This window comes from Poeciliopsis prolifica, unplaced genomic scaffold, assembly GCF_027474105.1.
Source record: "Poeciliopsis prolifica strain line A6 unplaced genomic scaffold, Auburn_PproV2 SCAFFOLD018, whole genome shotgun sequence".
NCBI lineage: Eukaryota > Metazoa > Chordata > Actinopteri > Cyprinodontiformes > Poeciliidae > Poeciliopsis > Poeciliopsis prolifica.
Window position 1 is genome coordinate 5,694,031 of NW_026562393.1, and position 56,730 is coordinate 5,750,760.

The 56,730-nt window shown below is 37.8% G+C and overlaps 2 protein-coding genes across 3 annotated transcripts; one reads left to right on the plus strand and one right to left on the minus strand.

Annotated features, from left to right (window-relative positions):
* The first annotated feature begins 297 nt into the window (after window positions 1-297).
* Window positions 298-7,998, plus strand: LOC129368168 (G-protein coupled receptor 26-like). Its single transcript, XM_055043031.1, has 3 exons — window positions 298-965; window positions 2,489-2,602; window positions 7,602-7,998. The coding sequence occupies exons 1-3, from the start codon at window positions 298-300 to the stop codon at window positions 7,828-7,830; spliced, it is 1,011 nt and encodes a 336-aa protein (XP_054899006.1). The 3' UTR covers window positions 7,831-7,998.
* A 7,630-nt stretch (window positions 7,999-15,628) lies between these two features.
* cpxm2 (carboxypeptidase X (M14 family), member 2) lies at window positions 15,629-53,294 on the minus strand. Of its 2 annotated transcripts, XM_055042920.1 has the most exons (16): window positions 53,170-53,294; window positions 45,764-46,245; window positions 42,264-42,365; window positions 37,897-38,006; window positions 35,046-35,185; window positions 28,081-28,165; window positions 27,083-27,233; window positions 25,998-26,086; window positions 23,270-23,393; window positions 22,905-23,101; window positions 21,747-21,926; window positions 21,504-21,536; window positions 20,025-20,322; window positions 19,604-19,743; window positions 18,220-18,319; window positions 15,629-17,466 (listed from the first exon to the last, which is right to left on the minus strand). In XM_055042920.1, exons 2-16 carry the CDS (start codon window positions 46,041-46,043, stop codon window positions 17,210-17,212), a joined length of 2,286 nt encoding a protein of 761 aa, XP_054898895.1. In that variant the 5' UTR covers window positions 46,044-46,245; window positions 53,170-53,294; the 3' UTR covers window positions 15,629-17,209. The 2 variants fall into 2 exon arrangements, with proteins under 2 accessions (XP_054898895.1, XP_054898896.1); XM_055042921.1 differs by lacking the exons at window positions 21,504-21,536; window positions 53,170-53,294 and having other exon boundaries at window positions 45,764-46,301.
* Between the last annotated feature and the right edge of the window lie 3,436 nt (window positions 53,295-56,730).

Here is a 56,730-nt window from a genome sequence, read left to right on the forward strand (position 1 = left end):
GTGAGACGCTTCCTGCAGCTTCGGGGTAAAACAAAAAGGGGGACCTGCACTTTCTAATCCCGAGATTTACTTTAAACCTGCCGGGAACCTTCTAACAATCTGCGACTCCAGTACAATGTAGTGGAGGGAGTAGGTGGGGAAGGGAGGCATCTTCAAGGCTGGAGAAATCTGAGGATGTATTTTCTTCATTTATCTGTCTCAAGAACTGTCTGCGCCTCAGTTCTGGAGGCGCAGACAGGATTTGGATATGCGCGCTAAAAGTGTGGAGAAGTGAGTTTTTTTGGGGGGGCGCGCAGGATGGACACTGCGGAGGTAATTCTCTCCGTGCTGGTAGTTGTGATCATCATAGTGTCACTGCTGTCCAACGTCCTGGTGCTGATCTGCTTTCTCTACAACCCGGAGATCCGTAGACAGGTGCCCGGTCTGTTCAATCTCAACCTCACCTTCTGCAACTTGTTGCTGACCGTGGCCAACATGCCGCTCACTCTGGTGGGACTCGTCAGCAGGGCTCAGCCGGGGGGGGACGGCTTCTGCCAGATCGCGGGGTTCCTGGAGACCTTCCTGTCCACCAACTCCATGCTGAGCATGGCCGCCCTGAGCATCGACAGGTGGATCGCGGTGGTGTTCCCCCTGAGGTACCACTCCAAGATGCGCCACAAGGACGCAGCGTTAGTGCTCGGCTACACGTGGGCGCACTCCATGTCCTTCTCCACCGTGGCCGCCTGTCTCTCGTGGGTGGGCTATCACCGGCTGTACGCGTCCTGCACCCTGTCCAACGCCAGGGCAAGCAGCAGGACCCAGTTTGTTGTCTTCACCGTGTTTTTCCACTCCTTCACCTTCCTCCTGTCTTTTATAGTGTTATGTTTCACATACCTCAAAGTTCTTAAAGTGGCCCGGTTTCACTGCAAGAGGATCGATGTTATAACGATGCAAACTTTGGTGCTGCTTGTGGACATACACCCCAGGTGAGCTCCTGCAGGACACACTTAACCCCCCTCTGTCTTTGTGTGAATTTATGAATTGACTTTTATTTTAGAGATATCAAGGTAAATGTACAAAATGTTCAGTCTGCTTTTTTTTTTTCTTTCAAATTCTCAACAGTGTTTTTACCAAAGGTGCAGGGGCATTTTCCATCATAAAGTTGCTGGCCCTAGAGCTGCCTCAAGGTTATGAGGCTCTGAGCTGGGTTTGATTTGACAACCACCTCCAGCTAAACCCACATCCAACTTTAATCTTTTATCTTTTCCTTTGGATTCCACATTTTTTTCCATATTCTATGTTGTGTTCATAAGCAACTCTTGGGGGAGGTGGGATAGGGTGGGGGGGGGGGGGTAGACAGTTGCATTCAATAAATTACAATTTTATTGAAATCTATATTTATTTCAGTAGATAAATAAAACATGATATAAATATAAATTACACACAAATGGATGTTTTCAAGCCTTATTTTCAATTGCTGATTTTTCACTTCAAAGTAAAGCCAGTTGTGTGACAGGCAGGATACTTGACTTTCCCTGTTTTGAACAGGGAATCTGTTGATAACAGGCAACCAGTCATCATAGTGTCTGCTTATGCAGGACAGGACACACACACACACACACACGCACACACACATACGCACAGTTGTTCTGTGAAGAAGAAGATTGTTGGGGAACATTAGTGAAGAAACATCTTAAAGACTAAGCAATGCAGTCCATGGTAACTTGAGAGGTGTTGCAGAGAATCATAGCTCAGATTTGATAATATAATATGGCAAATATTAGTAATTTCTGCATTATGTCGATATATACACATTGCAGTTTTCTTCAAGCCGTGTATGGTGGCAGAAAGCATAATGAAGATCATGCTTTGCTCAGATGAGTCCAGAGAAGCAGCAACTATGTGATCAATGTGCAAAGACAATATCTGCAGCACAATGTATAACATTGCATATCGCCACAAAAATATCACGTTTACTGGAAAACATGACGGTGGTAAAGTTTAGATCTATGTCTAATGGTGTGTGAATTTGTTGCAAATTTTGAAAGGTTCTCCTTCCAGTTTTTGCAGAGAAGAATGGAAAATATTATCAGTCTGTTGATGAGAGAAGCTGGTAGAAATCCCTGCCAAGAGACTTGCTCCTCTAGCTGCTGTGGAAGGTTGTTGTTCAGTGAGCTGACTCAGGGAAACTGAAAACAAATGCAGGCCACACTTTTCAGATCTTTTTAGGAACGATATTGAAAAACATGTATCACGTTTCCACCATTTGTGGCCTCTCGTTTCATTTAGGTATGCTTAAAGCAATTTGGCAAGAAATTCAAATACAGCCTCACATTTTCACAAAAGATTCCAAAGCAGCTCCTGAAAATGTGAGTTTGTTTTCATAAAGCAGCTTAACTGCTTTTGACTCATTAGATTTAATGTCCTCAATATACAGAAATCCAGAGGCAATCCCAGTAATCTCAGATTTTGCCCCACAGGGGATAAACCGGCTGTCTTTCCTTTCCAGCGTCCGTCAGCGATGCCTGGAGGAGCAGAAGAGGCGGCGACAGAGAGCAACGAGGAAGATCAGCACTTTCATCGGCACCTTCATGCTCTGCTTTGCTCCCTACGTGATCACGAGGTGAGTGTTTGCAGGTGGGAGAAACGGTGCTGTAATACACACAAAACGCTGCAGAGCCTTTTGGTTACCGTCCTCCAACACGGCAGCCCTCCCACTCACTTCCTGCCTGCTTCCTCTCCATGCAGGCTGAGTTTGGAAGATGAGAGTGGCTGACCTTGTGATAAGTAATACGCCTCTGTCCGGCTGTTGTTGCTGCTGCATTGGCACTTTTCTCCTCAAGTTCGTCTGGTGCATCCCCACTTTGTTGAATTTGCTGGCATCAATCACTGCTTAAAGAAGGGATGCCAAAGAAGGCCACAGGAGAGAGAAAGAGGACTTAAGTGATGCAGGTGAAAGGATGAGAATGTGGAAAACAAGATCTGTGTAATGGGAAATAAATCATTATTTATTCTACTTCTTTGGATAATAAAATTAATACAAAAAGAAAAACAAAACAAGATTGAAACCAAATAATATTTCTCATCTATCAAAGTCTTCTTTCAAATGAGGCTCATGTCTCTGTGTCAAGGAAAGAAATATTTCCTGGCATTATGTTTTGTTTGGAACATAACCAGATAAATTCTATCTGCGGTCTTGCGTCTGAAAATAAATTTGACTTGACTCCAAAGGTTGACTGTAATTTTCTGGAGGGCAAACATGAGTCATGGAGCCTGCTTTGCAAATCACCTATTGGGATATTTGGATTCCTACAAGACTCCAAGGTCTTACCCATGTGTATGCCTTCAAGCAAGTAGTGGTTATCAGCAACATGGTATACCAAGGTTTTAAATAGTTTTTGTTGCAGAACTTCTCATATTTTCTTACATATTGGATTTATGGAAAATTTGTTTACTTAGAGCTCACGGAGAGTGCCACGGTGGCTGGAGATTTCTCTTGCAGTATGGAGTCCGATGGCTCCACCTCTCTGTTGCTGTGCACTGCTGGGCAGCTAACTGAAAGAAAACAACTGCACTTTTCACTTGCTGAGATGTTTGTAATATGTTACCAAAACAGACTTGTAGAATGAGGCAAAATGAACCTGTCAATAAGTGGCAATTATTTGGTAGTGAACATTTGATTAATTTGACATAGCCAAATTGATAAATTGTGATAAACCGAATCAGAGCATTTGAAATGCTACAGCTCTTTTTGGGTGCTCCTCCTGAAGTGAAAAGTGTGTATCAAATATAGTAAGTACCAATGCATGTAAGCAGCAAAGGTGGACTTGGATGTGTTCCACAAGAAAAAAGACTAAAAATGAAAACAATCACTGAAGATGAAACCACTTTTTGCACAGACAAAGTTTCCGCACTTTGATAAATTTATTGACTACACAGACATTCAGAGGTAATCATAAATATTTTAAATTATGGTAAATCTTGGGCTATTCTGAAGCTTTCTGAAGCTTAAAATTGAACTTACTGACAACAGTTTTAGAAAAATTATCTTTATATTCAGCACTGGGTACTTTTTACAGGATGAAGTTGTTGTCGCCAAACCTAAAAGTTCAACAAGGACATGTTGGAGGGGGTAGGTGGCAAGATATTGTTATATCTGAAAGGTCAACTTGGATGTGTTTTTTCGACACCATCCAATGGTATTTTTATTCACTGTTTCGGTAGTCGTCTTATCTCTCCCAAACCTTGGCAGTTGACAATCAAAATGAATTTTGGACCACAGTGTCTTGCTATCAGCTATAATTTAATTGAAACGTAATGGTAGCTGTGTGGTCCTCAACTTTGGTCGTTGGAAGCAAGTGTCCTGCAAATTGAAAATGTTTTCCTGTTCCAGGAGCAGCTAGTTCAAACCTCTTTGGCATGCGTTCAAGTACCGCAGTCTGTCAGTACCCTAGTGGTTTCATTTAAATGTGCTGAAGCAGGGAAGTTTTTTGAAGAAAAAAAATCAGAACACCTAACCTTGAGAACCAACGTTGCTGCATTGCTTTGATGATCCATTTGAAAATGAAAGAGATAAATTTCATGAATTTTGAACTCAGTGACCAGGTAACATGGAAGCTGATTGTGTATGTATGACAGAAAAAAGCTCAAATAAAAACATTATGGCTGTGTCCATGTGCATGAGGCATCCATGTTGGATTTGAAGGTCAGGGAAAAACCTCTAACTTTTTTTTGGTTGGACTTTTGACTTTGGGGGGTGTTTCAGATTACTTTTATATCTTAGAACCTTCAAACTCCAGCTTCGCAGTTCAAGTAGAACACACGATTATAAAGTCTGTTGCATGTCTTCCTTGAAGCGAGCAAAAAAGTAAAAGCTGAATGAAGGTTTTTTTTTTCCCTCAAGGGAGTAGATGTACTTCCTTGTCTACATAGCTTCAAAAGAGTTTAATTTTTGATTTTAGCTATAACAGAATGAAAATAGAGTTTGTTCCAGACAACCTTTGTCAGGTGTAATTGTTTTTCTTTTTTGACTTGATTGAAACTGCACCAGACAAATAAGCAACACTTTGACCCAAAATGTTCACTGTCAAATATATTATGTGTATACTTCCTTGCAAATAATTTGAATAATTGCGTAAAAATGATTGAGAGCTGTTTAAATTTAATTTCATACTGTTTTGTGATGTTCACAATTTGAAATCTGTAAGTTTGTCTATCTAAAGTTTTCTATTAACAAAGCAAGAGTATCCTTAAGTTTTCATGATGCTGAAAACTTTCTTATCGAAGCTTTCCTTCCCCAGATGTTTTTATTTTTATTTTATTTTATTTTTTTACCATAAGCAGATTATGTCAGTGTTGTGTCAGATGTTCTCAGCTTGAGATGTTGCAAAAAAAATCTGAGTGTCACTCTTTTGGTCAATGGTCCCTCTTCCCTGGAGGACTGTGGATATTTGCCCAGTTGTCCCAGACCAGAAAAAAAAAAAAAAACAGAAAACGAAACTATTCACATTTACACTTATCTAAATCCAAACTCAACTAAGAACAGCTTTGTGTTTCAGGGCATTAAAGCAAGAAGCCAGAATTCTTGCTCACAGACTGAAAAATAAATTGGTACCAACTGCCTACATGGAGTGTTTGACCATCAGTTGCCTCCAGTGCATTTCCATGCACTGGCATTGATTTTACAATTCTCTAGATCTTTAATACGTTTCTAAAACATACTCCATGCCCCAAAGCATTTTGGTGATGGAGGAAGGAAAACAAGCTCTTTGAAATTAAATTAGCTTGGCTTTGCTATTAAATGATTACAGGCAATTCATCAAGCTTTCCATCTGCTCTAACAACACAAAAATTTGTTGTGTTATCGATACTCTGCCAGTAATAAAAAACACAGCCAGGCGGCACATGTTTTCTCTCTGAAAATGGCAGATTAGTATTTCAATGTAAAGTTGACATGATAAAAATTCATCCCAGAGTATGTTGGAGAGACTATGTACGCTTTTTAACCTAGAAAAGCCTTGCGAAATCCCTAAAACGAGCTGGGGAATGTCACAGAGGAGGTTGATGTCTGGGTTCCCCTATGGGGGATAGGAGAGAAATGGGGTACAGATGGACTACTGTGGAAGGATGATTTGATGACAGCTCATCAATTGCTTTCTGATATGCATTTGATGTCAGGGTCACCATACCAACAGTTTTTGTTTGACCTGGCAGCTGATTTAAACTCCTCTGGGGGGAGAGTGAAGCAAACGTCTGTCAAATCTGCCTATAAGGATAGCATTAATGTGCTGACACAGCTCTACTTTAAACACAGTAATCACCCAAAGTGGAGTCACCTAGAATCTGTCATTTAAAAAAAAAGCTTTTATGAGGCCCAGCGAATGTGAAAGTCAGTGAAGTTGAAGCAGATTTTTATGCTTGCATCCTGGAGAATCATTATTTGCCCCATTAATTGGTGAGTTGAACAACTTCCTGTCTTTTTTTTTTTTTTGCTAATAGCTGATTTGAGGTAATGACATGGAAAAATCCCTAATATTATATTGGTTAATGCTTACAAATTAAAGGATTGCTTGTATATTGAACCATTAATACTTCATAGTTATTTTTATTTTATCCGCACAGCTTTGAGATTGTAGTTACAGTCAGATTCCATGCATTTGGATATTATTTTGATATGAGCAGATGAATGAGACTGTTGTTTTCAAGCTTTCATTTTGATTAGTTATGATTTCCTACTAAAAGCATTTAAGACTATACTATTACATATCCAGATCAATAAAAATAAATGTTAAAACAAAAATATAGCCTGAATGAAAACTCAAACTTAAGAGAGATATTTTTAAAAAAAAGGTTTACGTTTTGATAAAGTTAGCATATTTCTATTTCATAATGCAGGCACTGCTTTGCCTTTGGTTATAGTCTTTGCTAAGCCAAGGGAAAAACCCTTGATTTAGCAATCTATATATGTACTACTCCTCCACACAGTCAGTTGAGGTCATTTGGAATCTGATTAGTGTTTCTCTTGGATGCCTCGTATTGGAGTTTTTTTGTGCACATTTCATTTAGAGGAGACCCTTTGGCTGACACAGAAAGTGCTGGAGAGACGATGTTTGGATCTCTTTTACTCCTTGGGATCGACCAGAAAGAGCTAGAGAGTTTCACTGGGGAGATATAGCTCAGACAAGCAGATGGAAATGGATGACACTATAAAGATATGTTATATAAATTATTATCCATCCATCCATTGTTTATTATGCTTGGTGTCTATCTCCAATGGTTATTCGGCGAGGGTCGGGGGACATCCTGGACAAATCGTCAGTCCATTACAGAGCATTTATAGATTACTATTCAAATGAAAACAGGAATAACAGGAATAAGTATTGTACAATAAGCTCTGTCCTGTAGGTGGGACATAAAAAAGAAAAATTAAGTTGGAGAAAAAAAAAACCCCTCAAATACTAAATTAGTAGAGCTGCATTTGAAAAAATGCCTTCTTAGTTTCCAGCTGTGTTTTGCCTACACGTCTCTGCATTGTAAGCTCGAGGCATGCATATCTTTTCCAGTATGTTGAATTGCCTTTTCACCTCTTGCTCTCACCGCCCTCTCCGTCTGCCCACCCTCAGGATCGTGGAGTTATTTCCAGCAGTGCCGATCGACCCTCATTGGGGAATTGTCTCCAAGTGCTTGGCTTACAGCAAGGCAGCCTGCGACCCCTTTGTGTACTCCCTGCTGAGGCACCAGTACAAGAAGACGTGCACAGACATCCTCAACAGGCTGCTAAAACGGAGCTCCCTAAACACGTCCGAGCGGTGGCTGGAGCAGCAGGGGAACAGCATACCCACGGCTGAGTGATGGAGGTTACTTGGTAGCACAGATAGAAACACGAACCTCATTCATTGCTGATGAAGAAGAGGATAAATATTGCTGTTTCTTGTCTGCGTCTGCTTAGATTAGCTCTGACATTACAAAAAAAAAAAAACAACAAGGTTAAAAAAAACAATCACTACTGACAAGGGCAAACCTCTGCGCAGGAGTGCCAACGGGCTGCCCAGGGCTGCAGATCAGCGCAATGAACTAGCTGTGTGGACGATAAATCTGCAGATTATTTATCTGATTATTTACCACATCTGTCCTGCGTGACAGATGTGGACACGCAGAAAATATGGTGAACTATTAGCACCACCGTGACAGCTCGTGTAGGATTCCTCTGGTATTTAGTAACATATTTACTTTGTCACATATTTGCTTTAAAATATATCTTGTGTAAGGTGCTGCAGTGACTAGTTTATGCACTGTTTAAGTATGTAGCACTGAAGATAACATTTTTCCATAATGAATCACAAAGTTTCTAAAATGTATTCCTGTTCAAAGCATACATCATGGTGAACGCTGCTGCAGTACAATCTGACTCAGGAATTCTGGCTTAATTAAATCAGACTCCAAATTAAGCCGATAATCCAGACACTCATTTATCTCATATTCTTCACAAGATTGTTGTCCAAATTTTCTCTTCTTTGTTTTTTATCTATAAACACATCTTGTAAATCTCTCAGTGACGTGGACAAACAGAAGTTTTGAAGGAAATATACCAGTTGCAGTTACTGTAGTTATCGTTGTTTAGCCAAGTTGATATGCATGCATTAGTAGTATTCACATTTTTGAGTACTAATTGAAAACCTGAAAAGAAAAAAAAAATCTTATGTTTTGAAAAACCAAACAGAAGTACTTTAACCAAAAAAAGAGAAATAAATGAAGACCAGAAAGCTTCCAGTCTTAAACATCACAAAATACATTTCCCATCACCTACAGACTACCCTTTTCCTTTTGTTTTATTTATTAAGCTCTGAGTTTTAGGAGGAACGATTGAACCAAAACCTATTAAAGCCATCATTGTCTGTTTAGTTTTTAGAAACACTGAGATATTTTGTCCACATACATATGCTCACATTGGATTAACACTGACATGGTAGTAGAATGTTTTTGTTTTTGGGCTCAAAAGAAGAAATTAAGTCTGAGACCCAAATCTGCTTGAGTATAACCTGAATTCTAATTTAATCGATCTCAAATCAACCTTGACATCAAAATCTCTAATGGATGCCTCCCATAGGAAAACCACAGAAATCTAAACTCTTCATTTGCATTAATGTTGATTTATATTTATGTGGATTAGTCACACACATAGTATACACCTGTCATCACTGAACAAGGTAACAACAACTATTTATTATTAATAATTGTTAGCTGGGTCACATAGAAGAAGAATTAGCAAGTTGCACTTTTTTATTAAGCTGAGACTGGACATCCTAAGTAAAAATGTTCTGATTATGCTTTTTGGTTTTGGTTTTTATTTGTAAGCACCAACTGTTAAGCTTTTAGTGATCTGACCAAATTTGAAGTTTTGAACAGAAAAAGAAATGTGCCTTTATTTGAACATGAATTCTTTCAGGCTCATCATCCTCTAAAGGCTGCAATGAATACTGCCAAACTGATGAAAGATTTAGCAAAATAGTCAAACTGGAGCAGGTTCAGAGTTACATTATGTTAATGTAAATAAAATCATTTCCATCTGTCCAAGTCGACTGTTTTACCAAAGGCACGTGGGGCAGAATATTTCCAAAAAGCTACGTATTTCAGAAATGTTACACAAAGTAATCCATCTCATGCACAACTTTTGACCCCCAAGAAATGCACTGTGGTGTCTTTATCTGCACAGTCACCCAATCTCTCTGCATTTCGCCTGTATCTGCTTATTTTGCTGTTCAGGTCTTTTGAGCAGAGGTTGCGTAAGTGTGATAACAACCACAAAGAATGACTTAATGATGATGTTTTAACTCGCTTCAGCTTCAGCTGCTGATCTTGTTTGTTTCTGTTTGACACATTGACAGTTTTTGTGCTTTAGAATTGTTTACATGTTCTTTCTCTAAAATATATTTTTGTAAATTGGGGGACCTCAGTTTTGCTTTTGAATCAGTGCGAAAATGTAGACTGAAGTCATCTTTGAGCTTTGTCTTAAATAACATAAAGTCAGCCTATAAAACCTAATTTTACTGAAAGAGCCTGAAAACATTTAAAGAGTCAAATTGTTTGATGGGACCTTACCGATGCAAATGTTTGACTCCCTTCTTTGTTTTACTTTGTTACATTATTGAATTGGGAAAAAATATTTCATAATGCTATTGACTCTTTTTAATATAAATAGTGACATGTATTTGTTTTCAGCTCCCTCAAGCTAATATTTTGTTGAAGCTTTTGCTTCAGTTTCAGCTGCACATCTATTAAAAGATTGCTCCACCAGGTTTGCACATCTAGATGGTGAAATTTTTTTTGAGTTGATCTCAGCCAGCGCATTGGTTTCAATGCAGGGTTTTTCTTTCTCCCAGGACTGCCCTGTTTTTAGTTCAGTTCAGGTTCCTTTCAACTCTGACCAGCTTCCCTATCCTTTCTTTATAAAACTAAGACCTACCCCACAACATAATGCTGCCACCACGTTTTATTGTGAGAATAACATGTTCAACATGATGTGCAGAATTATGTTTCTGCTACATTTCATGCAGATTAGAAAGGTCAAATTTTGTTTACATCTAAATAGAGCATCATCCTTTACATGTTTGTTTAGTTCCCACATGCAAACATGTGGCAAACTGGACTGTCTTGAAACAATGGGTTTGTTTTTGCTACTCTTCCAAAAATTCCAGATGTCTGCAGTGAACATCTGATAGCTGGACTGTTGACATATTCTCCTGTTTAGCTGTGGCTCTCTCCAGCTCTTTCAGAGTTTCCTTCCTTCCCCACTGGCTTGAGTATGAAATTATTTGTTTGTTTTAATCATGTTTTTTTTTTTTTTTTTGCTCATTTGGTCAGTGCCTGATGTTAAAGAGCCTCATAAATTAGCTTGACTTGGCTCTGATTATTTTTGTAAGGTACTGTAAGATTACATTTAAATTTAAGTTTGTGGTTGTAATATGGGAAAATGTGGAAAAGCTTAAGGGATACCAATGGTTTTGCAGGACATGTAATTATTTAGTAACATTGCTTTTAGACCACTCTTGTATTTTGGACAGATCTTTGTGAAAAAATACATCATTGGTAAAATAATGATGAACCAGTGCCAAAGTGACTGCTGTAAAACAGTGATTTAAGTACCACACATGTATTTAAGTTTCTAAATGCAGAAATTGTTTTAAGCCTAATATTGTAATTTATCACTGACGCTCTTCATTACATTGCAAGACAGGTGATGCCTTAACTTTGGTAATGTGGTGATTTTTCCATTTATGTTAGAATACGAGTATTTTTCTTGTACTATATACATAGAGAGTGAATAACTGCCTTATTTATTTCAGTCTATTTTGTTACATCTGCATCTATATTTCTCTGTACAAACATGCATTGCCACTATCTTTATTGTAAAGGAGATAAATATAAAAAAATTGTGGGCAGAGTGAAATTTAGGACTGTATTTTTTTGGTCCTTTTGATATATGTACTTGTAATTTATGTTGGCGGTTTACAGAATGTGCTGCTTCAATGATAAATAAGAGTTCAGTTCTTGCATAATGGTGTAACATACTTTGTTTTGTTTGTTGGTGACTGACTTGACTACTTTGAGCGTTTAATTTATTTATTAAACAACAGTTAGAAAGCTGCTAAATAGGACAAATGGAAAGCAATGTGATTTTATTTGGAAATAAGGGATTTTGATATTGTGTTTGTTATTCTGATAAACAGAGAACATTGACTTATAGATTTTGGCCAAATTGTAGTAGATATTTTTTTTATTATGCTGTTCAGAGTATATGCTTTTTATTGATCTTGATGAGAAACAATAAAAATTGAAAGATAATTTATGAAGCACATTAAATAAAACAGTGTTTTGTGTATTTTCTTTAACTCTGCATCTAAAGATAACAACAAAAAATAAATATTTCACAGTTTTTTCTACATTTAGATTTTCTTAAGGTTTAATACCTGACTAGCGTTTTTAAACAGGGTGTGGTTTATATACACAACATATAATGACATTATATATTATATTATTATTTTCATTCATGGCATCTGTGTTTAAAAGAAAGGCATTTTCTACCTTCTCTGTAGCCTGTCTTTGATCATTTTTATGACCTTTTTTTAGTGAAACCAGAAAGACCAAGAGAAGCTACTTAAAGTATCAACAGTAAAAACTCTTACTGTATGTGAGACTAAGACAAGGACTCTGTAAAGATTCCAGTCCATATTTCATATGACAAAATCAAAACAGAAATAATTCACCAGACACAACATCAACCTTCCATAACCTTAATCCCAAAATCCAAACCTTGAGGAAGGGCAGCATAGTAAGATGGAGAATAAAGAATGCCAAGAGTTTGAGCAAACAAAGCTTCAAGTTTGCGAGACGACTAATAACAGACAGAAGTGTTTTCATCAAAACAACATAAAGTTAGATGTAGTTGTTGTTTTCACTTGAAAAGGTTGAACTTGGATCATACATGTAATTTTGCACTGCTGCAGGAAGATCCGTTTCAGACTCCTTCACAAGGGGCAATACTGAAGGTCTCTTTAGCACATGTGGCAAACATTTCTCTGTCAATCTAACTTTCTGGAAGGCGTTAGAATCAGCACTTCCAAATATATCTGCAGCCTTCATTGTAAATCAGGCTTGGCGCCTTTTTCTTTTTCTGACCTTTTAACTTTCTGTACTTCTGAAAGGGTCACTGAGGTCAAGTGAGCAGATGCTTTTTGTGAAACAGAGGAGGTCAGGCTTTCTCTGACTACGCCTAAACCTTTGAAAAATCCATGCTTTCTTTTTACACGATTACTGACTTGTAACACCTTCAAAGCATCCTTATACATTAATTAATAATCAGAAGATAGTTAAGTGCCTTTCGTCAGGTCAGTTGGAAAATGCACACATCTAATACATTGCGTTGTTTTATAAAAACAGCTTTTTATATAGTGTTTGTGTATGTAGAATTGGTTTGTCTTCATTTTAAAATTGCTCTAAGTATGATGTTATAATACAGAAACATGATAAATAAAATCTATCTGGTTCTGATGTGTTTTTAAATACACCAGAGTCGGGTCGAAAGAGCACAAATTGAAAGATTTGATAAGACTTATGTAACTTTTATACACCTGCAGAGATTCCAGCTGCAATCAGTCCCAGTCACTGGGAGGCCACTTTTCTGTTCACACCGCAGCCTAGGTAGTAATGAAACAACATCAGCAGCTCGCTGAGAAAGCCCCGGCTTGAAATGGCTGAGGCTCTGTACACTGATTACCTCCCCAGGTATCGATGATTATCCTCAGATGGGTGGCATTGACCCTGACATAAAGCTTAATCATGGTTGGCTTCAACACGCTTGGACAACTGACCCCCCTGGGAGACAAATAAGCCACAATGCGAATTGAAAAGTGGACACCTCTTACCGTAAAAAAAGCAATAGATTCACAGAAGACTTAATGCATTGAAACAATCCTCACGAGCGCCATTAACAGTCAAAAATTATTTGCCGCTATGATGGAGGCCCAATGCAAAATATAACAAAACAAAACAAAAAATAAAAAATAAAATAAACATTATTATTACAATAGGCCTTTGCAGGGTTTTTGTTGCTCGGGCCTATTGTATCTCAAGCTATGCTAAACAGCTGTCCACTCTGACCCTGACATTTAAAAAGAGGAAGGTCAAAATGTAGCTCAGCAGCTCTCCATGGCAACTCACCTTCCTGGTATCCAGGTCAGTGTTGGAAAATATCAAAGACTTGACCAACATCTAAAGAAGCCCTTATCTCTCTGCACATCTGCCTAATAACAGAGCTGCAGACCACATTAGCTACTCTGGACATCATGCAAACTCTACAACCACACCCCCCCCCCCCCTCCCGTCCCACCTCTACTGACACCAGCTTTACTCACAGCAATTATCTGCAGCCCATATGGAAAAAGTCTGGACAGCAATTTGTCCAACAAGCTCTTATTACAGATGAGAATAGCTACTGTTTCAGCATATGTCTTGTTTTACACACATTCAGCACTGTAGCTTGCTTTTTTGGTGTATCTCTCATCACAGCAGGTTACTGTGAAATCTAAGGTGTTCAACTTTTTCAAATTAAAAGCAGTCCAAATTTGATTATACAGAACGTTCAATGTTTTTGAGAGAAATTATAAGTGATTCAGCTGCAGGTTGAGGAGGGTATTAGAAAACTAATAGAGCCAACTGCAACAGTATGCATACTGCTGATGTCGTGTAACTGAATCATTATTGAAAGGAGGAAGTTCACAAGTCATTCTGTCAGACAAGTGGTTCTTGTTTAAGGATGAAGTTAGCAGATGTTGTGCATAATGGGAAGCTGAGCATTCCTTTCTGAATAAGGTTAGTAATCCAGGCCGTGTTCAGAAGAACAGGGTACTTGGATTAAAAACCTACAAGAAAAAAGAAGTGGAAAAATAGTAGTTTGTTCAGCTGAAATGAAAATAAAAAGGGAAATACACAGATAATTGTAAGGTCATGAGTGATCAAAGAAGCTCAACTACTTTTGAGCAAAGTAACATATAAAACTGAGGCCCCACAAAGTCCCACCGTTTTATAAACCAATGTCCTGAAGAAGTTACAAACACACACACACACCCCAACACACACACGCGCGCACACACATATATATCCATATATATATATAAAACACATCTACTTTGCCCCTTTAGAGCACATATTATAGCTGCTTCAGTAAGGTAGATGTTAGTTAAGCCTAAGATTACATTTTAGGGTTAGGCTTTGTTGGTTTTGTAATGAGTAACATCAAAACCCTGGATGTTCTAATGCTGTTCCACTACTAAATGAATGTTTAATGTCTGAAAGTAGCAGGGACTGCTCTATCTCTCTGACTTACAAATGTATTTCCCCTGTTTCACACCCAGTCTTTGATGTTGAGCTGCAGAGAGTATTGTAATATTAACACTTTCTGACAAGTCTCACACAGTCCAGTGCTTTGAGATGATGACAGGTGTGTGAGACTTCGTTCAATAACTTTGGAGGAGATAAGAAAGGCTGGAGCCTTCCTCTAATTACATGGTGGCCAAAGAAAAGGAAGCCAGAGTTGTCAGAATAAGCCAGTGATCCGTAAAAGCCCCAGCAGAGCTCTGATAATTAGAGTCCTTCCATCCTGACACTCCCAAGATGCAATCTCACTTCTGCAGAAATCATAAATGATCTTTAAAATTACCCACAGTCATTATAGCCGAGCTATGGACATGTAGCTGAGAGTCTTTCCCATCAGAGATGTTCAGTCAAACAGGATATTTAAATAAAACACGAATTAATGTCAACAGTACAAATTACCTACAGTGATAATGTCTTTCACAGCAAATGTATTTACCTTAATTCAGTTGGTGGCCTTCTTTGAAATGAGGGCTGCTCAAGTCCTATCCAAGGATTTGAGCATTTTAGTCCATGAATGTCTTCTTTAAATTATCGGTTGTTAGTTTAATCCGGCAACCTTTTCATTTCTCAATTCAGCTTCTAGTGTTGAGACCAAGGAACTTAATGCTTTCATAGAGAATCTACCAATCTTAGTTTCCTTCTCATTCAATGGATGTCTGAAAAATGATTATTTATTCTAAACATTACATTTTCATACTTTACACTTAGGTGGACAAAAACCTTTGGTATTTTAACACAAAGAATACAACATTTTAAGTGTATCACATAGTTCTTTTGTTCCTCTGTCTTGGGAGTTGTCAACATGGATGAAGACGTCTGCCACGATTATTTACAAATATGTTATTTTCTTTATTAAAGCGCAGTGCTTATTTAAACAAAAAAATCAATGTCCCAATTCTTCTTCAGTACAACTATTAGATAAATTTTTAAGGAATGCTTTTAGGAAAAAAAGCTGTGATGAGAATAGAAACACCTCTTTATGTATAAATGAAGAAATGCATGAGGCATAAAGAACAATGAGTCATTAACTAGAGCTTCTTGTATTTATCACTCTTTTTGTGTGATTTTAACACAATTAAAAAACCCTGACAATTAGTCATGTATGAAATATTTCAAGGCTGTGTTTGGAATATCAACATTTTCACTTGTCAAGCTTTATTAGGGATCTAAATAATTTTTTTTAAATTTATTTTTATTTATATTTCATTCAACAAATTGCAAGCCTACAAAAAAATTGGGACTAAAAATAAAATGGGATACAATTATGGATAAAATAAATGGCTTCTAGAGTAATTTCCAGTGCTAAAATCCACACAAAAGACCAGCAATTTTAAGTTGTGCAAAGGTTTATTAAAAGAAAACAAACTAAAAAGCAAAAAGTATTTTAGAAAAATACCAAAGTGCTTTTATGACGAGAAAGCTGCTATGATGACTTACTACGGTGTTGTATAAGTTAAGTAGTGGTGCATCGCAATAAATTAGAATTTTACTAATATCAACAAAAGGTTTATTTAAGTAATTTTATTAAAAATATTTTTGCTCATATTTTATATGGGTTCAATTCACACAGTGGTATATTCCAAATGTTTATTTTTGTTATTGTTGACTGTTGTGGTGCACAGCCAATGGTACTTTTATATTACACAAAATAATAAAAGTATTTTTTTTTGTATTATAGTAGGAAAAGACGTGGTAAAGTAAAAGGGCACAAGCAACTGACATAACTTTTTTTTGTAGTTAGCAGTAGGCAACAAATGTCAAAATCAACACAAAGTACAGCTTGGAACATAACTTTGTGTATTGGGTCTACGCAATCCAGGTTTCAATTTGGAGCTGAATCACTAGAATAAACAAACTTTCTGATGATATTCTAATTTATTACACTGGGCCTGCATGTGCGCAATGGCAATTTCAAACAGGCTTTGCACTGATCATTCATATTTCACTTTCACTTAAAAAAATAAGATCTGATGCAACTTTAGCTTAACCTTTTAGTATTTGTCATAATAAGGAGAATACAAACTCTTATACTGCTTCCAAACACAAAAAAATGACAGTGCAGTGTGGATGTTAACCATAACTATAACAATTGTCTATTAAAAACATAAGGATCAAATTCTGCACACAATTAGATTCATTCATAATTTGAGCAACCAAATACAAATTCTTCTGACAACACTTAGAACCTAACTAAGTGAAAGAACCTAACAAATGTCCAAAACTGAGCATGGACTCCAATCCTGTCTCATCAGAGCAGATGCTTTCTTTCAATTCCTCCCCAGGCTTCCTCATGTTGTCATTATGTTCCCACGCGTCTCTCTCTGGGTCTTTGGGCCTGAAGCTGCCTCATGGGCAACTTGATTGGCTGCTTGTTGTATTTTTCCATTATTTCTCTGATTCGGAACAAGTTACTCCGGCCAATGGTGAAGTCACACCTGGTGGCCCCTATCGCGTAGCCAACCTCACACTTTTTAGTGGTGAGGCTGTAGCCCTCAGCTCTGGCTGTTACTCTGTACTCTCCAGGGTTCAACAGGCGCCAGTAGTCACCATCAGCAGCTGCGAAGAAACCCAAACACAAAGCAGATTCAACTTTTCTGTTTTAAGTGTCAGAAGTCAGTCTACAGGTTTAAATTTACATCCTTCTTGGGTTTATAGCCTTCTCAGAGAGAGAGAGAAAGAGAGGGCTATACAGAGCATTGAATCATATGGTGCTACCCTTCCTTACATGCTACTGCAAACAGCTGGTGTTACACCTTTCCTTCACTTATACAAAAAAGAAAAAATGTTTGGAAGTATTTCATGTTGCAAAACAACATGGACATAGAAACTAGGAGTGAAGGCCATCACACTTCACAATATGAACTCTAAAATTCTTTTGCATTTTGTTAGAGGACAGTAAAGTTTTCCTACAGGAAGCTGTGACCTACTCTGATTTTCTGGAATAATGATGCTTAATGTCCTTTTGAAAATTTGATTTCACGCTCGAAGTACGAAACCACTTTAGCTTTAAAGGGGGGATTTTTCCAGACATCAGAAGACATCACCATGAGGATGCCTAATCAATACTTAAACTGAGAGTTGGAGGCCTTCACATCCTTGGCAAAGACCATAAGTTGAGTCAGACTCCAACCCACAGTTCTGATTAAGAACATCATCTGCTTTCATTTATGGTATTTTAGTCCTCTGGACACTAAAATATCATCAAGCAGGAGCAATCCTTTTCTGAGGATGTTTTTATGTTGATGTCAAGTAACAGAGAACATAGTTTTATTGGTTTTTTTCCTTCAAAAATATTCCAAAACAACATACCTGTGCGAACATCGTGACCGATGCCTTCTACAGAGACGATGGCATTGGCTATTCCTCGTCCTTGTATGTCCCTGACTACACCTTTGATCCCACGATGCACCTGTGTATGGAAAGCGTCCTTGTTATATTCTTTATATTTTATGATTCTGTGATCTTGAGAAAAGGAAGAACACTGCACTATGCAGGGCTCAAAATGTACTTCCTCTGCTCGCAGTATCAATATTTAAATATAAACTGTCATGGCAGGATTGCAGATCCTCTGAAGATTGTGTTTCCAGAGAGAATAAAACATAATGAGTAAGTTTCTTTACAAAGTTCTTTGGGTTTCCTTTGGCTTCTAATGGAAATGCAATCCCTTTATGCCTAACTCACATCTTTAAAACTTCTATTTGCGATATAGTAATCTTTGGAAGATTAATATATAGAAGTGCTTCTATGCTTCATGGAGAGTAAGAAACTTTCAAGGCAAAGTAAGTAAGTTCTGTTTAGTGAAACTTTCAGAAGGCAATAGGATAAGGCGTAAAGTGTTCGACAACAAGAACCTTTAGCGTTACTTTACAAAAAATACTTTTCTCCTTAAATCTTTGACTTATGTGGATTTTTCTTCCTGTTGTTAAAATGAAATCCAAAGCTTTGAAAATTGAACAAAGCACTATTCAGTTCATCAATTGAAAAGAGTAAAAGGAGTGTGGCGTTACTTTGAGGGGAAGTGAATATGCCTGTCCACATTAACTGACAGGATAGCCAGTGAGTGCTTTATTGAGACGTAGACAAAAGTCCCCTGGTATCTCTGGAAGGGCTGCAGAGATTTACGATTTAGGTGGGGCAATCTGTCAGCAAGACAAGCTTTAGTTGTGAGGATGATGGTAGCAGCATCAAGCTGTAGTGATGCTTTTCTTCAGTAGAGCTGATAGAAGAACGAATAAAGTTTTATGTAGGACAGTACTGGAAGGGTATAGGCTGTTACAGGCTGCAAAGACTGGGGCAGATATTCAACTTCCAGCTGGAAAATTATCCTAAGCCATTGAATGCCATGGTTTACCATCACAGTAAGTCATGCTTTTGAATGGCCCAGTCAAAGTCCAAACCTAAATCTAATTGAGAAATGTGGCAATACTTAACTGTTGATAGATCCACTTCAACCAATTTAACTGAAATTGAGATATTTTACAAAGAGGAAGAAGCGAGCTTTTCAGTTTTTGTGCAGTGAAGGAAGGAGGTGCAGTTAACACAAATGACAAAGTATTGCCACGGGAGGCTGAATAGAAGAATGAAAGCTTTTCAAATTGCATGAACACATTAGCAAGGCATTGCAATTAAGTAGTTCAATAAGAGGAACACGAGGAACAAACTGAATGTCAGAGAGACTGAACTGACTCTGTACCTGCTCCATGAAAACAAGAAGAGACTCCCGATTGTTCTCCCACTCTTCAGGCAGCTCGCTTTCATGGGGGAATTTGTCACAACCCACATGCATCGACAGCTCAAAGCAGTTGGTGTGTAGGTAGCTGAAATCATTCATACCTGCCAGCAAAGACAAACATATCCAAATGTATCTGAATGCTCACATACAGGGCAAAACTGTGAGGATAATTAGGCAAGAAAAAAGAATTTGAGATGCTTTTCTGAGGGCTAGATCACACTTGAGGCTAAAATCTAAAAATAGGGTTACAGTGCTGCAGATGCTCTCATGTGTGCTCTGTAAGAAATGGCTCAGAGGCTGCACGTGGAGCTGAAAAAAAAAAAACCCTTCAAAGCACTGTTAGGATTAGTGACAAAACCCGCCGCTGGATATGGACACGAACTTCCGGCCGCAGTGTGCCAGGATGCCCCGTTGATGGTTCCATCCTCCTTGGCGAAGTCTTCTGTGTGACAGACCCGTCGGCTGGCATCAGTCATGAGGCGGTGGGTGGAAGCGTAAGAGAAGGCCAACCAGCGGAAGACGTGGTCATCAGGGGTGGGGGTCTGCTCCCGAGTCACCCCCTGGGAGCGAGTTCTGTCATATGGGAAGGTCACCACCAGCTCGCCTCCCTGGAGATTCCCACCAAGCACAAAGGGCATTTTCTCCATCCATGCTATCAGCGCTCGTGTCTCCAAGGCAACCTACAGCGGGCGCACACAAGAGGCATGGATAATGTAATTAGCACAATCATCTAAGCAGTGTGAGTGCTAATTTAACTCCCTTATGCTAAAATAATCTGTGCTCTCAATGGGGAGTGATGAAGCCATCAGAAAGGCTGTTAACACAATTCACGCTGCCTAAGCATGTCAAGAGTAATCATTCTAATAGGTAAATGTTTACACCGAACAAGCATTTGCATTCAACTGGGAGGAATTTCCCATGTTGTTGGGGCTCAAGTAATGAAACCAGCATTCCTATCTGCGAGTGCTGCCAGTCAGTGGGGCAAACAAGGATAGGATTCACAGCTCTGTGTGCACAGATGGGAATCCCAGCTCTGCAGCTGCAGCAGCTATTCTGGAGGCTCAGTGTGACTCATCCATGGCTCCCGCTAACGTCAAAACACTCGTGAGGGTGAGCTTTTAATAGCCCGCTTGGTATATTTCAGCTCACGGCCTCTTCGTCATACACAGCAAACTCATCATCCGCTTCTCCCAAAATAGACAAGTGCTGATGGGCCCTCGTGACTGCTTTACCCTTTTCAAATGGCTGATGATCTCCACTGTGAGATGTGTTTGTTTTTCTCAAAGAAAAAAAAAAAAAAAAAAAAAAAGCAGGAAAAGAACACAATTGCACCCTAGGGTGAGCGCACCCTTTTGCCACCCATGTATGCGTATGTGTGTTACATACATATATTGTTTGAGATTATGTGGGTAGGAGAACAGGTTCCTATGGTTAAATTGCTAGTCGTAAGATGGCAGAGAAAGTAATAGAATGAATTGCTCATTCCCCACCCGTTGCTGTGCCACTCAACACCAAACATTCATTCAATCTTTGTCCTTGCATACTTGTCTATGCAGGGGGGACATTGTGTTGCCCAGCTCCAGTGGTCACTGGCTGAGAGCCAGTGTGCATATAGAGAGGTCATCAGTCCAACACCTGATGACTAGGAGCAGTTTGGAGAAACCAGTTAACCTCTTTGGACAGTTGCAGGACACTGGAGTAACCAGAGAGAATCCACATATGCCCAGGGAGGACATGCAAACTCCAGAGACCATGCAAGGATTCAAACTCAGGACATTCTTGCTGCATGGCAACAGTACTACCAACTTCACCACGGTGCAGCTCCAAAACATCAAACAGATGTATTAAATACAACTCTTACCCCTTCTCCTCTTGTACCGAAAGATGAGTTTGACTGTTTGGAAATATGTCTTGTTTCAAAAATCACGTGGAAACCAAAGAAACATCACTTATTATTCTTATTAAGGTCATTTTAAACATGCTGTTGATAAGCTACAAGTTGTATGCCAAGTACGTTTAGATAAAAAACAATTTTATCATTAGGTTTGCTTAAAGTTTTTATTTAATATAAATTACAGCACAACAGATTATCAGTACGACTTACCGAGGCATTGTTAGACAGGTACCACTCTGGGGTGGGGATGTGGTGGTTGAACATTTTGCGAGGAATCCACTTCTTTGCCTCAGCCTCCCAGAGAATTGAGTTGAGATCAGGAAAGTTGTGGTGGATATCTATGCCATCATTGGTCCATCGACCAAGAGACCAGCCACTAAGCTCTGAACCCTGAGACAAAGAGTAAACATGAAGAAGATGGTGACTGAAATGTGCGGCACAAAGGTCATACAAAACAGGTGAGGCAGGAGTATATTAGTGAAAAATGCAAGAACTGTACGGTGGGGAAGGGTACATTTTGGTTCTGCAGGAGTTGCTGTAATTATTTCAGTAGGTTTTTACATAAAAGGTGTTGTCGGGACAACATCCCCTGTTTTGGCAATAAAACAAGTTTATCATAAGGCTCTGAAAAGTCTTATGAATATGAAAAGTCACTACCAATTTTTCCACATAAAGCAACAGAACAGCATCTTGAACAAAAGTTCAGTGTGTTTTTGCAAAGTGCATTGAACCGGAAAACAAAAACAAGTCAAAACTCCTAATTTAAAACAGCATTAAATTCCTTTGACGAGAAATGCTAAGAAGTGACAAGCATCTAAAATAATATGCTTCGTTAGAGAAACCTCTCTTTGCAAGGTACTGTTTTATGCTTTAAATAAATTCATTACAATCTGACCAGAAAATTGTACTATGTGGTTTCCAAATATAGCATTATGTGTGATGTAGAAACTGTTCCGGATGAAACTGACATACACAAGAAAAAACACCAAGGACACAAAATAAACTGAGTACAAATTAGTTGAGTACAGGCTGTTAGCTTACTGCTTTCTCAATTATAAGATGCATCTGCTTCTTCACATACTTCACTGAATGAAATCCACATCACCAAATCAACAAAAAACAATCTCTTTGCAGCTTTGACTTGTCCTCATTTCCTATTGTTGTTACGATCTCTAATCTTGCCTTTCCATTAATATTACTAAAACGTGCTTCAGTTTTAAATTATGACAGAAACACTGACTTGATGCAGTTCTTGTTCACTTCACATATTCCATTGCATCATTTAAACTGTTTCTCATGTACCTAACGTTTACTCACAACAGACCATTTAACAAAATGAGGTCACCAATTTGTGTTTTGCAGACATACCGCTTCAAAGGCTTTCTCGTACCCATCAGGGTTGATGGATGGCAGCAGGTGGATTCTGGTCTCCTCCACCAGGTGACGTATCCGCTGGTTGCCTGATAGATACTCCAGACACATGAACTGCATGAGCAGGAGGAGGAGCTCTCGTCCAAGCACCTCATTTCCGTGTGCACCTGCTGTATAGCGAAACTCTGGTTCACCTGTTCATTAGGTGGAAACGAAAAAGACAAAAAAATAAATAGTTGCACTTTGCCCCCGACACATAATACGTGTACACAAAATGATTTGTGATGTCCGTTATTTTTTTCTAGTTTTCTCTATCAAACACATTATTAATTTCGTCATATTTTAGCATTTAAAGCACTCACCAACTTCATGTTCACCAGGGTTGTCAGAGATCTCTATGGCATACAATTTAAGGCCGTTTTGAGATTTTCCTATGTTATAGATCCGTGTGATGTTGGGGCACATCTCATTAACCACCTTCATCAGCTGTGAAGGGTAAATCGTAAAGCATTAGACCCTGACAAATTATGAAAAAAAATCTATCCAAGTACCTGACACTAATGAGAAAAACCATTCTGCTTGAACTTAGTGCACTGGCAAATAGCTGTTAATAAAGCCAAGTTATTTGTTTTTTATTGGAAATTACAAAAAAACATAATCTGACAACAGTGCTGTAAAAAGACTAAAAATAAAAAGCAATGTCAAGGAAATAAAAATACAATAAGTTATTACAAAAATAACTAAATAAAATAAAGTCTGAATGTCCTGCAGAAATAAAAAAAAAAGAAAAAGAAAAAAGCAGATGTGTTGAGTTATCAGTTCTTGGCAACAAGTGATAGAGTCATTCAGAATATTTTGCAGTGGAATATCATGACTGGGGTCTGGATATTGAGCAGTTGTCATTCTATGGCATTCACAAGTCCTACAGTCTGAGACTTCTTCTGATTCCAGTAGCAGTTGCAAGACAACTGCGACTGGAAGTCTTTCCTGCCCACGACATCACCATTCTCAAGAACTTTATAAACAATACCTGCATGAAAAGAATCACAAAAAACATTTCATTTCACCTTGGAATAAATAAGATATTTTCTTAAATGAATTTAAAATAAATCGATTCTGAACGAACTGAGCAGCTCAAACTGACAAAGGTAAACTCTGACACACATTGGAGACCACCACCATCAAAAAGGCTTTTTCCAATAAGATTTTCATGGGAATAGTGTGGGAATAGGGTGCAACAGTAATGACCCGGCAGGAATCAGACATCCGTCTGTATCTGTTTAAATACAAGCTGGAGTTGGAAGTGCAGCTCAGCCACCTGCTACAGGCAGTAAGAAAAGTATCAGCTTAAAACTACTATTATCCAAAAAACCTACTGTGGTGTTTGAAAGCATATCATTTATACAGAGCCTAACTTTAGTTTTCAGAAAAGTAGTTCCTCTAAGCCTGTGATTTTTGAGTCTGTAAGGAAATTCCATCATAACATATATAATGTTAACTGTACAATGGATGGCAAGATGATAGAAAAAATACTGTTAACTCTTATATAATGCTTTAAAAATATTTATCTTGTGGTCTTTCCATTTTTATTTTTATGTTCTTACTACCAGCTTAAATAGTTGAAATCTTCAAAGACAATATTGCCAAAGCTGTGTCACAGAGCTTACTTAGTTTCCTTGCAGCCAGCTCTGAAGAGGCAGCCAAAGCAATTATAAAGACAGGCTCATACAGGAACAGATTAAAATAGCAACGATTATCATTTACCCACATGGATGTCAGTGGTCACACAAAGTACCGCTGCAGTAAAAAAGACCAACCAGTTGTTAGATGAAGCTGCTGCATCCATGGGCTCAGCTGCTGCTGAAGTTGGCCAGTCAGGTGTGACTGGGTTTTAATTAAGTGCAGGTTAAATGTTGACTTCACTGAGCAAGTAAATCGCTAAACAAATGTCAGGTTTTTCAGTGGGATGAAGAATCACAAGACATGGGTGAAAGTCCTGCTCTCATTCTAATAAAGCAGAGAATTCCCTGGATAAATATAAATGGACAATATTATTTACCAGAATCAATACAAAGCATTCTTTATTAAACAAGGGTGTTTGTGTTTTTTCCCTCATACAGACAGAAAAATTGAGCATCAGAATTTTTTTTAACTCTGCTTTATATGCCACAGATCTCAATAGAAAATCAAGCTTCTTTTATGCACTGTGTGGATAATACGAATTGATACAATATTTTCCATATTAAGGAATTTATTTTTCCTTCTGTTATTCCCAGTGTTAGTGTGGTTGTGGTCTTAGAAAAGGACAATCATTAAGCGGTATAAGAAATAGATTTTAGACTTTGTTACTCTTATGGAGTTTGTACATTATGTGAGACTTCTTAATAGTTGCAAAATTATTGAGACTGCTTTGTACTATAGTGGGGAGAGTCATGCTATCTGGTTCCAGGGCAAAGAAAGAAAATGTCAAGGGTAAAAATGCTTATGAAAAGGACTTTCAAAAATAGTTCTTTCTTTTCTTTTTGAAGCCAAGCTTAGCCTGGACACAGAGTGGAACACATTAGCTGTAAAGGATAAAACCCAACAAAGCATAGAAACACAGTTCATTAATTCACTTAGATATTTCTGAAGCAGCATGTAGTTGGATCAGAAAAAAAAAACATCACCCAATATCTAACCAATATTTCCAATTACAAAGAAAAACAGCAGCCCAGGATGTTTCTTCTCTCGACTGCATAACAGGAGATTATCATTCACAATGCTTGTACTATCACAGCCACTCGGGCGCACCGTGCACACTGACAAATACAGCTGTCCTCCTTCTTGGTACAAACAGGCGCCTGCTTGTGACAACTATATGAATAAGTAATGATACAACCCTGAAGATGCTTTATGCATTTTTATGCAGCTCCAAGTGCTTGGTTCATTTGTTCTGCTGCATTCTTTGCTCTCGTGAAGGACACAGCTTGGCTCGCTTCGACTCACAGTTTCTGTGCGGTGTTTTATTGCTCTATGCTCTTGATCTCTGTTCTGAATGGGAAATAAGGTCTTGGTTCTTTTAACAAGGTAATGTCTGTTTACGTGGCTTACCTGCCTCATCTCTTTGTAGCTGTGGTGCCTGAAGTCCAAATCGTCAGTCGTTATGACTTCATTGCGTCTGTGATAGTAATTGTTAGGATCTGGAACAAGATTAAAAAAGTTAAAGGCATTCAGAGATCTATAGAAGTAGATTCATTCCTCTCATTAGGGATGCTACATCAGCACAGGAGGTGGAGAAATGTTAGGCTGCAGTAAAAGATTTGTGCATCTTTGCTGTTTTTTTCTGAGTGTTGGTATGATGGAGGCGGGTATGGCTCAGATGAACTGAGGTCTGATCTCTCATGGTGGCTTCGCCCTAGTCGGTGCAAAAAGCCAAAACACTCAGTTTACAAGTCTGTCTATATTTGGCCCCTCCACTATTACATCACATTAAGTACAAGAAACAAATAATATGTCCAATCTTCTTTAGGAAGATTGCACTGAGATTTGGAAATAAGTTAAGGAATGTCATCATCGTGGGGAAGCTTGAAGCAGCTTCTTCCTCTGCAATGAAAGGTGTCATCATTTGATCACGATCCCTCTCTCTTGGATCTCTCTCTTTGTAGATTTCCTGGCCACTGGGAGGAGAACCCAGGGCAGCCCCAGAAAATCATCGAGGGACTATATTTTTCTATGGATGGATCATTTGAGCAGCTGTTAATATCAGTTTAACTCATGCCACTGCCTCAATAATGTTAGGATTTAAGATAAATCTCCAACCAGCATCTAGTCATATACTCAACTGAATTAACCTTTATATAACACAATGTGTCACCTCTGTGTTATCATTGGTACCATAAAAAGACAGATATAGTCTATTTTGATTTTTTAAACTGAACGACCAAGAAATTAGTCACCTTCATATTCTATAGAGATGTTTCCACACAGTCCTGACTCCAAAAGACCAAAATTAACCAGAAAAATTATCTGCCATCATTCAAGAATTATATATTAATAAATAATTATTTTCCAGACATGGCATCCCAGTTTATAACAACTCCGAACCTTCATCCAGACCAAAACCCGAATGATAACACTTAATCAATCATAAATGGTGGCCGACTGTTTTGTGCATCTCCTTCATACAAACCCGTCACCTGGCAAAGGACAGCCAAGGATCTCTGCTCTCATACAGATGCTGCCACCGTAAAACCACGAGCGGGGGTTGACTCGAATGTACCGAGCGACCACAGGTGATGGAAAGATGTTCCGGACGGGGATTTCTTTTTCTCTGTTGGCGCTGAATATCTACTAAGGCAAACACAAGGTGAATAAACAGTCAAGCTGTGAAGGACACAGGATAATGCTCCTCATTCAACAACCTTAAATGAGCAAGATTAGCTCAACATGGTACAGGGCTATTTATTTTCCTCATAATAGTTTTAAGCAATTAAAAGAGTTTGGCTAAAGAATGAAACTTACAAAAGATTCCCTCCCTAGTTTTGGGTTGAATTCTTGAGCACACAATGATTGAACTTGAATACCCTGAGGACACCCACAGATGGAGCTCTTCTGGTACATATGTAGTTTTTTGAAAGGCCAGTATAGTAGACTGGGCAATGTAGGTGGGCAACGCTTGTGCCAGAGACAAAATTACTACTGGGGGTTTAATCACTGACACTGATTAAATCACGAACCACAGGAGTGCACAAAAAGAATCTAACGACTAAGGGCTTTGATTATATTCAAAAAGCCCTGATTTGGTTAATCAGCAACAGAATTGACAGAAAAAAATCTAAGTGAATCTCTGCAGGCAAGGTGATATTACAGTCCATTCAATTATATCAAGTCTCTCATTACAGAGTGAGAAAACAAGGATGAGTTCCCATCTGCAGGAGAAACATTACTATTTACTATCACCTCACAGCTCATTAAGCTTGGAAATAAGCAGGCATTTACATCTTCCCCTGTAATTACTTTCCAGCAAGAATTCATTTTTCTATTTGGGTCCAATCAGCAAGAGACGTACAAAGCAAGACTCAATATTTAGCTGGTTAACAAGGAAAAACAACAGCATTAATGCAAAGATTTGCAGTGTTCTTCAGTTTGAGGACAAACAGAGGGATCATTCTTTGATGCTTTTATTATTACTCACCAAGTCTGCTGAGTCGTTCTTAAGAGTTATCCATGTGTGACTGTCATTGCTAATCATGACCTTGTAGGAAGTCACCCAATCGCTTCTGTTAATATTGTAGGAAATGAGATATTAGATAAAATTTGTTTACAGATTGAATTTAATGCATTCAGAAAGCAGAGATAACTGGAAAGATGTCACTCACAATGAAAGCTCACAATCATGTGTGAATTATGCAGTGAAAATTGGTTTTCTGTTGAGATCGTTAAGAAAATAAAAATAAGCTGAACTCTCTTATCAAGTCTATAGTTTTGAATTCAACGGAAAATAAAGAAATCACAATTTTATTTCTGAATCTAAGCACATAATTTGGATATGGATGGATTAAAAATGACTGACAATGCAATACTTCGAGTAAAGTCCTGCTTTTCAGTTGTGCAGATGTTTAATTCTACAGTCTGATTTATTATGAAGACAATCCCATCTGCTGTTTTTAATTTTGAATTGATTAGTTCAACGTAAAGACTTCTCTGTTGGATTACCCCAAAATATAAAGCTTTATTACCTGTCCACATTGTTATCCCTGTCCTGTCTGCTGAGTTTCTTGGTCTTAATGATGCCGTTTGCTCCCAATTTTATATATTCCTCTGAGGCCTTTACAGGACAGTAGTTTTTATGCAGTGGTTGGCCTACAATCAGGCGGATTCTATTTACTCAGTGACTTTAATTCACTGCATATTTACTATTAGTAACAATAGACCATGGTATTGTAATTTTTCTGGCCTGTGCCAAGATTTATTACTTAAAAATGACAGAGGAGAAAATAGATAACTTACTGTTAAAGATAATAAACTAAATCAAAAATAAGACAAACACCATACGTATGCCCAAATGAATCAACTCATGTAAGGCAGTGCTCTTTCCAGAGTGTACAGTATGTAGGTTGACAGCTATTCTTATGCTTGTGGGTGAGCACATCCTCACTGAGCTAGTCCAGTAGGAATTCCCTTTTCTGTTAATTAAAGCATTCGTACAGACAGAAAGCCCCTGAGCTGTCACCATAGACAGCAACATGCCCTACAGAGCTAATTGGAGCAAAATTCAGTCCAAGGCTTTGGTGTTTTGTGCACCTTAAGAAAAGTCTTTCCCTTCAAAGGGAATCCTAAATATACCTTATTATACAATTCTCCTTTAGTCTCAAACTTCGCTAGATTTTCAGGTTCCCTAGGAATTACAGAGCTTGAAATCAGGGGTGTCCAAAGTCAGTCCTCAAGGACCGATATCCTGCATTTTTACTTCTCTCCTTGTGTCACCACGTCCACATCACATGATAGCTTGTGTGAAAAACTGTCTAAAAAGTGATACTTTCAATAATACAACTAAAAAAATCTCTAATTCTACAAATGAGTTAAAAATCTATTAAACATGTAATTAAATATTGAATTAAATGAAAAAGAATGAAATCTGGTTTCAATAACTAGTTATTAATACCAGATTTGTTAAAATAATATAAAAATATATATACTTGCTCTGCTACTTTCCTACATTAAATATTTAACTAACGCAGATCTCAATGCTCAACCTGCTGCAAACCAATGACCTTGTGTAGCAGTGTTTGCCCCATTCCTGTCTAATGTTTAAGGCTCACAAATGAAATAAAATTATTGCATGCTACATCCGAGGGCAATGAAACAATCAAATCAAATTAAAAAAAAGAAAACGGATACTTAGTTAAATTTACAAAATGTCAAATCTATTTAAATAAAGTGTAAATTTATATTTAAAGGTCTTCTCATTACTGTGCTCCACATTTACTATGATATTTTATTGAGTCAGTATGAAAAACCTGAGCAAAAGTACAGTTTTACCAAACAACATTCATTTCTTATGATGGCCCAAAGTCCACCCTAACTGTCACTGTCCTTAAAATGCTTACATGTTATTCAATGGGTCCATGAGTACAATAGGGTCGTCATGACAGTTGAAGGGTGAAAGAAAATGTTGAATGTATGATTAAGTCTGATTTCTGATTTAAATGTTAAAACCTATTGATACCATGCTTTTTCTTACATTTGCTGTGCAAAAATCTACTTTTTATATAATTTGGTCTGTTTAGATAGCACTTCATCAATATTGGTAACCTTGAGGATGATGTGCAAAAAGCTTTAAAATACATTAATCTTCTACTCCAACCACATAGGAGAGCTCTGAAAAAAAATATTTAAATTGTGCACTTTGAATTGAGTCCATTCATTCAAAGGTGTATATTGTAACTATTTTTAACACAATCATGACCACTATAAAATAAATTTAATTTGAGAGAAATGGAGCAATATGCCGTTTGCCATCGTTAAGCTGAGTTAAGCTTCACTGTATTTTGCTACAAAATAAATGTTAACGTGAAACACAATCTTATTTCTTGTCGTTAAACAAAAAAAGCAGACATTATTCCTACTGCTACAAAATTGGGGTCAGAACATGGCACTAACAATATCATTTTGTTTAAACTTGGCAAAAACATTCAAATAAAAACTGGTGAACTCACCCAGAAAACATAGTAAAATTTTACTGGTTATTTCAATAGAATAACAATAATAAGCAAAAGAACTAAAAATATAGCAGAGACCACAACATCTGCCTTTTTCCATGAGCATCTCAGTTCCCAGAACAAAGATTGGATTGACCACTAGGTGATCAGGATAGATTGTTCAAAGAGAAATGATCAAAGGTCCTTCTCTTTGCATACTCCAACTCCCTTCTGTAAAAACAAGGTTTCAGTAGAAAAATCCTGTTTTCTACTAAAACGGATGTTTTAGTTGAAAACAGTTGTACTAATAAAAGGAGACTGTAAAAAAATATTTCTATGAAAGATGTCAACAACTCTGGTACACGTCACTTCACAAAATTATTTATTTCCTAGCAAATAAAGCTTAAACTACATTGCCAGTAAGCGTGGAGGGTGCTTTGTATTAGAGAAGTTTAACTAAAGAAAATATTATTTTTCAAAGCTTTATATAATAAATTTTTAATTGAGTGAACAGGACCTATCGAGGAATTTTCTTTGGAATTATTGTTAAGTATTAATGTACCAATATTTGTTCTTAAGTAATTTATTTACGTTGTAGAAGAAATCTAGCCTACGATGCTTTCAGTGGTTCACTCTTTCAACATGTGTGACTGCATGTTAAATTTATAATAAAAATAATAAGTAGTTTATGCCTTTTGAGAAACCTCACATGCAAGTGAAAGAATTATAAATTCACACTTCTCAGATTACTTGGTATGATCTCACCTATAAATAGTTCTCTTTAATGGATAATCAGTGATTTGTGAAGCAAAACCTAATGGTGTTATGAACGTAGAAAGGATTGATTAATCAAATCTTGAAACTCATGAATCATTTAGAAAGTAATTCTACTTTAAAATGATATCCGAAACCATTATAGTACTATATTGTGAGAGACACTGCTAAAGCAAGCAGGAGTTTTCCAACACTGTTTCTTTTAACAAAAAGGTCTTTCAGTCTAGTCCAAGAACAGTCCACGTTGTTTATTACTGAGTGAACAAATTAAAGTATACAACTTTTCTGGTTTGGAGAGCTTTGAAGGTCATATACAGTAAGTCACTGTTTTCATAAGAAGCTAATTTTATTTTTATTTCAAAAGTGAGACTCATAAATTAATTACACAAAGTGATGTACTTCAAATATTTATTTGTGTTTATTACTCAAATTAGAATTTTACACAAAACTAATAAAACAAACTAACAAACAAAACAGAAATATTATATGGTGTTCGACACAATCATGATGGAGACTTCTGACAAGACAGGTGTCCAGCAGACAGTGACTGACATGTAAGCAACAAAAGGTCTCTGTTCCCAGAGATTATTATTATTATGAAACTTGAGGGGCAGAGAAAAATGTATGTTGGGGTAAATTCGACCCTAAAGAGATATCTTATCTGAGCTAAGGATGAAATTGTAAGTAATTTTCTTTAGCTCTTATACAAGTTTTCAGAGAAATGTAAATTATCCTTTTCATTGAGAAATCAAGGAGTAATAGTCTGGAGGGGAGGTGGAGAGAATACAAACTGCATTAGGTCCACTGTGAAGTTCTCAAAGTCAGTGTTGATTTGGGGTGTCATGCCATCTGCTGATGTTGGTTTACTGCGCGGATGAACGGCAGCTAGAGAACTCTAGAGATCCCTGTTAAATGGGTTTATAACCTTTCTGAAAATTTTCATTTTACTGCAGAACTTGGTGAAGGCTGACACTGCCAAAAGTACCACTGCCTAGTTTAACCACAATTGTTTTACGGAGTTTAATTGGCCAGTAAACTGGCCAGTTTACTGGCCTCCAAAGGCCAGTAAACTGGCCTCTGAAGGCCTTCATTTAGCACTAATGGTCCTCTAATAGAACGCCTTCAGAGAATCTACAAAGAATCTACGAAAGGCCACTATTAAAGCAACTTGGGCTTCCTTTAGGACCAGTAGAGGTACAACCTGATTGCATTCATGCTACCAAGCACTAATACGTGCAAAAAGGTGTCTCAGCCAAGATGTAAGTATGCACCGTACATTGCATGGCATACTTTTAGTAGGCTTTGTAGATGGACAAACATTGCACGTAACATTCTCATTTCTGAACAAACAGGATTTGGTTTTTTACTAACCCATAAATAAAATCTTAAAATATGTCCCCCTGACTGTAATTAATTTATATAACTTTTACTTAGATTGAGTAAAATATACATTTACATATGAGTAACTATTGTTTTTCATGGAGGACATCTGTAGGTGTGAATTGTGAATGCTTGAAATTCCACGCCTTTCCATACAGAAAAGGAGCCCTGCTATCTGTAAAAGCGTATAATGCACAACATGCTGAGAGAAAACAGCTTAAGTTCAAAGAAAAATACCATCATAAGACCTACAAAACTCCTCATCTGGACTACTTTAGAAGCTCTCAAGAATGTCTGACTTTTAAAGCAAATAAAAAATTATCTAGGTTTTTTTTTGTTGTTGTTACTAAAGATGTTGTGTGAAACTTTAAAAAACCAGCAGGTGTCACTCTAGAAGAGAGCCCTTCACAGTGGTGTGTGATGTGCACCAGGTGCCGTCTTTGGCACCAGAAGGAAGTCTTGGACTGGAGCCTCAGAGACTTTTAATAATGAATTTCCTGCAGTATTAGGCAGCACTGAACACAGGCATTTATATTAGGAAAATAATTTTTTGTACGAATACATTATTGTAAGAAGAGGAAGGGAAAACTGTCCGTACTTGGGTTTTTATAAATCCATAGGTTTACGATCTGTAAACCTTTACAGTGCCTATAAAAAGAATTCACCCTCTAGGATTTTTGTAGCCTTTTTACTGTCTTCACAAATCACATTCAATAAAATTTGGCTTTTCAAACACAAAAATTACTGTCAAGGTGAAAACTGACTCCCACAAGGACGATGACAATTGAATAAAACATAAAACATAAAAATGAGAGCATCCTGCAATGGACTAGTGACCTGTCCAGTGTGGACTTCACCAACTGAATGCAACAAAAGTAAAGTAATCCTGGAGAGCAATTGGTTTCCATCTGCAAGAGAATAATAGCTGCATGTTCCAGCAAGACAACAACACAAAGCATCCAGTTAAAACTACACAGAAATGGTGTGAAGGCAACAAGGTGGATGTTTTGGAGTGAAAAGAGACATTCACAGCCAATCCCCATGCAATCTGACAGAGTTTGAACAGTTTTGCAAGGAGGAATGGAGTGAAACTGCAGTGTCCAGATGTGTAAGCATGAATAAGGCCTGTCCACACAGACTCTGTGTTGTGATTGCTGTCAAAGGTGCATCTACTAAATATTGATTTGAATGGCTTAAATATTTATTCAATCACCTATTCTATGTTAAATATTTTTTGTTTAATTATTATTGGTGGAAATCAGTTTCTGCTTTAACAGGAAAGTTTTGTAAAAGCAATAAAAAGTATAAGACATCCAATTGGGAGTATTTATAGGCACAGTACAAAATAGAAATAGTTAGCTCATATTCACTATTTGTGAATATGAGCAAATTATTTCAAAAATATTTACAGAACAAATATCTTCTATCGTCCCTCTACACTCTCATGAAACTCTGAATGCTTCAGAACCTCTTTTTTCAGCACTATTTTAATAATGTAATGACCTTTTGAGATTTATGAAAGAGCGAGTTCGCACCCAAATCAATCAAATCTGTAACTCCTTAATCCTACAGCGAGAAGATCAGAAATGGCTTGTGAAAAGGGCACACACAAGCGAAGGTCCCGCACTCTGTGGGCAGGATTGAAACCCTTTACCATATTTATTTGTGCTGTCAATTTTTCCACTAGGCTTAAAAGGAAACACAGTCATTTAGAGTCTGCAGCAATAATTGCCGGTTGTCTCCACCACTGGTGTTTATGCCTCAGTCACTGGGAAATTATGCTATTTAATTAGATATTTGGCGCCTCACCGTGTTTGGGTTTGTGTTAGACTTGTTATTGGCAAGCAGTAATTGCGATGACATTTGCTTGATTTGCCTTAGAGGGGTGAATAAGCAAATGAGTAATCACTTAGTCTGTAATAATGTAGGAAACCATGTATTGGTTTATGTCTACTTAACACACATATATCACACTGTGTTGGTCACAATCAGAACCATACAATCATTGAATTTACTGTTGTAAAACAAAATGTGAAAATGTTAAAGGGGTTTGAATACTTTTGAAAGGCACTGTCTCTAATTTTGTCACAATAAACATTTTAATTCATATTGGATTTTTCTAGCCTGTTTGTGTGTCTTACTGTTTTTTGTCACGTATAAAAAAAAGACAATAATTGAAATCCATTGCATGCTGATTATTAAAATAAACCTAACAAAGATAAATGGCACCTTGCTCATAATTAATAAGCAATAATAATATTATGACTGTGCAACAATTTGCAAATCTTTTTGCATGCCTACTCACGACCAGAGGGAGCTCCTGCCCTGGGTGACGACCCCCGTGAACTTTGTCAGTCTCCTGGCATCCACTTCCAACCACTGAAGCGGGTCATCCCTCCCTGCACACCAGGCCCCATCGTACAGGTCGTCTTCATAAAGTCCAGCCTGCAGATAAGTGCAGATAGTACAATCATCCAGAAGCCACAACAACCAACATGTCACTGTTAAATCAAATATACCATTTAGCTATGGTGCAGCCTGAAGTTACGATATTTGCAAAACTCCAAGTCATTCTAGCTTATGATTGTCTAATTTTATGCACATTCTCTTTCTTCACTGGAGCACAAATTTTGATTATGAATAAAAATAAATAAATAAATAAGTAGTGTATAAAAAGTATTCAGTCTTATCCAGTTTTCCACACCCAATCAATCGAGTTTATTTGTATAGCATTCTATATGTATTATATAACATTTCACCAACACGGCAGTTTAAAGTGCTTTATTTTGTAAAATCCGAAAAAAAGAAAGAAAGAGAAACATCATAAAAGCATCATATAGTCAACAGTCATGAAAACCAATACATTACATTTTGTTAAGAGACATTGTCAAAATCCTCAATACACATCAAATATGTTGGTCATTGTTCCATTTATTATGGCTCAAAAGCAGATAGATTGTTTTTTATTATTAATATAAAGGAACTCAGTGTTCAGAGACAGAACAGAATGTCTGTACTGACTCTGGTTTCTACTTATTTCTAAGTGGATTCAACTTTTTTCTCATATATAAAAAAATCGATTCCAAACACTGACAAAGCAAAAGCAGTCATTCTGAATGTGAAATCTTTTATTTCACAATGGTCAACGCTTTCATTTAGGACTAATGCTCATTTGGCAACAATAGCAGCCTTCAAAACGGTGGCTAATAGTGCCAAGTGTCATAAAACTCTATACTTTGGAAATTTTTCTAATTTTTCTGGACGAAAACTCTTCGACTCTGGTCAGTAGACAACCGTTTTCTGGACACAACAGAGACTTTCTGGGTTTATGTTTAGAAACTACCAGGTTCTCCTTTTTACTTTCTAAAGCCATTTCTGTGTCCTTCATTATAAATTCCTGTTACTCTTGACACTATTACCATTGTGAAAGACCAAGTTGTTCGAAGTAACTGAGAGACACTTGATTTTATCTGGTTATAATACCCTTTCACACCATTGTGCATCAGCTTTGAATTTATATGGCTGATGTTCCAGGATCACCTCCCTGCTTTTCATCTTCAGCCACACTCATCCCTTCCTGTAAACAATCTATTAGCACACATGATGCAACAGTCTGTGAACAGTTAGAGTCTGTCTCAATTACTTTTTTTATAACTTTGTGGAGAGCGTCGGGGACATGTCAACATGGCATTTTCACCACGATAGTGTGGACCCTTTTGCACTATTGAAAAGTCAAGTTTTGTTTAAAAACAAACAAACAAAAAAAGTTTTCTTTTGTGAAATTATGTAATAATTTTTCTGGGAAATATTAATTTATGTGCTATGATGTAACGCACAAAGAACGTTCTTTAGATGTGATAAGAAAGAAATACAAAGCACAGATTAAAATTGGATGGAGCACATGGCACAATAGATGAAAGACTGGGGTTATTCTGTTTTCGACTTTGTTTTTATTCTTATATTCTGGCTGCAGATTCTGTTTGTTGGGATTACCACAACATCAAGATGGAGACGTCCATTCTACTCATCCATTCTGTTGAGGCTTTATAACAGTTTCCAAACTTTGTGTTTCTTTGTCATATCTTGATAGGAAAATATTTATTACCGCCCTGTTGGTGTCTGGAATCCAAACAAACTGTTGTCGCAACATAACTGGAAATAAACCAAACAGACTGAAAACTGGCCAAACTCAAACTAATCCTTTCAACATCTGCTCAATATGTGTTTCTTCTGGCACAATCTCTGTCCTCCTTTGAACTGTTCACGTTAGCACACAAATGTTCACATCCAAAAGACAACAAGTCCATTGTTTTTCTGAATTAAGACCATGTGTTTTGTGTATTTCATCACTTCTGGAGCTGGATTTGGAGCAGTTCAATTTGGGAACCAAGAAGACTTCCTTTAAACAACATCTCCTTGGTAGGTCTTGGGATATGCAGCATGATTTTAAGGGCAATAATATCATTTATTGTTAGCTTTTATAGCAGGGCTTTATAAACAGAGGCACAAGCCACTTGCAGGGAGTGTAATGGGGAAAAATAGGCCCGTCAAAAATGCCACACATGCACCTAAATCAAGCAAATTTCCATGCAAACTAGAGTCATCACAGAATCCTTTAAAATATCTCTGCCAGGCCCCAGTTTGACAAAGACTGCCCAAAGATTGGAACCCATAAAAAACAAGATGTTTCATGTCAATAGATTTTCTATTTTTCCATTTAGATTTCTAGAATTCTGTTTTAAATAGTAAATACTTGGTTAAAGACTTCATTGACTGAACTCTGATTTTGGTATCTCATATTTGAGGGTCGTAACTCAAGCAACATTTGACTGCCTTCTCCAATGCCTTGTGTTCACAAGTTGTTTCTCAATTTTGGGCAGGTAACTTAATAAAACAAATGTGATCTTCAAGCCTTCACACAGTTCAACAGTTGCAATGCAATGATTTATCCCCTTTAAGAGCTTTATAAACTGAAATGAGAAGGCATTTATGAGATATGCCTTCTGAGATAACCCTTTCCTCAGCCATGTTTACCTTTGAATTTCTGAAAGTTGGAAACATCAAGGAAACATGAGACATCCTACGTTATCATGCAAGCCCCAACATATCCATTAAGCTTGGCTAAGATATAGAAGCACTTTACATTCCCATTTTACCTGAATGTTAAGACGACCTCTGTGTGCACCAAGACCGTAACGTTTCGTAGACGAAGCGTGAAGCTGGAAGTCATCAATCTTCAAAGTCTCCAGTCCCATGGGAGGGCATTCTAGGCAAAGAGAAAAGACAAATTGGCCTCTGATGTTAATACTACATGTAATAATATGCATTAGTCTATACACTTTATATCTGCATATAGAGTGTACGACAGCCTCTGTCACCAGGAACCATGAAAGCTTATTTCAGCAGTAATGACTATTTTACACTTTTGCACTGTGAGCTAGAGATGAGGGGAAAAAGCAGCCAGCAGCTGCACTCAGCACTCTGTCATCAGGCAGCTTCCCTCTAATGCTAATTTAGTGAAGGTTTCAGGCCAATAGAAGAGTATTATTCACTCATTGCAGTGCTTTTTCGGATGCCAAAAATATCCAACCTTATACCACAAAAAAATGGGGTCTGCAGGAAGAAAAGTGAATCTTGTGGTGGTAAGCTTCACTTTGATCTTGATTAAACTGTTGCATACTCCAAAATATGCAATATCGTCAATTTAACATAATGTTAAATTGACGATCATCAATTTAACATTATGAATATTTGTGGACCTAAGAATTTTGGAATCCACATTTACTAAAGTTCATCAAGCCACCACCTGAATTAAATTGTTGAGCTGACTAAATCAGCACTTTATGCAAAATGCAACTTAGTATAACTTGCTTTTGGAGCTTTAGTTTGTGCTGAAACAGAATCAGTAATGTAGGCAACACTCATAGAAGAAAAATAAAGTTGAGTCGAACTGATACATTTTAAAACAATTTGAGGCCACTGCATATCTTAGATGTGTCTCTCTTCCAGAACACCAGATTCAAATGATCGCATGCTATTAAAAACCGCATAATCTTATCAATCACCACTCATTCGAGTCAGATGTGTGGCAGACACCTGACTTGAATGAGTAATATCTAAAACATGCAGGGAAGTGACACCTGAGGACTCAAATTGAGAAACAGTGGTTTAGATCAAAATATATTCATGTCTTAAAATAGCTCAGTAAAATATCTCAGTTTACAATTGCTCTTTATCCAGTCTGTGTTTTAGCTACCATTTATGAAAAAGAGTAAAAGACTTGGTGTGCATATGTACAAAACTGGTAGAGTTTTGTATATATGCAAAACTCTACCAGTTTTGCATGTTTTTGGGGAGACATGCCCCCAAAACTGTAATTACTTCTAAAGGTAAGCTGGAAACAAATTCAAGCCACACTTCTCAGATATTTATTTGTAACAAGTTTGGGAATTGTGCATCATTATCCTCACACTTCACAATTTTGCTCTACTTTGTGTTGGTTTATCACACAATATCTACAAAAAATCCTTTACGTCTGTCATCAATGACAATGCTTAAAATAAATTCAAGGAGTATGGATACTTTTGCAAGGCTCTGTAACTTCACTCAGCACTGGAAATGCTATGGGGTACCCTCCACAAAAATTGTCAAGCCATGCCCAGATCAGCATTGTTGTAATGTAACTCTGCTACATTACAACAATGCAATAAAACTCTATACAATCACACTCCGTCATGCAGCCATCTTTAAAGATATCCTAGCTGAGTTATGAAGGCATGAATGAGTAGCCGACACCGTTATAGTTTGTTTCCTAAATTTGTCTGGCAAGTCTTTATTATGAAAAAACTTCTGGAAAACAATACTTCTGAAGAAATTAAAATTGCACATGCCCGAAAAGGTTTTCCTTTCATGCCGGAGGGAGTTGCAGTTTGTTTGAGCAAACTCCAGCATTTAAGTGACTGCAGAAACTGAGATGGTGCTGACTAAATGCAGCTCTTTGTGTAGGAATCTCTCATCTTTTTACACTACAGTGGATGTTAACCAATAGGGCCAAATGGGCAAATCAAAGTTGACGTGTGAAATCTCTGCGGGTCGGCAGCTCTTTTGCGTTAGATCAAGCCAGAGCACAGAAATGGAACATCAGAGGAAGAATTTCCGATTCAACGCTGGTCTGTTTGTACATGCAGCACATGCCGCACATGTCGCTGTCACACGGCCAGGACTCCCTTCTCAAATGAACTCCCTGTGTATAACATGAGGTGGCTTTGGGCTTGCTTTTTACAGATTTTATTCATTCAAGTTTGGAATAAACTACTGGAATGATGAAACAGCTGCGCAAGGACAAGCAATGGAAATTTCTATGAGGAAGAGACAGCATGTAATGCAAAAAAAACACACAATTATTTAGAGAATGGTTAGTTATTTGTTTAAAACTGGAGTAAAGTTTAATTAATAAACCAAAAGAAAAAGCAGAAAAATTCATACAATCTAATTTTTGAATTTTTTTAAATGAACACTACAGTTGCCATTCACATGTTTGACAAAGCCTTAGCCCTGAAGAAGGGCCAAAGCAACAAGGGTAGCTCCACAGATACACTCACACAAAGCAGATGTGTTTCTGCCATGCTGCAAAGCCCTAAATCATTTTCAACATCTGTGCACAATTCAGGCAGACCCACACAGGAATAAAGCATCTGGCTTCAACAATAACGTGTAATATGAATCATATTTTAGAAAAACTGACATTTATCTCTTCCTATAAGGCTCTTGGGATGTCAGTCCACTCAGAGGTTACTCAGGCTATTGAGATCAAGTTATTTTCTCAACATCTGGAGGCATTTTTATGCTTCGCGTTTATTGATTATGTATTGTATGTTGTTCATTAAGTGGAAACTTTAAGCTACCTTTAAACAAAGAGTTCTTGACAGATTTGAATGTTGTGAATTTCTGAGAACAGTAGAAGACACCAAAAAAAAACCTAAAAGCCAAACATGCAAAATGTATTATATTTTCATATCGTTTCCTATAAAAATGTATAATATGAAACTAAGTGGAAAGCTTCTTGATGTCATAGAACCAATGTTCCTATCCTGAAAGCAAGACTATTCACACCCCTTAAACGTTTTCGCATTTTATTCTGCCACAACCAAAAATGTCTACATACTTTAAGGGATTTTATGTAGCTCGAAATCATGCATAGTTCTCTAATGGAAGAAAAAGTATCCACAGTTTTTAAAATGTTATGCAAATGAAAATCTGAAAAGTGTGGTGTGTCATTTATGATAATTCTTTGCAACATAGATCTAATTAAGACTAAAAGAATATTACCTGTGAACATCTATTTTAAAGTATTGCCTCATATTTTCAACTGGATTTCACTCTGGACTTTGGGTCATTTCAACACATATATATGTCTTGAATGCTTTAAACTAAACCATTATGTTGTCTAGCTTAAACCACTGAAATTAATTATTTAGTTTAAATGGTTTTACGATTGTTGACTGTTGGAAAGTGAACGATAGATCACATCTTTTCAAACCATAGAAGTTTTTCCTCCAGAATTTTTTACTTAGACTATCCCATAGTCCTATCAATTGAGAATATGTTCAGCATGAGGCTACCACCACCACACTTCAGCCATACACAGCATTTTGAATGTAAACTAAAAGGTTCAGTGAGTTTTCTTTCACAATGTCTTAATTCTTGTAATAGAAGCAGGAGTCAAAAGAGTTAGATGCCAAGTCAAGATTTCCTGTCATCAGAAAAAAAACATTGAGTTATCTCCGGTTAGGAGGTTTATCTTATGTTATAAATGCACCTTCCACTTAGTAACTACATATTAAATGTACTTACATCTAATATATAACATTTAATAGTTACATATTAAGTGAATTTACATTTAATATGTAGTTACATATCACTATAAATAGTTAAATGTAATTAGTTATAACTTACTAAGTGATATTTAATATAGTCATTTTGTACTGATATTAAATGTAGTTACAAAGTGGAAGGTGCATTTAGAACGAACAAGATGAACCTCATAAAAGGATAGAAATTAATCCGATTACACATAATCCATAATGCTATTAATCCTCATACTATAAAAGCTACAAGTATTTTGCACCTGTGCTTTGCACGTTTAGTAAAGAAGAGTCCAAGAAAAGCTACTGAGGTATCTGTTCTCAGTGTAGCAAATTTATTGCAACCCATTTATTGCAAATTTATTGCAACTAAACACAACACCTTACAGCCAAAGATGACATTAGCGCCTCTGTGGTTGAAATCCATGTTGCAGAGCATTATTTAGTTAACCAGAACCTTCCTCAAAGTAAAAATAGTTTTTCCCAGATCATTGCACCTTTCCAAAATATTTGTAAGAATCTCTGCAAGAATCCCTGTTATCCCATCTTAACAGTTCCTGTGGAGATGGAAATAGGTTTCTGGCTCTTTGGAGGAAAGGTAGATTTTATGAGCTCAATAAATTTCCTCAACAAGCAAGTAGCTCTGGTTTTTCACTCACCCTCTGTCATTGAGTTGAACTCTGCGACTCCTTCTGAGATGATGTTTGATTCTTTCAGGGAGCTCTTCTTGTTCTTCACTGTCTTTCTGTTGGGTGTTTTCACTGCGAAAATGACAAAAGATTTAAAATAGTCCACTTACCAACTTTTTTCCATATTTTATTGTATTATATAAACTTGTATAAATCATCTTCTAAGGTTTTGTGAGAAGTGTGAGAGCCTTTTCTTCAATGCTGTACCCCTATAAAAATTGCATGTGATGAATTGTCATGGAAGCTTATGGGCTCTTTGCACGCCAGTTTCCGTGTTCAGGGACAAGCGGCTCAGTCGCTTCCGGTCTACTGAAAATGGCATTTTACACTAGGTTCTTGCACGACTTGCCCAACGTAACAATCAACGATAGATCTGAAGCCCCAACAAGTAAGCTAGAGAAAGGTTTTAAGATGTACGCCTCGTTATACATTCACATATACGAGGTGGGTTTTACTTTCTTTGAACTTTGTGGCTAATATTAACTTTTGCTTAAGCTAGTAGCAAATATTCTTGGACATTTTTCTTATACAAATGTGCTATTTAAGTATCTAAACATTTTAATTAATTCAAACAGACAAATATGATTTTTACCTTATTTTGGACTTATTTTCAAGGGTATTATGTGAGTTTATTGTCGTTAGTGTCAAACAGAGACCAAGTAACGGGGGAAATTACGGTTTGGGCTTTTTGCTTCCGAAGCATGAGGAAGCACACCAAGCCCCGTGGCTTAACAGTAGAGCAGCTTTGGTGTCAGAGTTCTAGTGCAGTTGACTGTTCAGGTTCAAAGTTGTTGCTTTTAGAAAAATGTGGCTGTGTTTCTTCTATTATTTTGTTTTATTACTTTTGCATGCTTCTTGTTAAAAATTCAAATAGGATGGTATTTACAGCAGGATGTGCATGCAGATCAGTTACTTGGCTGTCTGGCTCTGGGCTGCTCACTTGTTCCTATTCATTGGCTCTTTCAGACTGAATACAGAAGTGATTCCATAGAAATAACACAGGGGCGGCTCCTTTATTTACCATCTGTCTCCCCCTGGTAGTTTTAGGCTGAAGAAGCTGATCCGGGGTGAAGTGAAGGCTGCAAACTTTACTGTGCGACGAATAACTGGTAGTGATGAATATTTACGAGCCACCATCTTTTTAGTTCAGGATCGCTTGAAAATCCATAAAAACTTTAAACCTCATTATATTTGGAAGACAACAATGTTCATAGTATTGCTTTTTTTGCATCTGAAATACAACTTGGTCTTTTCTAGCTGTATGGTAACTCAAAGCAGAAACAAGAAAGCCGCATTTCACTCAAGTGGATGTGGCATCAGCACTGTCAGAGACCATTGTGATAAAAGAATGCAAAATCTTATGGGTAAATCAATATAAACCTCATACATTTAGATTGACAGAAAATTTACATTTGTCCACAGAAATATTCATAATGTATGCCAACATTGTTGCACTTTTGCCTCATTAAAACCTCTAACTATATTCCATTGTATCAGAATTTTGTGTGAAGGTCCAAACATAAAGTTAAGCATAACTTTGGTGCAAAAAATACAACTATGCAAGATTTTCAAAATGTTGTACCCATAAAAATCTGGAAACTATGGAATGCCTTTGTATTGAGTTCCTCAATTGGAGCCATAAATAAAAAAATCACGCAAAACTGCAGGATGGCGTGACTGTAGCTTATATACTCACATTTTCAAACTCAAAAAAATCTAATTTTCATTGAACCAAAATCGTCAGAGACAAAATCACATGATCTACAAAGTTACTTTGTTAGTTTGTCATTACTTTTGAACACTTCAATGCCTAGCAATGACACAGGAGTAGTAATAAACTCCTAGATTACATTCAACATAAGAGCTCATTTTCTGATCAAATAAACACTCACCAGTTTGAGATGATAGACATTGCGCATTGTTCAAGTGGATCTATTAGTAAAGACTAGAATTATATTTACAAAACAGTTTGAACATTAAAAATATATTAATCTGATGCGGAACTTTTAATTTAGAGGTAATGAAAACACTTCAGCTTTAATTAATGAAAGGTGCATCAGGCAGTTTATCTTCCTGCATTTCATTATATTTGAGTTGAGCGATATGGATCAATGCCATTTTGGCTCCAAAAATTTTTTTGAAAAGAATTCTGTCTGTGCTCAAGTAACAAAACTGAACTTAATGCTTGTGGTTTTCAAAAACCCTGAGGGAACGCTTCATTAAGAGGCCACGCTACTGCATATACAATTACCTTCACATTATAGAAAAGTGACTCCTTTATTAGATTTGACAAATAAGATTGGTTGTTTCCTGCCATTTAGGTTTTTTTTTTTTTTGTTTAAGTAGACATTGGAAGCTAAAATTATGTTTAACTATAATTTTATAATTTATTGTAACTACATGAAGTTGTACGATTTTTTCCTACAAAGTGCCTGAAGATTATTGTTTTTGTTTTTATTATATGCACCTACTGTGTGCAAAGCCTTGTAAAATTTAATTTTTTTCAGTGGTATGTGTACACATACTCACATGTCCTTCGACTTCTTTCAAGCACCATATGTTCTCAGTTTTTTTTAAGTATTTTTTTTCCTGTCCAACTTGGTTATGAATCTAAAGTGAGGAGTCACTAAAAAATCCAACAATTGGACTATTGACAACCTCTGGGATTAGCCAATTTACACATATATTAGTTATTTTATGCTGCTGACAGTTAATAGCGCAGCATATCAACGCTGTATTTATTTGTTGTAACGACACCAAAGGAAACATTGTTTTTATCAAGAAAGAAGGGAGAAGCAAGTTTTTCTTTAATCCTCTACCCACAGTCCCACCTGCAGACAGTTTCCCTGCTGAAACATGTAAAGTCACATGCCTGCTACATGAGGTCAGCATGACTTCATTCAAACTCTATATGCTTGCTAACAACAGATACCATCACATCCCTCAGTGTTCACCAATCAGCAAGCAGGTTTTTTTTCATATGCTGACATTTGTGGTGCACATTTCTGCTGTGTGAATATTACTTCTGCTTCAGCACCGTCTGCCTTGCAAAGAATTTATGACCCTGCTGGAAACAGAAACATCACTTTCACCTACACACATTTGGAGTGAGAGGATTATAAAGGAGGTCATTAATTTCTAAAGAAAATATAAATTCATGTCACTCTGACTTTATCATCTGTAGTTAATTTCACATGAATATATCTAAGTTTTTATTTGTTTTTTTTTATTATTTTAAACTAGCAATAGAAAACATTGCATTAATACTTTTACTGAAGTTTGGTTGGAAGCATATTTAACTTATGCAACGTAGTTACACTGGTATGTCTACTTAAACACTAGCCATTGACAATATGAAATGGTAATCCACTGTCATCTAGTGGCAACACTGTTTCATAGAAGTTTGCTGAGAAAGTTTCACCAGAACCTAAGTTTTCCATGCAGCACTATTTGAAGTTGCCTGTTTTTACCTGGTTTTGTAGAATCACTGATTTTATCTGTCTTCTTGTCATTTCCCATCTCTCCATTAGGCATTTTCCGTGCTGGCTTCTGTTTCGGTTCTCCGTGTGCGTTGGCTGTCGAGGAAATTAACTTCTCCGGCATTCTAACTTGATTGTACCGTTCCCTTGTGAGCATCTCCTGCATGTAGTTATCCTCGTCCTCTTCAATAGGGGAAAGGCTGAGTTCTGCAAACCCTACAAAGAGCAGCAGAGCCAGAAGGGTCAGAAGGCTGAGGAGTTGCCCTGTCATGGCCCGAGGAGGGGGATTATCTCTGTTTGAAAGTCAAGATCTAGTCTCCAGATGAGCCTCCTGGTGCTTCCAGCGCTATGTCCCATCAAGTGCTCGTCTTTCGCTTCCCCTCCTCTCCAAAGCAAAGGGTTCAGAAAGTTGTCAGAGCGCTCCAAGTCTGTAATGAAGGCAGCGGAGCCAGAGGGTCCATGGACGCCTCAGTCTGGGAAAAATACAGTGAGGGAGGGAGAGACAAAGACAGCAGCTGATGAGGGAGCAGGCAGGAAGGAGGCAGTGAGACAGGTGATTCACACAGAAACTTTTTTTCCCTTCATTTCAAACCCACCCAGCTTGCAGACACATTACAATAATAATGTAACTTTATTAGTCTGGGTAAAAATGAAATAGGGACCGAAACATGACACTATCTTCTTCTCCTCCCAGTTTGTTCTGCACATGAGCTGCTTTAACCAAAAGACAAGTTTATTTTTTACACCAGGACAAATAATTCAGTCTTTTGAATACCTCACTTTGCTTTTATTCTAACAAACAGTTGCGATCAAAAGCCATGTTTTGAGTTTTGAGTCAATTCAAAAGCTCATATTCACCACAAGGCAAACAGGTCAAATTGATATAAAAATATACTGAATTTCATTAAATTCAATATTTTCCACTCATACAGTTCTATTCAGATCCAATTCACTCCAAATTAAGATGCAGTTTCAGTGCTTATCTGACGCCACAATGTAAAAATGTATTTATTTACAAAAGCCCATCCGATTTCATCACTTTGCAAGAATCTCTGAGCATGATCAAGCAAGTAGCAACTACAGAAAGGAACCACTCCCTACTCATCGGATGAAACTTATTACATAACCATATTCAATATTAGTGTCAACCTGCCATGACCTGCTGGAGTGAAGAAAACAGGAAGGAGACAGGTCCTCACAGAACCACTAAGCCAGGGGTGATTTATATGGAAATGAAAAACGGAGAGCTCATAATGTAAATGAGACCAAAAAGCATAGTCAACAAAAGAGATGCAGCTAAACATCCAAACACTGAGGCAGGGTGACTTTCTGGGAGAAATAAATTCAAGGAGAATATCGAATCTTAATGGCAGCAACGGCTCCATCCAGGAGAAAAACACAACCACAGCTTTTATTTTCCAGTCAGAAGTGTTCTTATAAAGTTACACTTAGCTTAACTTTGAGAAGAGGTAATAAAGAGGTTGCATTTATTTTGTTCTGAAACGATATATGTCATTTAATACAGCATTCCTTTGGAAAGAGATTCAATTGGTCATTATCACAAAGCTGCAGATAAACAGATTGTTGTGAATCATTGGTGCAATCCACCAATTCTGTTGGCAAATAATCAAACATATTCAGGCTTCCTTTTAATCTTCACATGAAGATTAAAAGTTTAATAAGATTGACATGACAAGTCGAGTCTCAACTCTTTGGAGGACAACTCTAAGTTAAGTCTGAAGCTTTATAAATTTTGCAACTTAAGTGCCATTTGAGTTACTATATTTGGAAGAGTCAAGACAATGTAAAAAAAAATTAAATAACCAAAATATTGCTGCCATGGAGTCCAATGAGGAGAAAAATAACTAAGCACTGAGACAGCGTTGCCCTCTAAAGAAAAACCAAGTAAAAGCTAGCAATATGTTTGAGAGTTAGTTAAACTAAGACCCACTAAGCCCAGGATACTCTGCAGAAGAATAAACATAGAGGAGATACAATAGTTGACAATCGCAGTTTATCATACACCCTTTCCCCTAAGCTCTCTCCCCCCAAACATACATATGCACTTAATAAAGACACTTTTATAGAAGCAATGAACACTCAGCACATTTTATAGGAAAGAAGATCAGGAATTACAGAAAGTTAATGGCAGCAAGAGCTCCATCAATAACTGTCTAGCAAAGAGACACAGCTGAACACAAAATCATTGAGCTAGGAGTATTTCCCATGGTAAAAAAAGAAAGTAAATGAGGAGTAGCAGGATTGGTATCCGGTGCAATACATCAACTAAGCTTGTGAAAAGCATTAATGGAGAACTTGTTGCTTTCAAGCACGCTGCTCTGCTTTTTGCAGTGCTTCGCCAGTTTCAGTCAACACATCTGAGGGCTGAGCAACACTGCACATTAACAAGCACTTGAAATTTTCCCAAACAATCTGCCTGCGGAGCCAGACACGTCTTTACACTGGGATGGCACGCTGCCTCGTGTGTCACTGATCATTACATCAGCACTGTGTATCGCTCAGGAAGCTTTCACCTCCTAATTAATTGTCCTCTACCACAGTCTCACTCAAATAGACCAGCTGGTGAAGTTTTGCTTGCATTGGAATAAAATACGTAAAGCAAGCCCTAAGCTGTCACATGACCAAAGCAAGATTTCATTGACTTTTATATATTTAGTAATATTATAAAGAAACAAATCTTGTTTACAACTAAACTCAATGTTTGTCATCCATCTTATTTTGCTTTTCGACAATACTGTACAAACGCATAAAGGATCTTAATTTAAAGCTTTTGAAATTTTGCTAGGCAAAAATGAAAATCCCTTAACCAGACTGGTTGCATAAGTACCAGTTTAAATGATAACTGAAAAAAAAAGACGCTCAGAAAGGCCTGGAAAGATGGATGGAAACGATCCATATACCTGAAAATGAGAGCGCGTCTGAACAGAAGCAAAAAGGGGGGCTTAGTCGGCAGTCGAGTCTCAGAGGAACAGGATCAGGAGTGGGTGGACAGCTCAAGGCTGCCAGCCTCTGTGTACTGCTGGCACAATGCTTTGCCAGCCACACAGGCGCTCAGCATTCGCCCACTTCACATTGAGGCTACACCCATCCTCAGCTGTCTGACGTGGGGAGGGAACGGAAGAAGGGATGAGAAAAAGGCTGCCAGGAGGACTATTAGATTTTACAGCATGAAGAGGCCTGGGAGACATACAAAATCCTTCTTCTCTGCACAGCTTCAACTCAGCCATTTGACATGCTAAATGTTGTGGCACATGGCAGCAAAGACAAGTTTGCAGAGAAATCCACAAGATATTGACGTATAGCTGTGCAATTGTAGGGCAGAAAATGTGCATGATTGTTTGACTTTTTTTGAAAGCTAAGTAAATCATTATTCCATGATTATGAACTAAGTTACAAAGCCACTGAAAGTTGCTAGAGAAGTTTAAAGCTGTCTTTGTAGTGCGTTCTGATCTAAAAGTTATTATCCATCTTTATTTATGTTTTGTCTCTGAGTCTCAGTTAATAAAAGCCTCATCAGTTAGTTTATTTATTGTTTTATTTTTTTGCACAGCCTCTTGGATTTTCATTTTCTGTCCATGTTTTCCTGGCCTTGAATCTGTCTTGAGTCTGTCTTCTCATCTGCCATGGATTCTACTAATTAATGTTTTTTTTTCCCCCACTCTCTTTCACTTCTTAAAAGTATTTAAATGTGTGTGATACATTTAATTAAGCAACACATCTTGAAAGTATTTTCTTGCTGTTCTTATTATGCGTCAACTATTTGGCATCAAGACACAAAAACGATTTTAGAAAAGATCTGGATTTAGAAATGGTTCATCAGGTTGGTTATAAACAGATTAAAATTATTTCTAAGATGCCACAGAAAATGTCAGTTACCAAAGTTTTCTCTATGGTGCTCGGTTGAACACAGCATTGCTCCCTTTCAAATTTCTGCACTGTCAGTAAGCTGGCTAACAGAAGGCTGCTATGCTTTGCTTACAAGGACAAATATGGCTGTTTGTAAATGTCTCTGCTTATCAAGTAACCAAAAAGATATGGTGTGGCAAATGACAGAGCACCACTCATCACTTCTCTTTTAGGTAACAGTGCTTTAAAACTTCAGTTAGCATGCTACAAGTGCCTTGCATTTTTAGCTAGCCGAAGGCTAGCAAACCAGATAGCCTGGTTTCTAGCTATCTGAAACCAGGCGGTAGTTTTGTTTGTAGCTTTGTTTACGAACAAAGCCAAATTTGTCAAATTTGGGTCACTTCATAAAATGCATAGACTTCAAAAAGGCTCCATATTCTGTTCAATGAGTGCTTAAAAACTGCTGTGAAGTTTAGCAGGTGTTTCTGTTAACTTTGTAACTTACCCTGCTCCTATTTTAATTTGGTCATCTGATTTATTTTGTTTATTAATTTCTATTTACTTGCTGTTTTACCTGTAGCACCTTTTCCTGTTTTCATGTGTCTCATCAGTTTAGTTATGTTTAGTTTACATATTTTTCACCTTCTTTTTTTTTGTTCACAGGTGATTTGTAATTTCCCACCAGTTCATGTTCCCCCACAGCTGTTCAGGTAATCAACCTCACCTGTTCCTTTTGTCAGTAAACGCCATCCCTGTGTAATCCATATTTCTCTCTTTTCTTTCTTCTTCCTGTTCTCTGCTATGTTCATACTGCTTCGCTCCCTGCAAGTTAATTTTGAGTTATGCATGATGTGACCCATGTTACTTTTTTAAATCAAAGTAATTTGATCATGGCATCCATTTTGGCTTAAAATGCTAACACTGGGAATAATTTTACTCAGACCATAGCATAACAATTTCATGCCATTCTCCTGCTGTGATGGCACTGTACTGCAACACCTGATTCAGGTGACCCATACAAAAAAGTGTTTCTTTGCATGTGCATAAATAATTATAATATGCCAACAAATTAATTAGTCATTAATTTAAGGGGTTCTCATGTAACAGAGGGTTGTTGGTAAACTATATGACGTTTTGCAGCACTTTGAAAGACAAACTAAACTAAAACCTCTTTACACGTGAATGACACTGATATACCGATCAATAAGAAACTTGGGTTCTTGCCCAAAGGCACATGTGACAGAAGGAATCTAAAAATATTAACCCACAAGTTTTGCAGGAATCCAGGCTTTCTTTCAAGTTTGTGAAGTGAACTTGATGAATATTTCTCAAAGGAGTAGTAAAGTTTTATTTTTATGTGGACTTTGCATGCTTTTTCACTTATTTCCACTTGGAAGCAAAGTGTTAAAAAAAATAGCTTTGGAAGTCCATCATAGGAAATAATATTTCAGTGTTGGGCCAATGGAGTGTAATGAACGCAGTGGATCACAGACACCCATGCCAACAATAATCTTAAACTGCATCCAAAACTTGAAAGGGTGCTGCTTTTTAAGCCAAACTTAAGACCTGGTACCAGAGATACACTGGGAAGCCTGCTGACTACATACTATGCCCCCTCTTGGAATCCTAAGGAACCATAAGTCAACAATGTTCTTTTGTATGAAATAAGATTCAGTTATGTATCGTTCTTGAATTTAGAGTAACTCAGTTTTGGACAAGTATACATTTTGCAAGCATCAAAAGCAGTTTTTTTCTCCAAAGGTTAGAGGACAGAATGTCCCCAGTCATTTAACCAAGTGATATGAATTATGTCATGGTGTAGCTTTACTTGTTTTAAGATAGAATTTGTGCTGCACATTAACAGGAAATCATTAGCTCCTAAATTATATCCATGAATTCCATCACTGTTCTCTAACAATCCCACGTGATTTTTTTAGATTATAAGATAAATACTCCAGACACTGCTCAGTTCATCATTCAATTATTAAAATAACACGGAACTACAAAACTATCAAAACATTGTAGTCAACTTAAACTGAGAGGCAGCCATGAGACATCCTAAAGAGTTAAAGTTTTGGCATAGATGCAATACATTAACTCAGGTGGAAAAAATACAAACATGAACACATCATCTCATCTGTGAACCATTATAGTGGCAACACTATGCTATGAAATGCCCTTCTTTACCAAAGACAGGCAAACTGGTCTGAACCAGTAGAAAGGTGGATGCAGAGTAATCCTAGAAGAAAAACTATTAGAGTTTGTGAAATATATGAAACTAGCATTCATGCAATAACCATCACTGATTCACTCTTTATGTTTTTCTATTTTTTACTTATAAAAAATATTTCAAATTGTGGATGCTTTCATTAATATTGGTGAAAACCTGCTTTTCTTTTGTGTCACTATTGCTGGAAATGTGGCTTTCCCAGAATGTACTGAAGAGACCCAAGACATGACCAACATCTTTAAAAGCATTGCAGGATTTCACAAACATATTCTTTGAAACAGGCAAAATGTCAGCATTAAAATACCTTGTCTAATCTGAGAGAGTGAGACCAACCAGCTCCTTATGAGGCTGCAAAGCACAGCAGCTCAAGGCATGGCTGTTTTGACAATACCCATCTCTCTAAGCAGAGAACGCTGAAGGTAGGAGAGTGACGGCTCCTGCCTCCATACATAATCTCTTCTAGGAAGAAATCCCTGGCTCTATTCCCATTAATTGGATGCCAGTATTTACAATGACAGTGTTGTGGCAAGCTGCAAATACCTCCCTGCTGCTACTTTGTCACCTTGTAATTGATGAAAAGGCAAGGGTGAATAAAAGAATCTGAGAAGGGAAAAGATGAATCTACAGTAATACGTTGCTGGTAAGGATCATACTGGATCCTTTAAAACGGTGGTCCCCAACCACCGGGCCGCGGACCATTACCGGTCCATGGACCAACTTGGTACCAGTACTTACAAGAAATAATTAAATATTTCCATATTATGTATTATTTGAGCCTGGAGGATCTTTTATTTTGAAACTCCTTTAACCGGATTCTCTCGATTAGCTACGTCTTGCGTGCCAATACTGAGCCATAAGCAGCAAAATGAGTCAGAAACAGATCAGATGTCTTTGGAAAGTTTCTTTGCGAAGGAAAAAGTCGTATCTGACATGTAAACGTTACCATAGCGACAAGAGTCAGAGAGCGTTAGGGCAGTGGTTGAGAGGAGACGTTATAGGTCTGGTTCGTACGTTAGGGGACATGGGGATTTTTTTTCTTTTGTGTCCCCTCGTACAACAAAAGGGGACGCAAAAGTATTGCGAGGAGACACAAAGGAAAAAAAAAAAATTCCCCATGTCCCTGAGGGGCTTTTTTACGCTTCAGGATGTGGGGTTGGACAACTTCCGGTGGCTATAGCGTTAGCATTAAAAGGCTAGGAAAATGGCTCAGTCTCGGCACAGCTGTTTTTGTTCAGTCCCTGGTTGTTCATGTGGAGCAAGAAAACAGCCTTATCTGTCATATCATGCGTTCCCGACGGACCTGGACCAACGGAGGCAGTGGATCCAGGCGATCCGAAGAGATGAAGGTCCGGACTTTTGCATAAAGATGGGGAGCACTTTCGTATGTAGCCGCCACTTCACACCGGAGGATTTTGTTAGCGGATCCACCACCAGCCGCCTTAAAAGTGGAGCTGTTCCTTCCCTGTTTGCCTGGAATAACTTCACTGCACCGGCAATGAGAGAGTCTGCTTTCGAGAGGGCTAAGAAACGGCAGTTTGTCCTCTCAGAAAGCTAGCCAGGCTGAAGATGCTACTGCGGACCATGACTATACGGCACATCAACCTGCAGGGGGCCGGGGCGGTTGTGCGCATGCGTGAGGTCGGGACGAATGTGCGCATGCGCGGGGCCGGGGCCGTAGTGCGCATGCGCGGGGCCGGGACGAATGTGCGCATGCGCGGGGCCAGGGTGGTTGTGCGCATGCGCCGGTCCTGGGCGGTTGTGCGCATGCGTGGGGTCGGGACGAATGTGCGAATGCGCGGGGCCGGGGCGGTTGTGCGCATGCGTGGGGTCGGGACGAATGTGCGCATGCTCGGGGCCGGGGCGGTTGTGCGCATGCGTGGGGTCGGAGCAGTTGTGCGCATGCGCGGGGTTCACGCTTCTGGATTTTATAAAGCGGATGTGAGGTTGGACAACTTCCGGTGGCTATAGCGTTAGCATTAAAAGGCTAGGAAAATGGCTCAGTCTCGGCACAGTTGTTTTTGTGCAGTCCCTGGTTGTTCATGTGGGGCAAGAAAACAGCCATATCTGTCATATCATGCGTTCCCGACGGACCCGGACCAACGGGCGATCTGAAGAGATGAAGGTCCGGACTTTTGCATAAAGATGGGGAGCACTTTCGTATGTAGCCGCCACTTCACACCGGAGGATTTTGTTAGCGGATCCACCACCAGCCGCCTTAAAAGTGGAGCTGTTCCTTTCCTGTTTGTCTGGAATAACTTCACTGCACCTGCAATGAGAGAGTCTGCTTTCGAGAGGGCTAAGAAACAGCAGTTTCTTCTCTCTCAGAAAGCTAGCCAGGCTGAAGATGCTACTGCGGACTATGACTACACGGCACATCCACCCGCAGGTAAAAGATAGTATATTGCATATATTTTCCATGTAAGATAATTTCAGTAAAATATAACTGTTGCTATAAAGATATAATAATAATAATAATAATAATAATTATTATTATTATTATTATTATCACATAATAATGAAATTATATATGTGGTTATATATTTTGTATTTCAATGGCTGTATACATACATGCTCCGACTCACAACATGTATTGATCTTCACAGAAGTAATGTTTTAAATATATAATTAAAACTTATTGCTAACCGTATGTTTTGCTATTTTATTTTGTGGTTCTACAGGTGCACTTGATGAAGCTCTGGATTATATCAAGGAGTTGGAGGCCAGACTTCAAAAAGTGGATTTGTCTGCCACATTTTTTAGCCGCTACTGTGCCTGTGATGATCAGATCCGGTTCTACACCAAATTTCCATCTGAATGTGTGTTCTGGATCTTCTGGGAGTCCATTGCACCCTCTGCATCACGCCTGGTGTTCTGGACCAGAGCACAGAAACTTGGAGAGGAAGCATGTGCTGAAGCCAGCCCTGCCCGCTGCATGCCTCTGATTGATGAATTCCTGATGTACTCATATTTGGAATACTATGCAGCATCAAAGGAAGAGAAGGGAAGTCTGGAGCCATGTGGTGCAGAATGATGCTACCAGAGAACTTTTCAGGTGGGCACTGATAAGACATTGGTGAGCCCTGTGGCACAGGCCCAAATTTGGATGGAACCAGCTCCAAATTTGAAAGACCATCTAGGACAAGAGCAATAAGTGGTTTGGACTCCAGCTGGCGTAGATTTTCTCCTGATGCCAGAATGTCGGGTTCTGGAAGTGGTCCTACAAACATCAGTGACATAATCATATTAAATTTTGACAAAGGAAACATACGTGTAAAAACAAACCAAACGTTATACCTGTGTAAGCTCTGTAAAGTGTGGAGTGCAGATATCTTTTCCCCATAGTTTTGGGCTTCTACACCACCATGTTGCTGGCAGGTTCAGGATGTATCCCCTTACAAGAAATACACAGAAAGATGTCAAACTAAAGAACAAATGAATGGATGAGTGAGCAGTTTGTTAGGACATAATGGGACTGATTTGGCACAGTTTAGATTTTTACCCAACTTGCAAATAAATTAATTGATAGCAGTTGAGCCTGTTTTTTTTCATTGCCTACAACAAAGAAATATTCCAAACAAACTATATTTGACACAAGTAATATTGAGATTACAAAAAAATTTATATGGCGATTATAAAATAGAGGTGGGAAAGAAACGTAAGTGGCAGTGCGACACAATCAAAGGAGGAATAAATTGTGTACATAACTATAGTACTGTTATTTTAAGATCATATGTGTATGACAATGTATATGTGTATATGCAATGTATATAATTTAGTTTATATAGGATATTTATATGTCACATCCCATAGGACAATGTGTTTCACTCTTTTTGTTTTACCTGTGTTCTTGGTCTGTGCCATCTTTGTAAATCACTTGTGCAGGCCAGTGCAGGAGGAACAGTTGGCAGCTGGAGTTGGCAGTAGTGTGCAGTCTGGTAAAGAAGTGCAACTACATGATTGCTAAAACCTTTACCAGCTGCACAGCTACAGGAATAATCCAGTAAGTCAGCCTTTTCTTTTCTAACACCCAGTGATATCTAAAATAGACAACTGTTTTAGTAACACATATATACATCAATACATATAGCATGTTTAGCTTTGAACAATAGATTCTAGTTTGAAGGTAAACTTCAACAACAGCAGAAAAAACAGACTATGTTGCAACCGCAACAAAAACAGAAAACAAATAGTAATCTCTGAACATTTATTTTGCGTCCCCTCGCAATACTTTTGTGTCCCCTTTTGTTTTACGAGGGGACGCAAAAGTTTTGCGAGGGGACACAAAAGAAAAAAAAAAGCTCCATCTCCCCTAAGGGTCTCCGTACGAACCAGACCTATAACGTTTACATATCTCTTCAAAATAAGATACAGATGGGCCACAAAAACAATGGCTAGTGTATGCAGTAGTACAAAAATAACCTGCTATCTGATCTGCTGCCAAATTTGTCCTTCAGATCACTCAAAGTCTTGGACTGAACACAAATTGTGAATCCATTTTGGTGGGAGGGGCTCCAGCTGCAAACACCAAAACACAGCAATATTCAAAAATGAAAGAGCATGATTCCGATTGAAGACGACCGTTAACACAGTGTCAAGGTAAAGAAAAAAAAAAAAAACTAAATAAACTTTTCTCTTGTCTCAAGGAATGCACTTGTAGATGTAGGACCTTATTAAATTATAAAGCAAAACAAAATATTTTTTGTTCCTGAAAGGACATCTGTCAATTTACGTGCTTCGAGGGGAAGCGCCGCCTAGATGCTGTTGTAACCACATTAGAATTCTGTTCTTGTTCTGAAATGCTTGGTCCAACTCTGATGGGGGAGCAATGACCCTGGGTGCATTCAACTCAGCTAGACAGAGA

What these genes read in the sequence shown, in the direction of transcription:
- LOC129368168 (XM_055043031.1), top strand. Translation starts at nt 298, where the DNA reads ATGGACACTGCGGAGGTAATTCTCTCCGTGCTGGTAGTTGTGATCATC. An exon ending in CTTGTGGACATACACCCCAG is followed by an intron (nt 966 to 2,488) that starts GTGAGCTCCTGC and finishes TTTCCTTTCCAG; the next exon opens with CGTCCGTCAGCGATGCCTGG. An exon ending in GCTCCCTACGTGATCACGAG is followed by an intron (nt 2,603 to 7,601) that starts GTGAGTGTTTGC and finishes GCCCACCCTCAG; the next exon opens with GATCGTGGAGTTATTTCCAG.
- cpxm2 (XM_055042920.1), bottom strand. Translation starts at nt 46,043, where the DNA reads ATGACAGGGCAACTCCTCAGCCTTCTGACCCTTCTGGCTCTGCTGCTC. An exon ending in ACGAGAAAGCCTTTGAAGCG is followed by an intron (nt 21,927 to 22,904) that starts GTATGTCTGCAA and finishes TCTTTGTCTCAG; the next exon opens with GGTTCAGAGCTTAGTGGCTG. An exon ending in TCGGTACAAGAGGAGAAGGG is followed by an intron (nt 20,323 to 21,503) that starts GTAAGAGTTGTA and finishes CGCCCGCTGTAG; the next exon opens with GTTGCCTTGGAGACACGAGC.